Genomic DNA, 72,089 nt, shown 5'->3' with positions numbered 1-72,089 from the left:
CTGCTCTTTTTATCAACCCTTCCTCGTAGCAATCTTCAATGTACTGTGTCAGATTCAGCAGTTAACTAGTACAAGACTTTCCAGGCCTAAATTCTGCTTGTTCTGGAATGAGGAGCTCATCCACCAAGGGAGCAATGTGGTGGAGTAGGAGCCTTTCAAAGATCTTGTATGACAAAGCAGAGATATTGGCCTGTAGCTCTTTGGACTGGCTCGTGTTTTGCCTGGCTTGAGTAAGGCAACTACCCTTGATTTCCTCCATAAGTTTGGCATTGTGCTTTCACTCAAGACAGTAGTTTAGCATGTCAAGCCGCCGATGGAGTGCAACAGGTCCAAGATGTTTCATCTGTTCACAGATCGAGGACATTGTCCAATCCAGCTGCCTTGCTGATCTTCATTGCTTTTATAGCATTGCGCAAGTCGTTCATGCTGAAAGTTCTTGTGAATCCAGATGACTATTGGCAGGCTACTCCCAACCTTTGAGGTTGGAACTTCGCGGGTTACCTTGGCTGTTCACTAGGAGCTGGCTGGCCACTTGGCCGGCGGTAACTTGGGACCTACATGTAGATTGGGACTTTGTACAGTCATTCCCAAGGATCCGAATCTGGTGTTTCTGCTGGCCCTGAGTATAGCTTGTATGGCATCCTTGTGGAATATTCTTCCTTGATGATTTCTTCAGCAGCTCTAAAAATGTGTCGTAATGAGTAGGGAGTGCAGGGAGGTTCTGAAGATATGTATCCAGATCTATGGAAAACTGCTCACAGTTTACTTTCTTCAGGTTGAAAAGTCTGCAGGAGGGAACTTTGCGAGTGATGTTTACCATGACATCAGGCAATTTGCAACATTGATATTTATCATATAAAATTAAATTGATTAACCACTATCAAAGCAACAGCAACAAGCATATCAATGTCTAGCAACCTACATGTATACTTTGGCGGAAATAATCGGACATACGTATTTTTATTAAAATTTGTTATTTTCTGGTGTAAATGGAGCCGTTACCATGACAATAGGCAATTTGCATCATTGATATTGATTTATAAAATCAAGCGTTGCTAAGGAAATATCAATTTTATCATTCTAATTAAGTAGAATACTTACCGTAATTTTGCTTTAAAAATCAAATTAATGGGTCAAGCCTTTCGCATGTAGATTAGTTCGTTTTTATTGTACATCCCACCATTACCTTTTTCAACAGGTTATTTTTTTACCAAATAAGTTGGTATTTGGTTGCCATGGCAATGGTCTGAGATGGTGCTTACACAATTACCAACAACCATATTAATTTTTAGAAACCTAAACTTAGTGGAAATGAAAGGATAAAAACGTGACTCTACATGATTTTATCAAAATTTGTACTTTTCTGAGAAAAATAAGATGTTACCATGGCAACGGGCCATTTGCAACATTGATATATATTTTTAAATTCAAGCATTGTCAAGGCAACATCAATTCCTATCATTCCAATAATCTCATGCAAAATACTTATGTAGTTTTTGTTCTAAATGAGTGGGAAAAACCCAATGCATGTAGATTAAGTAGCTTTTATTGTCTTTCCTGCCATTATCTTTTTTTCTATGTTATTATCTTTTTTTTTACCAAATTAGGTATTATTTGGTTGCCATGGAAACGGAATGAGAGTGCATTTATACATTTAGCAAAATCACTCCCTATGTTTAACACCCTAATCGCAGGGAAAATGAAACAAAAAACTGATTATACAACATTAAATAATTTTTTTACTTTTTTGGAGGAAAAATGAGCTGTTACCATGGCAACGGGCTAATTGGAACTATTTTGATGATCTTAAATATATCTACATTTAATTTGTATTTAATCAGAACCTTGAATTCAGTCTCTTGGCTAATTTATATCATGTTTATCTACCATTTACAGGGGTATACATGCTATTTTTGAGAAATTAATCCGTTGCCATGGCAACGGTCAAAGACGGCATTTATAAATTTGGCAACAAGCAGATTCGTATTCAGCACCCTAAAAATAGGAGAAATAGCACAAAAAATCAGATTCTACAGAAATTTTTTGGAATTCTTACTACTTGCCGCCTACTATAATAATTGGGTAATAAATTTGCTCAATCGAATAATAATTGCCCAGAATATATACATGTATATATATATATATATATATATAAATTATATACATGCATTTTTTTTACCAACATACATTACCCAACACAGTGGACAGTATGTTGCCCAACAATTTAAGTGTGCATGGAAGCGATAAATCATGATTATAAATCTTACTGGCGAAACTCGTAATTAATTTTCCTCCTGATGTTTGATAAAAATAAAGTCGAGTCACTTTCTCAAGTTTGCCAACAAGTTGCAACGCTTTTATATTTTGCTCAAAGTCATATAATTTGCTTTAAGATAATTCTATCTTCAAAAACTTATCGATTCAGGTTTATAATAAGAACCGCGGTGTATCATATAAGTCTGACGATAGACGTGGTTGGTGTTGTGGGGAGTTTATTGGAGACCGTATTAGGGGTTGTTTTTTTTTCTTGCATTTCGTCTTCCTAAGGCAAGCTATATAGAGAATAATTTAATTAGGCTCGACATCACTCGGGATTATTTTTGTTTTGCAGACGAATGGAGCGACCAACAAACAGGGCATCGCCTGTAGTAATCAGAAGTAAAGGTTGATTCACCTATGCCTACCTTTCCACCGTGAACAGACGGTATAAGGTAAAAAGGGATTGAACGAAGTATTTACCTGAATCCAATGATAATTATTGTAAAAATAATCATCAGTTTACTTTTAACGAATCTTTATTCAAAATGCCACCAAATGAGGCTCTATCATGTTGCCCACGTAAGCTATGAGGTTTCTAATTCAAGTTTCAGAGTTATGCTATGACATGAAAGTAATCCACCAAATATCGCTTCAAAATGTCCATGGCGTAATTTCCTTCAGCAAGAAATTTATCCACATTGTGCTGCACTCGACCCAGGTGAGGTGAATGGGTACCCGGTAGGATTTTTCCTTGAACGCTTTAGCGCCTATTAATATGGCAGCTCAGCTACAGCCGGGGTAATAATATGATACCAAGTATCAAAGCGCAGTTGAGTATATGCACATAGTAACTGCGCTATATAAATGGACATATTATTATTATTATTATTATCAAAATCATGTGTATATCATTACAATCCAATACTTTTCCTTCAAATAATTTTTGGTCATGGTGCGATCTGAGTCTTATAACAAAAAGCTTCGCGAATGATCGTTCTGATTTCTGGGCTGATTTCTCCAATTATTAGTTGCATTATGATCAATCATAAAAATTATCCACACGATCGATCGGTCAAGCTTTATGTTACCGGGATCAGTTTGTGCGATGTCTTTATCTTTATGTGATTAATATAAAACCAAAATGAACCTAGGTGTAATTTGAAATGGAATTGCATAATCCTTACACAATTTGAGGCAATAAATATACACTTTAAATCAAAACCAGTCAAAAGTGACTTGTTATTCAAGTCGGCTTGGTGTAACTAATATTCTAGTCATATTTGACTATTTTTATGAATTTTACTAGAACAGAGTTATTTTTTACTAGAATATACGTCAGAAATGTGACTAGATATATCGATTGCACCCAACTAACTACTGATCTAGTCAGTTTGACTGATTTGTTTTGAGAGTGTCTGCTTGCAAAGTGAAATTATACTAAGCATCATTAAAAATCCAAAACATTCTTCAAACTAAACAATACACTGTAAAAACTATTGTTTAAACATTTTAAACAAGTTTTTTAAAATTACGAAAAAAAAATAATCAATTTGTTGTTAGAGTGAAAGGCCATAACGATGTGTTATGTTTTTTACTGTGTATTACTAGGTTTGGATCTTGCTGACTTGACAGTAGATTTGCCGTGGATTTATCTAGGACTCGCATTATAATCATTCTTATTTAACATCCTAGTTTAATAAAATATTCTGCTTGTTTATTTTTCCTTTTTTTTAAATTAAAATCACCTTGGTGGATGAAATTGGCATCTAAGCAAAGACAGATTATAAATACCTAAAGAGTTAACTTTATGGTAAGGTGTTTTTAATATCCTCATATGTTGCGAGCCTTCGTCTTCTAATGATGTACAACATACATATAAAATGTATAATTTTTTATCACTTTTAGTTAATATGATAAGTTATTGGTTGATATACATACCTATAGTTTTAAATAATAACATAAAAAAGAGGTCTTGTCGTGCAATTGTGTCATGTCTTCCTATTCCTAGTAGCTGATTTCGTCATATCACAGACTGAATTTTCAATTGTTGGTATATTTCCAGTGCTATGTGTGGAGGGGTAGGGCTGGTGTAGGGTGTGTGTGTGTGAGGGTGTGTGTTGTGTGTAGACATGTGAGGGTGTGTGAGATTGGCATTAGGTTGTGGTTTGAAGGTGAACTGATACGGGGTGTGGATGAGAGTGCGCGTGCGCGAGTGTGTGCATTCCGGTAAGTAAGTGTTCGTTTCTGCTCTGGGTTCTCTTCGTGTTTCAATTTGAGAATTGCAGATGGCAATGACTCCTCGGAGCGAGTCCAACAGGCACTTTTTAATTTGACACGGGTCTATTGATCAGTACTATGCCATCCTATCGGTTCAAATATGTAGTCATATCCTCTCGACATTACGTTTGGTAGAATCGCTTACAGTCTTTCCGTTTCATCACAAAACCTGTGTGTTTCATGATTTCATGATTTTGTCTGATCTAAGGTGATAGATTTCTAGTAACCAGCATGGCCCTGGAAGCGGGGGGGGGGGGGGGGAGTTGGTGCCGCGTGGATTATTTATCATAGGTAGCGCCCCTAGTAATCGGGTTGTTATTACAAATTTAACCAAATGACCTTCATTTTTGTAGCGGAACCCTCCTTTCGTTGCTTGTCATTTTTTCCTTGACCAAAATAACCTACAATTTGTAGTAACCCCCCCCCCCTTTTTTTGGCTTGTTGAATATCTTTCTCAAGGTTCTGGTAGAACTTTTAATGAAACTTACGCGACATAAAAATTACAAACTTATGACCTTCACCACCTAAAAAATACTTAGATTAAGATTCGGGTATATATATTATGTTTCAGGTACATGCAAGAGAGCAATAGTCGCCGGAGCAAATGTCACGTTAAACCTATATTTACACGCCTTTTGAAATGAAAATTCTTTGAGGCTGCAACAGAGTCTAGATATTGCGTAGAGAATGACATGAAATCGTTATCGCATCAGATAATTGCATCGACTTGCCAGATAATTCCCAGCCACATATCTGTCCGTATCGCTCTCGTTTTTCCCAATCTCGTTTCTGCCGACAATAAGATCCATATAGGGTGTGGGGTATGGGAGAAATGGGCAGTAGTAAAATTAGAAGAGGGGCAAGAATAGGTATAGGTTAACCCATTCTTTACTGGAACCAAAACGCAAAGAGGATCATTTGGCTTCAATGTCAATAAGGCAACGTCAGTGATCGTAGGTCTACACGAGGCACTTTAGAAAGTACTTCTTCGAAAAGCACATTAGAAATTTTATATTTCTTTTAGGCTAATTAACTTAATAACTTATAAATAATTGTGTATGGTATTTCACACTTAAAGTGAACCAATTGATATTAATTCTACATGGATTCTATAGATGGAAATAATGGTTGGTTTTAATATTCTAGTACATATTACTAAATTCTTGGGAATAATTTTAGATAACCATCTATTCTTGAATTGTCACATGAACGACATGTACTGTAAAACATCAAGAACAATCTGTGAATCGGTATAGAATAAGTGCAATCGTACCAAATAATATTCTTTTGAATTTGTTGAACCTCCAGACAGATGAGCATTCGTATTTATGAAACCTATTTTACACAAGCTTTCGCGTCATCAGATGGGCGGTCTTGATGTGTATGGATGATACTTATTTTTTGTTCAAGTACCTCCTTTAAATCCAATGATCACCTTGTAATTAATGACCATAGTGCGACTACATTAGAGACCCGGTCACATTCTGAGACCAACAACACCTACGGCCTCTTACAAAAATTTTGTCAGATCGTGTACATGACAGCCAATTGGATACGTTTGGCAATTGTCAGAGTTGCCTATTTATTACTAGATACTACACTCTAAAAAATGAAGTGCTAATTTAGCTCTTAAAGAGCGTGTATAGTGACTGCACTTCCGAGTGCTGATTTGTCTAGTTCAAATTTGAACTAGACAAATCAGCACTCCGAAGTGCATTTGAACTAGACAAATCAGCACTCCGAAGTGCAGTCACTATACACGCTCTTTAAGAGCTAAATTAGCACTTCATTTTTAGAGTGTATATATATATATATATATACTAGATATTACTAGATACTATACGTATAAGCCGGCTGAAGAACGCATGAAACTGTCAAAATTACAATTCAGCACTTTCATTTCATGGATGGTATCGTTATAAGGCAATGTGTGACAGCCTCATAGAAGTTTAACGGTTGATTATTCAGATATCACCAGAACACGAAGAAGCGAATACAAGATCGCTTGCAATAGCTCATTAATGTCGACATGCAGCTTCTATCAGTAGGGATTATAGGTTGAAAGTGGATCATTTCTATGTAATTGGTATTAATTATTTCTTTCCCTGCCTTACGAAATGTAATATTTGTAGAGTGCTACACAATGTCATATTGCTCATTTCAAAATAATAGGTGATTTGATATAACCCAAAACCATCTCTTTCTGGATACTGTTGTTTGATTTACTCTTGTTCAATATGTCTTCATATTCTAAATCAATACTCCTTTTCCTTCATTTGTAACATCGGGGAAACATTTTTTTTTTACAATAAACATTATTACCTAATCAAATATGAAACATTTTGGTCTTGAATTCACAAGTATACCAAAGTATATTGTATTCACAAGTACTTGAATTCACAAAAATACCAAAATACACAGAAACAGATGTACAATTATTTATTGTGTCCCGAATTTTCATAATATAAAAATAAATTCCAAATTACATTGCATTGGTCAAAGTCTCTCTTACGTTTTGGCATATCCAACCATAGGCTACGTTTCTAACTCTTTCAGGGTTTTTTTTTTACTACAGTCACAGTACATACACGCACGTGTACGTCCTAAAATGGTTATGGTTATTGTAATGAATAAATATATTTGTGTGGAGCGTTGTGGCCCAGTGGATTAGTCTCCGGACTTTGAAACAGGGGGTAGTGGGTTCGAATCCCAGCCATGGCGTAATTTCCTTCAGCAAGAAATTTATCCACATTGTGCTGTACTCAACCCAGGTGAGGTGAATGGGTACCTGGCAGGAATTTATTTCTTGAAATGCGTGTGCGCTGTAATCATAGTAATTACAGCAGCCAAGCTACAGCTGGGGTAATAATATCCAAGTCCTTTGGAAGCGCATAGAGACATTATTCATAATTGTGATATGCGCTATACAAGAACTGTTTATTATTATCATTAGCATTATTTGGTCGATTCCGACCCCATATAAAACAAAAAACGTAGATATAGATAAATAAATATATAAATAAAAAGATAACATAAAAATGTATTAAATGGATGATTAAATGAAACAGATTAAAAGTAGATAAATAAAGGAATAAATAACACAAGAGAATAAAGAAACGGAATTCCACATTTCCCCCTTTATACACAAAAACACTTATTTAAGAAGGGAATGTGCTTACACATTTTTGGACCACTGCTATTAACCGCGAAAGCTAAAATTCCAATTATTCATTATTTTCTAATCGACATTGCAAAAAAATGTCGACAGCGAGAGGGCGCTAAGCACTTTCAACATTTAGGGTTATATGGCACTTGAAATTTTCGAGTATAGCATCCCTAGTTTTCATTTTACATTTATAATATGGCAATTTTTGCTCTGGTGGACGCGACGCTAATTATAAAAGAACGACTATAGGCGAAACGTTAAAGATCTGAGCACATTATTATAATTAGATGGGGACAAGGTTCCTCACTGAAAACAAAATTACATACAATTATCTGTATTACTTACTACGCTATCACACGCAAATCGCAGTCGCATGCTTGCCCATGCTGATTTCTAATATGCTTAACTATGCTTTTGTTATTATTCACTCTGCTGTACTAATTCGATTATACACGTATATGACTTACATGTAAACCGCCTACTATTATGACTATTGTAAAAACAAATAATAATGACGGTCTTTCGTCTATATACACATTACATAGACGTGAGTGATCACCGATAATACTCCATTTCATTTGAATTTAACATTTCGGCTTTTAAACAACACGATCCCTACGAAATCGATGACTATGCTATCAGCAACTTGTTCACAGATGGGGCTTGAGCTCTCGAAAAGTTGCACAATAAAAAAAGAGAAAATGACAAGGAAAATGGGTAGGATATGAAATCAATTTATAAATATATTTCATTACAAGGGTCACAATTTTACTCGCTCGTTTCGCGCGCTCGCGACTTCTAAAAGCTAGTCTCATAGATGATGATTGGCCTCAGCAAAATTTTGGCTCATTACGGTAGTGTTATCACGGCATTTTGCCCGCAGGTAAATTCGATCTCAGAACTGTACCTTAAAGCGCTACATAAAATTATTGAACAAAATTACTTTCTTTCCAATTCGCAAAACTTCACTCTAGATATTACCAGGGCTATAAGATGCTCGTTAAATGCCTCTATGATCCTTTGAAATAGAAGGCCTACCATCACAGGTTGTACCCGTGTGGATGCCAGGCGAAGATACGTTGAATTTTCAGGCTCGTAATACAAATGTATGTTTTATTATTTCATACAGAAGCTTATCTGAAGTATTAATGTTTGTAAGATTAAAGTATACCTGATGAAACTGTGACATCACAACGTCAGCGTATAACCAGCTCAGCCGTCCTTTCCTTCCACAGCATCGTATATATAGGCTTTCAGTACGAGTCGGCATTTATTTTGACAGTTGATATAGTAGTCTGCTCTTGACTTTACACTTGATAAGCCAGAACAATAAAAATTGCACTGGCTCGATAACTCTATTGTACGTGCTTATCGAATACCTGCGCGCAAGCAAAGAATGCTGAATCGTCCTTAAAGGGATGGTCCGTGCTGAAAGTATGAATAGCTTGATGAATAGAGTAGAATTCACTGAGCAAAATGCCGAAAATGTTATCAAAATCGGATAACAAATAACAAAGTTATTTTTTTTTAAGTTTAGCCATATTTTTTTAAAAAACAGTCGTCATGAATATTCATTAGGTGGGCTGATGATGTCACATCTCCACGTATATGAAATTATAAGAAATTAGGTATATTCAAATTTTTTCCTCCAAGAACTAGAAAAATTGGATTGACAACTGATTAAGTGCATTAGATATTCATTGCTGTAACTTATTTCATTATAAGGGAGACATATTATTCACAAAAATATGAAATAATGAAAAAATATGATTTTATGAAATAACTTAAGAAAACGGAAAGTGGAGATATGACATGATTAACCCACCTATTGAATGTTCATAACGACTGTTTTCACAAAATATTGCTAAACTTTAAACTTCAATAACTTTATTATTTGTTATAAGATTTTGATGAAATTTTCGGCATTTTGCTAAGTGAATTCTCCTCTATGTATTAAGATATACTTTTTTCAGCCCGGACCATCCCTTTAACATCATTCAAACCCCAACCTTCGTATTGACAGCACCGTTTGCGTCGCTCTCAGACGCACAAATTTATCGTATATCCATACGAGGTATGGATGTACTAAAATGTGAATATTTATTTAGACGAAACGGCCCATAATGCGATAACTGATCGAGGGGGGGGGGCATTCTCTTACTCATTCATTCAGATGCAAAAACTGTGGTATATCACACTCTCGTCTAAAAATAAGATGGACGTTTTATTGCATAATGTATTTTAGGCAGAGAAAGCTTAGAAAAAGCTTGTTAAATATACACGTAGCTTCTGGATTCCAAGTATTACTTTTATTCATTACGAACAGTGAAAAAGAGAAAGCCCTTACTTTGGTCCTAAAAGAAAACGGTTACACTTCGTAATTCCGAAACACGTCAATTGCCTGTATACCTCGATGGTCGTTAATCCGAAAACGAAAAAGGGTTCGTTAATCCGACCATTTGTGGCGTTATTCCGAAGGTTCGATAATCAGAAAACGAAATAAGATTCGTTGTTCCGAAGGTTCGACAATCCGATAACGAAATAAGGTTCGTTGTTTCGAAGGTTCGTTAATCCGAAAACGAAATAAGGTTCGTTCTTCCGAAGGTTCGTCAATCCGAAAAATGAAAAACGGGAAAGCTGAGGCAGAGGCAAGGGAGGGGGGGGACACCGTCGCTGTTCAATTGTTATGAGGATGGGAAGGCAAGGGCGGCCGAACGAATTTTCGTTTGGGGGGGAAGCCAAAAATGAAACTCATACGTCAAAATGGACACTTTCGTGATACTTTCATCATGAGATTATCATCTGCGTGAAGTCATTGTGTGTTTTATAGTACTTAAGTAGAGAAAAGCCTTTTTGAAGTGACTTCTGATTATGGAAAGATGTATATTTATGCTTTAATTTTCGCGAGAGAGTATAATGAGCGGGGGTATTGGAAAAAAATTCAAAGCTGAAGTTGTAAAACTCGTTTGGGGGGTTAATTATTCTTAAAATGGTATTATTGCGAGATGTTGCGAGCATGAGTCACAAGCTAAAACTTTAGGGCATTTTTATAATAAAAAATGAAAATAAAAAAAATCCGAGCAGGTTTTTGCAGTCATTAAAAAGATGTGCATCTAACTAAAGAAATAACACGAGCGCAAAACGCGAGCTCAAATATACTGACCAGAAAAGCAACCTGTTAAAGAATGCATTCAGTGATCTCTTTAGGATACATAATTATTTCACCAATCAAATAATTGAGAGTGCGAAGCGCGAGCTGAAAATTTGTAATATTCCAGCCTGAAAACTAATCTAAAATGTATACTTTAAAAAGAGTATTTTATTTCGAAAAACGGCACATTTTTTTTTGAAAAAAAGTGAATTTCCTATTTTGAAAAAATAGCATTTCCCTGTTTTTTTCTTTTGGAGGTACAAGTGCCCCTGCCCCCCCCCCGCCCCACCGGCGGATCCAGCTTTCGCCAATAGAGGGGGGTGGGGGCGAAATGTTTTTCTCCCATATTTTCCCATCGGCAGCTCAAAGTTGATTTTTGTTTGTTTCTTTGAAAGGGTAGTCCTGACAGTCAATAATTAGCTTTATTCTTATATAATTATGTAATATCGTCGGCCTTATGCCAAAAGGGCCTTAACCCGATTTTAGGGGTTCTGAATATTTTATAATAAATTTAACACATTTCATGTAAAACTTAATAACTTAACACGTTTATCGAAATTGGCTTCAAAAGCAAAAAAACGACCACAAACTTTTGATTATTAGAGAGGCCAAAACCTTTATAAACGCCATTATCTCGGAATGGCCAAAAGCAGTTAAGGCCCTTTTGGCATAAGGCCGACGATATGTAATACATCGCGCGAAGCGCGAGTTATATTTCTTTTTTTTAATATGATGGCCAATATGTTTGTGATCTTCAAAACGAGATGCCCATGTAACTAGATAATAACTGCGAGCAAGAAGCGCGAACAGAAATTTGAAATATAAGTTTTGACCTTATCCGGACGCCTATTTTTAATGTAATACATGCTTTGGCCACAACACACACATGTATCATCGCTCGTTATTACTATTATTGCATAATATCGTGTTATCTTGTAATGACAACACCGTTCTTGTTACCAAAATAAATTGCTTTAATTTTCGGAAATACGAACCTTATTTAATTTTCGGATTAACGAACCTTATTTCGTTCTCGGACTAACGAACCTTCGGAATTATGAACCTCATTTCGTTTTCGGATTAACGAACCTTCGGAATTACGAACCTCATTTCGATTTCGGATTGACGTACCTTCGGAATTACGAACCTCATTTCATTTTCGGATTGACGAACCTTCGGAATTACGAGCCTCATTTCGTTTTCGGACTGACGAACATTCGGAATTATGAACCTTATTTTGTTTTCGGATTAACGAACCTTCGGAATTACGAACCTTCAGAATAACAGAACCTTCGGAATAACGAAGCTTCGGAATTACGAATGTATGCGAAAGAAAACATCCATGAATTGAACATTGGGGGTAAACTTGCCTATTGAAGTACTAACAAAAGAAAATTCCTGTGTTGACGAAGCGATGCACCTGACCCATTGCGTAATCCATCGTTCGTTGTCCTTAGCCCGATCGAGCCCGATACCCCCACCAACACGCCTTCGATCACCAAATGGAGATCTACAATAATCCATATAGATGTATCCAACTTAACAGCACTGTGACCAAAGGCGGCTATAAACCTGGACGCTTTCAAAGTATGAGAACATTAAGAAATGGTTATGCAATATTCATAAAACTGGATGTGTCGCTATGCCTATGCATAGTATATTCAATTAGACATATATGTCTAATTGAATATACTATGCAAGTATATATACTTGAAACCTCCATTTAAAGATAAAATTACAAAACACCATTTGTCCATAGTTTTTCTTAAGGATCTTCAAAAGTTCTAGCTAAACAAGTTTGCATCTGTAAATGTAAATCTTCTTGATGAATTACATCGTATTGTAACTTTATGTTATTTTATGAAAAATCAATTGAAAATATGGGGAAAGATTTTTTTTAGACAACTCCGTATCGACATGTAAGATTTCAACAGAGTAGTGTTTCTTCATTGTCAAACTCACTGATGAGATTTGAATGTTATAAGGAAAGTAACTCTACATATTTGCGGTTAACAGTAATTGTAATTTCTGATGTCTAGCTAAAAGTGTTATGCCAAATATGGAAACAAAAAACTTTTATCATTATTACTTTTTGACCTGTGAATTAATCAAATCTCGGACCAGTGAATTATTTTGTTAATTTTACCAGAGACAGCAAAGTGATTGCAGACGTCCCAGACTAAATAATCCAAACGAAGTGATCCATGAAAGTTGTGAAAAGCGCCTCCTAGTGTCCTTGACATATAAAACCCATCGATTCCTAAATCAGGCCGCTCGATGTTAGCATTTCTTTACGAAAAATATATCGATAAGATTAAAAAGACATGTAGCTATTCAACGTGAATTTGATGGAATATAACGATCGTTTGTTATCAAACAAGCTGTTATTGTTCGGTTTCTTTGTATTTCTCTCTTATTTCTCAAAAAAACCTTGATTGTATATTTTCTTGAAAAAGAATTGGCAAAAGAAAGGCTAAATTACGAGAACTCGAAGGAGAAATAGGCCTATAAAACAAATATGACGTCATTTCCCGCCAACGCAGATTATTGATTTTGACAAGGTGTAACTAGAGCATCAAACCCGTGCCTCATTCTCTCTCTTTTAATATATTTGTTTTGTTAAGCGTGTTCGATATGTATGTTTTTTTTCAAATAAGTGTATATAGAGAGTCTGCTTGGCATAAGGAATGAAATAATCACAATTACTTTAGTAAATGCCGTTAAAAAATTGTAGATTTTAAAAGGAGCGTAGCTCAAAAATGAAAGGTAAAGACCCACTCTTCATCAGTGTCCTTTTATGTGATATCGTGACTTTAATACCTTTCATTTTTTAGAGCTACGCTCCTTTTAAAATCTACAATTTTTCAACGGCATTTACTAAAGTAATTGTGATTATTTCATTTTTTTCTACACTCTAAATAATATTGGGTAAAAGTGCTCCATGAGGTTAATTGTTATGTCCAACCAACATTGGGCATTTCTTTGGGCATTTTTATTTTTCCAGTGTGGTGAAATTTTTCTTATTCCAAACTACTTGCTGCTTATTTTTAACCTCACTGGACAATATGCTTCCCGCATTTGGTAAAATACCTTCCCAAATCGGTTGGACCATAATTACCCCCACGGGAGTAAAAAATTTACCAAATATTTTTTACAATGTACGACATTTACTAATCCTATTGTAATAATTTGATACACGTATATATATGAATGAATATATATATATATATATATATATATATTATATATATATATATTTATATATATATAAACATATATAAATATATATATATACATGTATATATATATATAAACATAGACATACATATGCTTCCCTTTTTATGTGCTTGAAAAAATCAATTCATTTCTTGTAGGTCTATATTGATTATACTTCAAAGGAATACTGGAATACATTTAAGAAGAAATTTGATAATATTGTGGTGTCTCAAAAGTGGGAATATTTCCCTGATTAAAAAACATTGTTAGGCACCAATTTATTTTTAGATGATGTATTATTAATATGTATATTGGAATCGGGTTGTCATGGTTTGAATAGTAAAGCTATTCTGCTTATAATTTCCCGGCAACTTCAAACCGCACGATGAGTTCTGACGGTTTGAATGTAAAATATAGTGATTTGTTAAAACTTTAAGTTACCCATAGATCGCTTAAAGGACAAGTCCACCCCAACATAAAGTTGATTTGAATAAGAAGAGAAAAATCCAAAGAGCATAACACTGAAAATTTCATCAAAATCGGATGTTAAATAAGAAAGTAATAAGTAAAGTAAAGATTCGCCTAATTTCACAAAACAGTTATACGCACATCCTGGGCGGTATGCAAATGAGGAGACTGATGACGTCATCCACTCACTATTTCTTTTGTATTTTATTACATGAAATATGAAATATTCTAATTTTCTCCTCATTGTCAAGTGAAACAACGCTTAATTCCTCCCTGAACATGTGGAATTAGGCATTGTTACTATATGGTTCAGTCAACTTTGTCCGTATTGTCAAATCTGCAAAAAATGAAATATTGTATAATTCAAACAACAAAAAACGAAAGAAATTGTGAGTGATGGACATCATATACCGAATCATTTGCATGACACTTATTTGTGCATATTTGATATATCATTGTTTCGTGAAAAATAAGCGAAACCTTAAAATGCCATAACTTTCTTATTTTACATCCGATTTTGATGAAATTTCAGCGTTATGCTAGTTTGATTTTTCTCTATTTATTCAAATCAACATTTTTCTGGGGTGGACTTGACCTTTAAGTACAAAATTTTTTATGCTGATCAGCTCGGTATCTATACCTAATCACACCAGAGATATGTGGAATTCGGAACAACATCAGTCAGGTTTGGACTAACACCTCATGTGTAATTGAAATGTTTCATCACTGACGTGACAATTCTAATGAAACCATTGTTTATTGTTGACTTGAGACATTCATCACTGATTTTTGATATTGTAACTATCAGCAGTTGTATTATTCGTGTTGACAAAGATTTATAAAAGGATACCAAAGCTCTTTAAAGAAAGCCTTGCGATTAAAGCCAATGATAGATCAAACGCAACTTGAAGTTTAACCAATCAGAATAGTGCATTTTGGATTTGCTTTTGATATTTCAGATGAGCAATATTTTCATGTCGTTTCATCAAAATTTTAGAATTAATCTTGAAGTCAGTCACACACAATATTCCCTCTACGGATCTTTGAGCTCGATTAAGTCCGATCCATGTAGTTTCCTCCAGTTCTAGTTTGGCAAGGCGATTGCCTATATAGACGTAGCTAGACTACCTTGGCCGGTGATAAATGGCTTGATCGAGTTAAACATCTTGACAACGGGAACCTCATATTAATCTCTGCTTATAGTTACGTATTTATCTAAAGTCTTATTCTGATACCTTTCTTCAACTTGAGTAAATCAACCGTGTAATATGCGCAAAATATCGAAAGGGAGGGGGTGTGAAGATTCAGGAAGAAAGACAGTCGGCTGAGAGTTTCTAGGATATCTGCTTTTTGAAAAAGACGAAAACAGGTAGAAAGCGAATAAAAGTAGAAAAGGGGTGGAAAATAAGTATAAAATGTATTTAACCTTATCAAAATATTACGTTAAAATGAAATCAAGATGTATTTTTTTAGTTTCACCAACAGAGGTAAGGAATGTTTTCCAATGCTGAGGTATTATGGACATAGACTTAATGCGTTAGACAAAGGGTGCACAGAGAGCGCCAACTGGCGGACTGTTTTTGGCAGTGAATTCTCTCATTTCATCTTTCAATCCGCCAATACTCTTTCCCTCCCTATCTCTCTCTCTTTCTCTCTGTGTATCTCTCTCATCTTTATCTCCACTCTTTTCACCCACTCCCCGTATTCTATCTTGCTCTATCGGTTCCATGACATTTGCTCCGATGGAAAATCTGCACGTTTGGCAAAACATAAAACCTAACCTACAAAACTAATGGAACCCTTACCCTTATCTTTACATTATTCCGAACCAAAAACTATATCATAATCTTAACTCAAACCATATGCCCTCTGATATATTAAAACCGGATCAAATGTAGTGTTACAGCTCTATCATCATTCTTCTCATCTTAATTTATTGTCTCCTTCGCTCGATTTCTTTTTTTTTTTATCTCTATTCTTTCATGTTTATGCATGTCTTACATGATTGCAGGGTGGAGAAGTGGGGAATATAGTCAATAATCGTCCTCGCAAAACACATATATATTTTTTTTACCCCGGCAACGTGATTTCTAGGACAAACTACGATCATGTTTCATATATTTTGGTATGATGTATCCGTACTACCGGTAGGCTTATCAAAATGGCGGGAATTATTAAGATTTTATTCACAATTCAATAGAAATTGAGTCTTAAACTACATTACACTAATATACTGACTATATCAAAAGCGATGTAATCATATTGATATCATTCCCCTGATGTAATAAAGAATCAGCATATACGACTTTCATGACGTTTACATTCTTTATTTTCTTCATTTAGATACAATCATACGAATTAACAAAATATACAAATTTTCAATCCTCCCTATAACATCTAATCCATCTCTTTCTTTTTGCATTACGTATCTATAAATATATTTATATTTTGCATTTCTATCATAATTTGACTTTCATTATGAATATAAATATTTACATGAATAATGATTATATTTTCTCTTTTATAATCCGCAAAATATCTGAAAAACCCAGGCCCGTTATTTAAATAAGATTATCTTTACAAAATAAAGTGTAGTGCATAGTTTGACTTCACCAAATTATTACCGTTGTCCCTATTCCGTTACAATTTGAAAAGCAATAAATCATTAACAGTTAGAAATGCAGCAACACGAAGTGACATAACGTCAAAAGGGGAAGGGTATTTATCATGAAAATCAATTTGTGATGGTGAAAAATAAAAGACACAAGAATGAATCAATGTGTATAAAGAAAATCTCGAAGGAACTTGCAATACAGTAATAAAAACAAGGATGAAATGATTAAGTGTTACTGAAATAAAATTATTTGACGTATCGAAAGTGAAGCAAATAAATGCTCAAACGATCGTTTTACATTGGTAATGAAAAAAATGAAATAGAATTATCGACTGACAGCATAATCATAAGCAGATGAGTATTTCATCAACATTTAACCTCCTACAAGTTGTCAGATTTGACAATTTTTCCTTGTTTTTTCATTGTCTGAGAAGCACTGTTACTATGGTTATTGTCGGATATAACATGCTTTGTCGGATCAAACATCTGAAAATCCTTCAATGAAAAGCTCCCCCGAACTAGTGGACAACTCCAATTTAAGTCTTAATTGACGCAATGAGAGCAAAAATAAATAACATAAATTTACATGTACATCATGATGATAACAACCTAATATCAGTTACTGTACAATTTACCACAATTTTTTTCGGTGAAGCGGTTACAAATCAGGACTATAAATTCGTAAAAAGAGAAGCCATTGGTTAGGCTTTGATAATCAAACAAAAAATATATATAACATCGAGTTTAAACTGTTTGAAAACAGCATTTAATCGAAAAGGATCTTTTTTTAAATCTTCATTTGATGTTTAAGCTGTAGAGCTCTATCTCAGACCAAAGTGAATGCTTCGGGAATAATTCTAAATTTGGTGACAATTATGTTGAAAAGGCAAGATATCGTGATGATTGATTTGCGTCAATACGGATATTTTTGAAATTTCCATCCCCCTCAATATTACCAAATCGCTTCATGTAATGCGGTAAATTATAACCTCCGATGCGATCTTGATCAAAGATATGCCTATCTATCATATTCATACAGCCAAGAAAATTAGAGAATAGTATTTCTCTACACCATAACCAAAAGGCCTTTGTTTGGAATATCCCACGACCAGAAAAGAAATATGACACTTCACTTAGGTATAATTATACACAAAATTCTATTCTGTGCTGAAATAAAATTCACTGACCTTAAAATGTTAACTAAATGATGTGTCTCAAGTACCCTTGCTTTACACATCCCAAAGAGGGGTTTGCGAGAAAAAAATATGCATCTTGGTCTATATGAATGCGGAGTATAACACAATGAGAAACTTCAGAAAAACCATTTGGAATATATTCTTGCATGACATACAGTTTGCATGTCATTACAACAAAACAATCTTCTTTTATTCCAAACTCTTTTATCTTTATCATTGGAGATATGACGATTTTGTTAATAACTATTGGAAATAACACCTTAAAAAAGATCATAAAAAGTTGTCACTGATCTGGTTTGTTAAGCAATTTTGCATTTTCTCCTCATCTAATTCCGAAAAAAAGAGATGCTTCCATGTTCCACCGCACATCTTGAATGGATATGTATGTTCATCATGACAACTTCTCATCTACCCCAGATCCATTGATTTCCGCTTACAGGTGCATCTTTACTCTGTATCCCCAAATACTACAGCTGCTCTGCCAAGGATGCCTTACACACAAGAAATCACGTCCCGCTGGATACTTGTTTTTGTATTTCCAAAGATTTGCCACATATATCAGCTCCATAACATGGCAAGAATCATGCCCCAGACGAAGGTAAGCGATACCCCCAGCAGACATCCCGCGATTCGGCACAACCAATCAAATTATGTTTACTCACAAATTCTCACTGCACATTCATTTTATCTTTCAATCACTCGCATCCATGATGCGCTTATTTTACTGCAACTATTCAGATTTGATTTCCCCGTGGTATAGCAATTTGGGAAGAGAAATAGTTGAAAGATCCAACCTCAGGCACATCCCGTTGATGTCACAACTCGCTGCGGGGATGACAAGCGATTATTGTCGGAAATAAAAAACTTGGTCTGTGCCAAAGGATGATTGTCTATCAATTCCCTACGATTGCGTCAAATTTATAGCTTCAAGCTCATTACGTGCTCATGTGGTTCAATAGATTTGGATCGAGTTTGCTTTTTGCCGACATTCAAATCTTAATAAAAAAGTTTTATCTACAATCACATTTCGATGAGAGAAAGTGAGATTCGATCATTGTTCCTGGCTGCATTCACCAAATAGTCCAAAACCAGATGTGCGTTTTAGAAGTTTTCATATGCAGTCCCTTTCACAAATAAGATTTGATTGAGTACATTATTCATTGTTTTCTCAGCGGCTAGCATCAAAACCTACAATCGCTATGGACAAACCACAACCATCGGTAGATGCACAAATCAATGATTACTTCATCCGTCAATGCTTATTCCATTCCAAGGTTCTTCACAAAACGACCACGCAAGAATTAGATTCTATCACACCTTAGGTGATTGGTCATTGATGGATAAGTGTGATGATAACATGAAGTAATAATGATTGATTGCGTGTGAAGGTGGCGTCCACTCGCAAGATGGTCCCAAGGACGCGGGCTCGCTCATATAGTTGACCGCAAACCAGCAAAGCAGGCGGTGCTTAGTGGTGACACAATGATCTGACCTACGATGGGCAAAGCACCAAGTCGACTCGATGTTGTTTTTGGTGATAAACATCCATGCTAGAATAACAAGTTTTCGCTCCAGAACACGAAAAGACAATATACTGCAGTTTGTTGGCATACCGCTTGGTTCATGCCCAAGGCAACGTGAGACAAGCCAGCCAGACAATTGCTGTTGTAACATCATTGTCAAACCAAACTGAAGGAATCACGTGATATGCATTACCATACCATGCACTGTAAAGTGTGAAGCATCACGTGATGAAAATAGTTATGTTTCCTTATGATACGTTGCTGGTCATCAACGTAGGCCTTTGAGATGTTAAACAGTCTATTATCTGATGCGCAGAATTGAGTCAGATTTCGGTTTTCCGTGTGAGGGTCAGCTCAATTTCATAATTTATGTTTGATGGACCGAAATATTCATCGAAACGGACTTTCCAAATAAACGAAGAACTGAAGAAGAAGAACATGGTATTGATCCTTATGATGCAACGATTAAGTCATTTTCAACTTCATATCGGTACTATTATCGAATTTCTCCTTCCGATGTAAAGGTGTAGAACACTGTGTCACCGTCTGGCTTTCAGTTGGGCATGTGTTCTATGCCGCGATGCACTGTGGGTAGGTGTGTAAGATTATATGTTACAGATAGGCCTGACTGGTTTCTCCGTCTGTATCTTGACTATCATAATGTGTTGCATGGGGTGTTAGTTTGATACCATGTTGTCGAGGCTTTTGGACGGAAACTGTACAGTGGAAAGAAAATGAAAATGCAAACACTGAAAAGCGAAAATGTATTTTTTGGAAAGTGAAAGGTCATTTAAGATTCAAAACCAAATTAATTTTAGCACAATCCATGCAGAGATAATTAGGTAATAAGATATATAGGATTGTAGGCTATGTAATTAATGTCGGGGATTAAGGGCTTTTTAAATGAACATTTCTGATTAGTTCCTATCAGCCTACTGAGCAAAATGCACGAACGATAATCTTGATGGGCCATTTCATTTAGCGATTAATCGCTAACCTTGGGCCCTGATTAGCACTATTGTATCTATAGGGTATATGATTAGCATATTTTAAAATACATTAAATAAGAATAAACGTTTGCATATATGGAAGGCTATAAAAGTACTGTTTTCAGTTAAATTTCAATTAAGAAAAAAAATAGTAATGACCCTTTTTCCAATTTCAAAGGAAAATGATCACGGAGCAACTAATATTCAGATAAATTTAGACTAATCCAAATTAGATAAGACTTGATATTTCTGAGACAAATTTCATCGATCACGTTGAAATGATTTCAGGAGTATCTTTTTGTTTGAAACGACGCCATGGTTGACTAGGAATCAATGTTAATGGAAATACCACGTAATGAACAGAAGAGATGGTACATGCGACAAGTTTTAATTCACTTTGTTTTTTACATGAATCTCATTACAATTTCGTAAAGATTGAATGCAAATAATGACTGGATTAAAGCACAAATAAATACTGTCTTTAATAATGATAAAAATAAGAATGTTTTTAGATCAACTTCTTTACCACTGTTATTCTACCAATTGTTGTATAACCCTCTAACGTTCAATGAAAATATTTACATAAATATTAAGTTAAGCAAGCACAAGTTCATTTTGTATTACAAACATGTGCAACAAAACACAAAATAATGATGTTCCTACTGGTTATACTTTTTTTCACACCACCCGTAAGAATAAACGTTAACCCGTACACTACGTGCTATGTATAATTACACGTTGTCGTAAAGGTGGCGGTGCATTTCTTTTTTTGGTCAAGTTTCAGGTTTCTTACTATCGTATTTTTGTTCTGAGTTTCGACTCATCTTTTTTTCCGAGTATCGAGTTATACTTCAAGAGTTTCGAATAAGATTTTTCGAGTTTAATCTTTGCGATATTAGAATGGCACATTGCTACTCGAAAACTCCATGTATAACTGAAGACTCGAAGCAGAAAAAAGATACCTCGAACCACGAAAAATTCTTCTTGTAAAAAAGTATATACAGCAAACTCAAACTGGAATTATGTATCAAAAATAAAGAGTCAGTAGGAACAACACTCTCTTTTGAAAGAAAGAAAAAAAATTTGAAGAATGAGATGGATGCTATTATATGAGTACATGCATGCAAAGCTTGCCAGTGCAAAGATAAAAAAAATAGCAAAAATAGTATGCATACATAAGGTGCAATTTGATATTGGAATGGAGAGTTGGAGACAAAGTATTTGAAAGTAGAACAAACGGACTTATCAATGTATTCAAGGACAAAATTTTCTCACCGTCAACGGGGTATTGATTTTATTTTTAGAGAGATAAGGATGTATTTATTTAGGAAAAACTTCTTTATATAGAGGATATATTTATCGGATGAATGAGAGAAAATTATACAGTGCAATGTTTAGGGTGGATTTTGTATGAATCTCAAGGTGATGTATTTACTTTGAGAGGTAAACAAACCGTGAAGAAATATGCCTGAAAATTTAATATTTTGCAATGTTTTGGGGGAAAGCGTTTTAAAACAAAATACCCTCCAAATGCATCCACCTGCTGCTAGGTTTGGGACTAACCGCTGTTGTACAGAGTGTGATTGTTCACCTCATCCCGGAATCGTGCTCCGTCGTATTGTGACCGTCGAGACGAATGGGAACTGAGTCTACGAACGTTCTTGTGAGGCTGGAAGACGATGATGTAAACTTTGGGCGCAAAGAGACAGGCGAGCGCCACCGATGCACAAATGCTCACGGAAACACACAGTGTTGTCGTCTGAAGCTGCATGTTTTAGGTAAATGAAAGAAAAGAAAGAACAAAATACTTAATGAGAAAATATAGACCTTGCAAAGTAAATACATTTGTTAAAACCTAATGATAACATTCTAGTGCGCATTATCATTGGAAAAAAAATAACATAACGAAGTTGCGAAACTGATAAAGTTTGATTAAAATCAATTATCAACCGGGCATTTACATATAACTGAAAATGTATTAATGTCAAATTGGGATCTCAGCAATTATGCCCCTTCACATTTATTTTTCCCTCAACAATCTAACAACACAACAATGTTTGTTTACAGGAGGTAGTTTAGCTTGATGCCAAGCTAGATTTAAAAGGACATAATTTGAGACAAAATTAATAACGAAAATTTTTGATAATCTATTAGAAAAAATGACTTACATAACTTGGAGTTTTCACTTTGTTACGTCACATCAAACACATTGAAACATGCACCGAAATATTTTTGGTGGTGGTATGTGATACATCGAATGCATATTTATAATACCTTTTCTGAGAAAATGTAAAATTTATTTGATTTATATTATATGGCATAACATAGGGGATGCTGCTCACATGTAACATCAAAAAACCTAATCTTTACACATTCTTAAATTTATTATTCTTTAATGGAGATTAACTCTCATTAACCATGTTAACAAGTTTCCCACTTTTCTGCTTTTGATAAAAGGAACTGTAAGTCACGATGGACTTTCTCTATAATCAAAAAGTCTCTTACAATGATTTAAAGTTCACTTTTTTTACGAATGCTTTACAAGAAGATTATAACTTACAAGAATAATCAGGGAAATGCTAAATGTCTTCAAACCTAAAAAAATAGGTGATTAAAGTAAAAGCAGGCACTTCACTTATTATCTAAGTGTCAGAATACTTTTTTAGCTTTCCTTTTAGAATGTTGAGTGGACGATTTTAAGAAGAATGCTTTTAAAAGAAATTACCAGTTAAAGCTTTCCCTGCATATTTCTAAATAAATAGTCATTGTATGCATAATTGTTTTTTTCTCTCTTACTCATTTTCTTGTGTAGGATTGACAAACTCAAGGGATAGCTATTAACATTACCATATTTTTTTAGGAACCAAAAGTATTGCTCGGTCATTTTTAACCTTAACAGCATATATATATATATATATATATATATATATATATATATATATATATATTGTGACAGAAATGGATGAAGAGAACAAAGGTAGGCGTAGCTTAAATTAAGGTTCCGCAGAGCTATCTACACTTTTTGGAAAAATTGGTGATGCCGAAAAAATGTCTTTGCCGGGAATCGAACCCAACCGTGCCCAAAGCTTTGAACGCCGGTGCCTTAACCACTAGACCACAGAGACGGGTTAGTGGCTAGGGCGACCCAGATCCGATTAACCGTCAGATAGACAGATTTTCGACACCATACCAATTATAATTTTATTTGTCGGGGGAAGTTGGGTTTTGAACAATGACAAGCCGCCATGCCTCAGCTGGATCAAAGCTATTGCTTTGATACAGTATACGTATGGGAGAAAGTATGCAAATGTGTTAAGTTATACACGTATACAGCTTTGGCAACTTATATATATATATATATATATATATATATATATATATATATATATATATATATACAGTGCGTCCAAGAAAAAACGAAACCGAGATTTAGCGATCATTTATCATTACTTAATCATAAATAAAATAGACAAATGACCTACCAATTTAAAGCTTAGAATCTCCTCTTTCATCTGATATTACATACATTATTTCTCATTCACGCATGAGTGAGCAAATACAATTTGAAGAAAGGATATCAAAAACTCATTTGGCGGGGGGTATCTGGGTTTCAAAAAGAAAACCACATCTTTGAAAAGTTCAATATCTCCTCTTTAATTTGATACCTAAATTACAGAAAATGGTAAAGAAATAAGAAAGTTCTGGTCATTTGAAATAAGGCTTGAATTTCAATAATTTCATAAAATGAAGAGGTTCTCCAGGCTGGCTTTCAAACTCACTCGACACTCCGTTTTGTTGACGATCAGCCATGCATTGAATCTTTTGTTCACCATGTGAAAGCTTCTGTGGGAAACCGGTGAAAACACGTTTATCTCATGAAATTATGGAAATGCAAGCCTTATTTCAAATGACCAGAACTTTTTTATTTCTTGACCATTTTCTGTAATTGAGGTACCAAATTAAAGAGCAGATATTTAACTTTTCAGAAATGTGGTTTTCTTTTTGAAACCCAGATACCCCTCGCCAAATGAGATTTTGGTATCCTTTCTTCACATTGTTTTTGCTCACTCATGCGTGAATAAGAAATAAGCTAAGTAATATCAGATGAAAGAGGAGATTCTAAGCTTTAAATTGGTAGGTCATTTGTCTATTTTATTTATGATTAAGTAATGATAAATGATCGCTAAATCTCGGTTTCGTTTATTCTGGGACGCACTGTATATATATATATATATATATATACATATACATATTAGGGATTCGAAATCAATCGAAACCAATTATCAGCCTTTTCACACAGTAAAAAAATCGTATTTTGAATGATGATTCCAGTGAAAAATAAGACTAATGATGAATATTTAGCACGTGTAAAACCAAACTAGAACATGAGAATCATGAACGCTAATCACAGTCACAATTACAATAGCAATCATCATTACTATGATCATCATTACAATGATGATTCAAGATTCACGTGTGAAAAGTCCCTAAGTTTCTTTCGTTCAATATGATTTATATGATCTGCTATGTTTATTTCATGCTATCATGGCACGGGAGGGGGCTGTATTGCATGTGTCGGGAGTAAGAAAAACAAAACAGGGCTTTCAATCAAGACTCAAGAGTCCTAAATCATGTATACCTATTACTTATAAATCAACCAGACTAGAAGAATGTCTACACCATCTTCATATAACGAAGTTCGTCCCCAAAAGTTGGCAAAACAGTTTTTCTAATTATCATATCGGTGTGAGGTTGATTGTCTAAATGAAAATGCTCCATTGTGTATCACAATATACAATCTAGCAATATAAAACAGTTGACTGATTGTCGAAATGCGAACTGGCACCTGTCCCATGGTTGGTTGGAAATAGAGAACTCCTTCGCCAAGTTCAATGTCAGGGTGTATTGTGTAAATCAAATTTACGCTCATTCGATAAATCACACGCAGAGGCATAATTTACTGTGGCCTTGCTTTTCTTGATTAATCTCCTTGGTACAGCGGATCATGCTGTGCTGTGATTTGACAAACGACACGAATAGGAATAACGAAGAAACGCTTGAGGCAAATTTACTTTTATTTAAACGTATTTCAAATAAACGATTTAAGTGTACTATGGTAATGTAAGCAGGGGCCATTATGTTTTGTGAGCTTCTTCGTTATTCAATGGGCAGAGTATATGTACCGTAATGAAATACTTTGATGTTGAGATGTATATCAATATAAAATTGTCTTGATTACTGTCGTTTGATAAAGGAACCTTTAATAGTAACCTGATTGATTTTATACAGCTGTTGAGAGAACATTCTTTAAGATAAGTATTATTTTTTCAAGTAGCACTAGAAGCTGCAACACGGACAATGCAAAATGAGGCTGGAATTTACTTTAATCGAACTTTTCCTCACAAGTGAAGTAATGAAGACAATGTATTACCCAAAATATATCGCCTTTTAAATTAATTTTATTGATGGAAGAGCAATGAATTGAAATGGTACATGTAGAATTCAGTGAAATACTTGTTATCCACCCCCCCCCCCTCTACCATTGCCAGCAATTCAGTTTATTTCTTTCTCTCTCTCTCTCTCTAGCCTCCACTCTGTCTCTCTCCCTCACTTCCTTTCCTCAAGTGCATATAAAACTGTGTCAAAGTGGATCTGAATTGAAAATCGGATCAGGCTGTGACCCAGCATTCGCAATACCACAGTCACATTGGGAAAATCGACAACAGATAGACCAAGTTTGTTATTTCATTTCCAAGGATATAGACCTATCGGTTTGGAGTCCAATGTCTTGGTGTGACTGTTGCATCAGTGTGCTATTCGTGCCCTTATACCGGTTTCACTTCAAAGGAATCCACGGTTTATATGATAACAAAGCGCCAACAGCTGCATATTGATTTCAGCAAACATGTCTGTCACATTTAAAATATATTTGAGAGGTAGATATCGTTTTATTAATATGTTTACATTCCGCTATCTTCGGGGCATAATTATCATGCTGTAATGATTGAGAATTTTCACATATTTATATCTGCTCAGTGGAACGCCCTAGGTAGATGAAATAAGACCACAGCAGAACAATGATCAGGTAGACGAACCTTCCACGCTCCTCTCCTGACTCTTCCACATCCTCACATCCCTTCAAACATGTTCGACCATAGCACATTTTAAAAGTAGATGCCTCTACTTAAAGTTTACTTATTTCATGCATGAATGATAAAACAATCTGACTCGCACATCCTCACTCACCCCATCTCTGTCTCAAAATTATCCTCAGTCTTTCACTGGCTTTTATTTTTTTCCTGCTGATTGTTTAATTTTTTTCCCATACAACCCCTCTCTTCCTCCTTCACAGTTCAACACAGACACCTCCCAACTATCATCCCAAACGTCACATAATACTCTCCTATCAAGTGATTGATGCGGCGGGCATCCAACATACCCGTTCTGCGGGTGGTTTAAGCGGCACATTCTGGAACGTCCCGGGAAACTCTCGCTGGGATGCACGCATACTACCCTAACAAATTTGGTATAAGAGTCGGGACAATTCTTGCAGTGCATTTGAATAAAACACACACGAAAAGTTGGGATGAGATTTTCTCTTTCTTTTCTTCTGTAACATACTGTCTCGCATTCATTCGTTCTCTCTATCATTCTTCATCGAGTGTTCGATTCGTAGTCCATTGCACCTGCGGCCGATTGAATTAGGAAAAATCTCAAGGCATCACACATCGCCTGCTTGCACATCGTAGCGACAGCCCAGAGTACTATGTCTCAATCCTCTCAACGATCCTCCTACTCAAGACTCCCCCTCCCTCCACACCCACTCATAATACACGCATGCACCCACTCTCTCTCTCGTGCCCACACCCACTTGCCAATGCGAAATTTAAATAGGGATATATGTCTTATTTTCTCTCTCTCTTCGTCTCTTCTCAGTGTCTCTGGTTGTATCTTAATTTGTGTGTGTGTGTGCGTGGTGTTCGTGTCTCATTCTCCTCTTTCCCTCGCGTATCATGTGTATATTAATTTCATAAGTATTTATCTCTCTATTCTCTGTATCTATTTACTTGAATTTGAAATTCCTAAGCTGTCTCTACATCTCTCCAACATGCCGATAAATTATAAAATCTAACTCTGTGACGTATCTCTCCATACCTCCTTCATTTAACTGTCCAACAATGTCTGGCATTGGAACATCCTCGAAGTCGAGTTGACGTGAATAGATTATGATCCTTTATTTACCCTTTATCAAACTTGCAGCAAAACGACACAATGTCAATTTAGTATTCGATAGTACCCAATACCAATTGTGACGTAATAAAAAACCTTGGTGATGAATACCAAGGCCGTAATGCGCATTCGTCAATAGAAATGTAGTTATTTGTTTTATGTTGCTCCAGTCATACTATGATCTTGATTACTAAACTTACAATCGCATGAAGATAACATTTTTTTTGTTCAATGTCATCCGTTCAATTCATTTCATGATTACTTTTCGTCCGGAAAATGTAAACTATTGATGAGAATCGATCTCTCTTCCTCATCGAAAGGGAGAATCATATTAACCACGCGAAAAAGTCTCCTCGAATGCCTTCTTCAAAGAAGCACAAGTAAATTTATATCTTTCCAACCTCTTCAGCTAATGTACCTACTATCACTTGCACCAGTGACAGGGGAAGCTAAATATGAAGCTTTACATCCTAGCTGATAGGCAATGTCTCAGGGTTTGGGAATACCATGCACTGCACCGTGAAATCGGAAAGGCTTCTCTCAATAAAAAAAGAGATTTTTATTCCCAGGCACGGTATTTTGCAACAGATTTAAAAAATAATTATTACGTAACATCAACATAAATCCCATTGGCGATATGATACTCGTTATTTATCCGCCATTTATAGGCAGATACGTAATTTTGAGAAAACTAACGTTAGGTCAAAAAAGTATTCAAATGTATTATGGACCGAAATCGCCATGGATTCAAGAGAGAGTGAAAAATATAACGGTTTATCCCAAATCGATCCAAAAGAGGTCATTACCCCCCTACGTCCCACTTATTGTACACAACATTTACAATCTTGTAGTCCTGTGACTAAATACAAAACTTGAAATAGTGCTAGATCAAAAAGACTAAAAAGTTCATGTTTTGCCATCGACCGTAGGTGAGATCTGTTATTTCATGGCATACACAAGGGTGGCGTTGCCGGGAGGGAAGAGTTTCGTTACAGTTCCTATAAGGATTGAAAATATTGAAGAGAAAGTCAAAGCTAGGTATCGGGTGACTGGAATCAAAGGGATATCCAAATCTTTCATCATGTTTATAGTTTACGGTTCCTTTAGGGCTATAGGTGTTATAATAAAACTTTATCAGGAGACTTTCTTCCTAGAAACTAGGTTTCGTAATTTAAAAAAAAATAGGTACAGTTTTTCTGTTCAAGCTTTCTTGGTATTCCCACAGAATACAATTTATCCTTTCCAAATTGAATAAAAGTTCTTCATAATATTGCCATCTTCTTTAGTTGTCAAGAAATGAAATACGGTAACGCGATATGAAAATAATGTTAGTGTTATTGCTTTCACCGATAATTTTCTCCTGACGGATTGCTTTGATTTATTCATTAACCCAACCGTTGGGAATAATCAATATTATATTTAATTTGATCAGGATACACAGAAGAAAGAATCCTGCGAAGGAGACTACACGTTCCGTTCTATATCTTTGTAAATTACCATAGATTACACGAACTCTTTGTAATTGCAAAGAACATAAGTAAAATGTACAAAACCTGAAAAGTTTTCTCTGTAATTTCATGGAATCGATGGATCCAAACCGTGCGAAAGGCTATTATGTTGAAGATAATCCATATTGATATACACATTACCCATGTATATTGTGCTTGTGATAATGTTGGGTCCAGTGGAAAAAGAAGAACGGTACATTTAAAACCGATCATTAAGTGGCCTATGTTATGTTCTTTATTTTTATGTTTACTTTATTGCAGAATGCAAGGAAAGTATCTCACTGGGCTGCAGTGCACTCTAAAAGATATTGGTTAAAAATGTTCCATGAGGGTAAATATGTGTCCAACCAACATTGGGATTTTCTTCGGGCATTTTTATTTAACAAGTGTGAAGAAAATTTTGAAGAAAAGTAATTGCTGCTTATTGTTTAACCTTACTGGACACTATGCTTCCCGCATTAGGTAAAAATTGATTGGACACATAACTACCCTCGTGATGGTTAAAATTTTACCCAATATGTTTTACAGTGAGGAAGATTTATGTTCATTTTCCCTATTGAAAAGCATTTGAACATTTCTTTTTTCATTTTAATTTTTCCATCAGCAATCACGTGAAGATGGCCAAAACTTAAATCAGGGCTCGTCTGCAGAGATTGACTAATCCCTTCTACATCGTTCTGCTTATTTTGATGTGCTTTACTGCAATCCAAACAAGCCTATAAGATAAACCAACCCTTAATGCGAGTGACTATGGATGTGCGCTAGGGTGACGTCACCTCCAAAAGCCTCTGGATGATGGAATTGATCGGTCATTCATCGTAAGGTATAAACACAGGAATTCTTCTGCAAAAGTCATGCAGAAATCAGTCGTCACAGGAGTTCACCTTGACATCTTTTTGAAGAATGAAACGAATTGCAATCCCTGATCACCTGTCACGTGATAAAGGCTGTATTAAAATGACGACATCCATCCTTTATCGTCGTTGGCAAGTGTGGAGATACCTCACATTATGACACGTGCGCCTCTGCAGTTTAGACCATAATCAAGTCCACAAAGATTCATAGATTATTCCTAAGTGCATGATCCGTTTGTCATATGAGAAGGTGTTCACCTCCATTTTCCCAAACCCAAGCACTTAATGCACTCATTCGTAAACATAATCAGCATCCCACGTGTAAATGCTGGCTTTGATATTTTAGGTATTTCCCCTGGAGGAAAGCAAACGAAATGGAAAGTACACGTGCTCTGACAGCAGAATGATCAGTATCCCAGAGTAACCAGACTCCTTATCTAATGGTATAGCAGTAAACATCAAATTGCCATACTATATCCCAACCTGATAGAATCTATGATAACATTCAATGATGGAAATAAATTTCACAACTTGTTTAAAAGTAATTTAACAAATTTGAATCTATATACAAGTTTACAATAGTATGTAGTATATTTTTTCAGCATTACAAACTCTTCTAATAATTCAATTCATAATGAATTGTTTTGGATTATTTTCAGAGATTATAATGCTCAAACCTTTTTTCCCTAAAAATCAAAGATATGCAGTAAAGAGATCACAACTGCCCAGTTTGATGGTGAGAGATACAAATATAATTTCTGATCATTTCCTATTGATATATTTAATAATGAATACTTTTATTGGACCTATGCCCTACAATCAAACAAATCCTTTTTAAGACTCATCTTCAAGTTAACTTTAAATGTTCCCATTTTCTGAAATACTCAATTATTATATATTTCACGATGACGGACTTCATATTCCCTTGTCAAGAGACTCATTCAGTACCTTATTACGTTCCGATCACGTAGCAAGTCTCCTCTCCCAAGAGTTTACCCTTGGCTCCTTGTTGTCACAATGTTGACTCGACTTCTCGACAAAGACTGATATTTTATAGCAATCTTGAAACCCAGTCACATTTACAAGGTAACGTCAGCAAGGAAGGCAGCGTTCGGCATGTCAACGTAAAGGGAACGCCAGTGCACATAGTAATATCCTCATTGAAATAGCGATGAAAATACCGGGGATGGATTCCAAGGTTATGGATACCTTTTTACTATATACAAATAATTGGATGGTGTGGATGGTAAGGTCGGGTGAATAGTTCTTCGTTATGAAGTGCCTTGTTCCACCTACTGTAGTTCTATATTTATATCATTTCTCCCATTGGTATAATTTTCTTCTCCCCCTCCTTCTTATTTTTCTTCTTGTTCTTAGTGCTGTTGTTGTTGTTCTCCTTATTTATCTTGCTAGTTTATTCCGATTTTTCAAAAGGGGAATTCCATAAGATGATCAAAAAAGATATTTTTTTTCTATAATGCGCTCAATAAATCAATCTTTATTATTATTATTATAATCATCATCATCATCACTATTATCATTCTTTTTCTTCAACCCCTCCTCTTCATCTTTTCTTCTTTTTTCTTGTCTTCTCTTATTCTCCTCCTCCTCTTCGTCTTTTCCTTCTTCCTCCTCCTCCTCCTCTTCTTCTTCTTCGCATTCTCTGTCTTTTTTCTTCTTCTCCTTTTTCTACTAATATTACTATTTCTTATTCGTCTACATGTACTTTCGCTTCTACTTTTACTTGGCGGTATTACTGACATAGAGGAACAATATATACATTATTTTATTTATCTGTCTATTTTATCTTTAAAGCTGAATCCAACGAGAGTTCTACATTTACTGATAAGCCGTATGGCATGAAAAAAAATGAATAAGAGAGGAGCGAGCAGTTGCGTACAAAGCAACCATTAAATTCGTATCTTCAGCTCATCGCCCTGTTTAAAGCACTTTATTAAATATTGATAATACTTGCAGAGGGCGTGCAGTCTTGACAGTGTCTATGACAGGCTATACACATACGCACACATCCCACACACAATTGTACATTGCGTCATAGCTACAGAAATTACGGTCCCGTTTCATATATCTGTTTATTTATTTGATTACTTTTATTTCATTTATTCAGTTATTTTTTAATTCAATCTTATTTATTTTATTTTATTCTATTTATTTACTTATTTATCATTATTATTCTTTTTTTGGGGGGGTGTTATCTATCTTCGGACAGATATTCATTAGGACTATTAAACTTGAAAGGAGCATGAAAATAAAAAAAAAACTGCCTGAAGTTTTCTTTGCGCACCCTGTACCCATATCACTATTGACCATTGATTCCCCAACGGCTTTGGGAAACATGCCTCATTTCATTGATTGACATAGATTTGAATATCTGAATGCTCTTATTCAATCTTATTCCTGAGATCGTTCTTGTAACTTTCCAGACTTTAGAAATAGCAGCTTTTGTTTCTTTAACGGAGTCACCACAGTGTTTCGCCTCGGACAGTCGGCATCTCACGGATTTAAATCAAGTAGACTCACTCAAGAGCGGTATCGACTTTTCGTAGTCAAATTGACAAGATTCAACCTTTGTCAATAGTCAAATCTCTAAGTGGCGCTACTTCTCATTTTGTTTCTATTTGGAAACAGCCATCACCACTCTTGACGAGCTAGTGTTTGGTTGGAATATCAAATGATTGTATCTCAAATAGTAGAGTATGGAACATGACTCTGAATTCGAACCGTCTTTGAGTGAATTAACAGGGAAACTCATCAGCCGATCGTCTGTTTAAAGTTTGTTCTGATGCTTGGGAGAGAGAAAAAAATGAAGACAAAAGTACAAAGACGAAACAAACCAATTTTTTTAATAAAAAAAAATTCAGAGATCATGAATCCTATCTTGAAATTTTATTGATAAAGCAGACAGAATAAGTTATAAAAAATTGTACGTTTCACTCTGCTGTAATGAAATACTGAACTTATTCTTAAAGATGGTCAAACAAAGCAGTAAAATGGGAACTTAAATTCTATTTTCACCGTCATGATTATATAGGCTTAATTGGTTTAATCTGGGCCAAAGTCTTTAAAATGTAAATAATACTACAGTCAAGCTTGTTCGTTCCTTACTCTCTCACGCTTTGTTGTACTAGATCTCTAGTTATTTAGTTTTTTTCTTTCTCTGTTTCTGTTATATTCTTTCCTGTTTTATTTACCTCACACTGGCTGGTATGCCATCACTGGCAATTCACGCATTAAAGGTTCGTTCTGACGGTTTTGAATAGGGAGAGAGAAATGGAAAATCTATAAAGTAAAATATTAAATAACCCGTTTATTAAAGATGAAACGAATGATAGTAAGAGCTTTTGTTTATCGTATGTTGGATAGTGTTTAGCATATATTTGGATATTTATGTGCATACCTTGATCAAATGTATTATAGTTGATAAATGAATAATGAGAGTCTACTCAATGGTAAAACAATGTTTAATGTTTATCATAGTGTTATGAACAAAATAGTGATGATAATAATTTTATATTGTTCATGCAAAGGACAAATGGTCATCACTGTTAAAGCCTAAGTGGCGCAATTAAAGTTGCGTTGTTTTCACTTTCATCAGACATTTTCTTATTTTCTTCATACAAAAATTCTATATACCGGCATTACAGAGAAAAATATTCCGAACAAATTATTTGTGTCAGGAAGTGTTTTGAATTCGACCTATTGCCAAATTCCACTTATTCTAGACTTATCCTGTCATTTACATTGATTTTGAACTCACTAAAACAAATTCTGGTAGTCTGTTAATATTCAGGTATGAAATATGACCATGGAGGTGGCTTGTTTTAGTTTAGTGGTTGTCGAAAATAAAAGTGCCACTTTCCAAATACTAATAAGTGATTTCACATGATGTATTAGATGTAATGTAGGTTCTCTAAAGGACCATTAAATTAAATTCTTATACCAGTGACATCGTGTGCTTTTTAATTTCATAAATACATTTTAACTAATGTATAGCATGTTGCAATTTGATTTCCTCAGGGGTTTGCTGGTCTTGTTGATTTAGGAGCGATTGCAGCCCACTGGGCTAACATTCAAAGGAAATTGAGTACATGCAATCTTTTTTCTGAAAGGCAACTTCTTCACAAGCCGCACACAAATTCAATGCATGTGCCCTGATTTGACAAGCGATGCATGGAAAGTAAAAACGTGTTAACTGGAACGTGAAATTCTGAAGTATGTGAAATAGATTGCCACCATGACGATATGTATTTCCACCTAAGTTTGTAACCTGACCTGATATGTTTCCATTTTTCACCCATATGTTTTTATATAGATACAGTACTGCTATTAATATTTTATCATTTTATTATTTATTTATTTAATGTTTTATCAGACGTGTAATCGAAAGAGGGAATTTAACCATTCCATTAAAAATTATTATGATGGCACAGAATATTTGCTGAATTATGTTCAGATATCGACTGTCGGCAAAAAAACTATAAAAAACAACAAAAGAAATGCTGAGTTTCTAAATTGATTTACTGGTATTTATTTATATACTTACTTATTTATTTATTCATTTATGTTTTCCCCATTTATACACAAGTCTCTCTTCATGTGTATTGTTGAAAGTAGACAATAATACTAACATTTTCAGCGAGCCCGGAGAAACAAACTATATTTGATGCAATATTTTATCGCCTAACTTCACAATGAAAGTTGTAAAATATGGGAGAACTTGTAATTATGTTCATTTTTTGGTGGGGTCCTTTATGTGAGTACCACTGTATACATTTGTGTAGTCATATGGGGGTATTCGGGGGGGGGGGGGCTGATAATCACGCATATCCTTCTCCTACTAGGACAAGAGTAACGCTTTCCCTATGGCATAATTATCGTAAACACGATTGCTTGGATGATCAGCGTGAAGATTTTCAGGTATTATTTGAAGGGGGAGTTTACATTTACGCTCTACATAATTATATCCAGAAAACTTTGCTTTGTGATGTTTCACAATAAAAAAGTATGAAGACAATTGAACTTTCATGGATGGAAAAGGCCATGCACCCATTAACCTCTCCGTTAAATTCATTTTCATGGGATGAAATGTGACAATTTACCACAAGTTTATTAGATGGTATAACCTTTAACGGTTAGAGTTACATAAAACATTGAAGAGGCGAAGAAAATCCATGAGGTAGGAAGGCAAACTGGGATTTGGTTACAAATTCGCCATGAATGGCTCATTATACATCGATGCGTGTATTACGTGATGAAACCAAATTTGTGATTAGGACGATGGGCCTGCAATACTATGTGCTATTACGTCAGTGTTACCCAGGTTGGTACCTTGAGCACTGGTCCTAGGGGACATATCATCATAACGTGATACTCGTGACGGTTTGCTGAAATTACTTACTTACTCTCTCTATCTCTGGAGTTGGCCAGGACCCCGTAGCACAAGGTTGAGCAATTGATCCTTGGGATGATTTATACGATTGATTGCATTGATTGTTGTGCATGATCAGTTTTTTTTAATCTGCCCCGTAATCAATGAGTAATATTTAGGTTACGGGTTCATAACTGGAAATATACTGGCTGATATTTAACTTCAATGTTCATGATCATCTCATATCTAAATAAATATAATATTGTATTTCAAAGTAATACAATGGTTTAAAATAATGTTTTTTTATTTCCTATGTTTTGTTATACTGTACATCAACCAACATCTATGAGATTCCCAGCGAGGTAAGAATATAATTACTGACTACCATGCTGCAGAAGAACATAAATGGATCAGTGGTTGTGACTGGATGTCTGCACCCATTCCCTAACCTACCGTAACGGCACACGGACAAATATTATTGCATTATGAAATCCATACTGCATACGTAGAACATAAACAATACTTCATAGGTGTGTGTATATGTTGCGGGTCGAGTGCGAGGTTGATGATGATGATGGTGTGTGTGTCTGTGGGAGGGTGTATGCGGGTGTGTAAGGGGTTGTTCATTTTTTTGGTGTTGGTGGACTTTTGTGGGGTTTGTGTATATGCTTAAACTATGTCTATATTTCTTATCGATAATAAAAAACTTCATTCGTCGCAACGCTTACACCTCCCCAAAAACATGTATTTACCATATATGAATTCAAGCAAGTTGATAAAACTTGTATTATCATTATCATTATTTTTTGTGTGAATTGGTAAACCTTGATATAAAAAGATAATGTATGGATTTGAAGGCACTGCAAATACGGCTTGTGTCATATTAGAGTCTTAATCATAAGTAAATATAATTTTTTGAAATTGTTTGATCTCATTCTCTAGAGACTGCTCGCATGAAACCATATGATAACCTAACTACATGGCGCTTATCAAAACACAAAATCTAACAATGACAATTGTTTTAGCAATATGGAAATATGGCTCATTTGGCGAGAAACGCAAACAAATTTGAGATAACCTTATTTTGTTCATCATCAGATTTATTGGAGATAATAATCTACTTTCTGCTGAAAAGAATTGGTGAGGCAAAATTTCATTGCATTCTCTCATAAATAATTACTTTTATTGTCTTCACTATGGTAACAAGAAATTCATATGAGGACTCACTCCCCATGCTCACGTATTTCTCTTCAGTCAAAACGGTACAAATGCTTACTTTAAAAAAAAAACAGAGTACAAGTACAGTATGCGAAACTGGACTGCTAGAGGTATCAGTACACGCGAAGATGCTTGGAGTGAAAATTTGGATAATCAAGTAAAATGTCAATAGAATTATTCTTTTAGTTTGGTCATTTTGACGGTTAACCAATTTGGACAAAATGTTAGAAATTTAAATTCTCTCTCTTGGAAAAATATATGTATGAAACATACGAATTGCTTCAATAACCTTAGTATAGTAACAAACGTTCACTTAAAAGGTGGATGAAAGAATTTTAAAAAGAAAAAAAAACACTATGTGCATCGAATCAAAATACTTTTTTGTTAATTTTGCTGAATCAAGTATTTCTTAGACTAATTCCAAATCTCATGAAAACTGACAACGAATCGATTCTATATAACATCATTAAATATGTTTATGTGTTAGCTGTTGCATGGTGTCGTGAAGGGAATTGGTTTACTTTATATTATTATAAGAAAAAAATGTATGTTTAGAATGTTATTCCTCCCTCTAATCGCATTTGAAATCATAAGATATATTATTTCTTCAATTTGGGGACAGTTTGATTCGAACCTATAGTAAATTAAAATTCGGCTGCACACAAGCTTTATATCTATCGAGACCTCAAACTCCTCCATCCAATGACTAAAACCAATTGTCGAGAAGCAATTTCATTTTCGCTGATTTCCATTCCCTATTCTGCGAAAAGACCTCTCATTTCCTGCTTCACCTCTTGAGAGTATGTGGAGCAGGGAAAATGCTTTTGATTTGAAAATGAACAACCACTCAATCCCTCGTTTCGAATAGCACACTAAAGATAAAGTCTCGAACGTGCTCTGCGAGAAAGATGCTTTCTACCCAAGATGTAGATTTTATTCAGTTTGGGAAGTGGCGCCGGCGGAGGTGATAGTCACGTTGTTACCACCCACCGCCTTCTATGCCTCCAAGAGTAGACGAGAAAGATGACACCCTTTCAAAGCAACCCACTGGTAATGGCAATATCGTGTTACATTTTCGATATAGTTGTCTAATTACGTTTACTCTTTACTTCCTCCTGCAGTAGGGTATTAAGAAGCATGTTATCTCTTAATCATCACCAACGCCCCAATTCTATGCTGATGACAAAGGCAACAACTTCAAGTCGTTCTAAGTTCTGAGTTTCTTTTTTTTTCTATTTTACTTCACTCAATACTGTTTATCGAGACTGTTCTGTGATGGAAATATTGATAGGCTGTTGCTTTAAACGAATTTCTGAAAGGAGTTTTAAATGTAAATTTTATAATCTACGCATTGAACAAGTAGAATTGTCATGAATTCAGAATTGAAAATAAAATTCACATGTACATGAAATGGAAATAAGTACATATGAAGAAGGAAGAATCCCCGTTTCAAAATGTTTAATGCAATATGCTGTACTATGGAGATTGTTGATGTATAGAACTAATTTCCAAATTATCGGAAACTTTTTGAGTACGGATGCAAAGATGTAACTTTCCCATCTAATGAAAATTCAACAGGTAAATGTAAATAGAAAAAATCACTCGACTAATATTGTACAAATATTCTATTTAAACTAAATAAATAGAAAATAAAATGGATGTATACTCACTCTGAAGTCATCTTTGGTAACGAAATAAACCGGAACAAAGGCAAACCACACGATGCAGGTAGTGTACATTGTGAAACTAATAAACTTTGCTTCGTTGAAGTTTTCAGGAATCTTCCTTGTCTTGAAAGCATAAACTGTACACATTGCTATTAAAAACATATCATAGACAAGCGATAAAACTAAGCTTATCTCAGTTATTCCACATTTAAGAATGGCTTCTGATTTATCATCTGAGAAACGGGTGACCGTTGAGGGCGGGTCAACTGCCAACCAAACTAATTCCCCGAAGATCTGAACACTGATGAGACCTAGGCATATGACGAGTTGGGAACACGGACTGATATACTTTGGCCGTTGGGCAGATCTTGAGGCGCTGTCGAAAATTCTTGCAATGCGGCTAGTCTTTGTTAGCATGGCGGCATAGCAGATGCAAAATGATAACCCTAGACCTAGTCTCTGGATAGAACAAACGATGACCGACGGTTTGGTGACTATAGGAATAGTCATACTGTAGCACATAAGAATTCCACCAAGAAGTAGAAAGCTAAGCTCACGGCTAGATGCCTTGACCAAAGGTGTGTCCTGATACTGAAAGAAAATGACAATTACTCCACATGTAACGATGATCCCTATCAGTGAAAAACATATCGGAACGATGGTGTACACTGAAACCCATTGCATGTGCTGCTTTGCTAATTTGTAGCAATGTGTGAGGTCTTCGGTCGGCCAGTAGCCAATATCGCAAGGTTTACAAGTATATTCGTTCTCCAGAAATTCCCAAGGCTGACACTTGATGCACATCCAACAACATATCTTATCATCTTGGATGAGTTTAACTTCACCTTTTCCACATGGTTTGCTGCATTGCGAGTATGGTACGTTTTGAGGGTTATAATCTTCTAGTCCAGGGTGAAAATGGAGTGCCGATGGGTCCATGGAGAGGGTGTTAGCCCACTCACCAACCTGGACATAACGGTAGTCATCGGTACCTTCTATAGGTCTATAGTTCATGATGTCGTAACGTCCTAATCCATCACCTTGAGCATCGAAGCGAACTTCAGTGTTTGCAAGATCTGTAACATTAAATGGAAATACGTATGAGGTGAAAATATGAACTGACTATTATCTTAATAAAAGCCGAAGAATTGCCCTTCCTCGCAAATATCAGATTGCAAACTCCTGTATTTCCTAACGGTTCCAAAGTAAAAATACTCCATTTAAAAAACAATTTCATACAAAGAAAAATATTAAATTTTGAGGTATTAGCATTTCAATGGCTGTCATTGTTCATCGATGATATAACTTTTTGGTTTGTTCTATCTTCAATCGAAAAAACATATTGCTTGACTTCATAGCAAAACTTACCTAAAAATGTTGTATTAAGAATATATTCCTTGAAAAGCCTCCTTCCATCTATTGGCAGCATATTATCACAAAGCTCTTCCGTATTTGGGCACAGATCTGTTTGCATTGAATGTAGAGCATGTGCCATGGCAAACACAGCATCCACAACAAACTGTGTTTTCTTTTCTTGGGCATGATTTGCTTCGTCAAGTACATTTTCCGCACATGGCGTCGACACATTTACACTTTCTTTAGGCTCGAGTAGGCACTTAAATTTTTGCTCCCAGAAATCTTTGAACCATGGATTTCGTGTGTTAGTCCTTGGATTTATATCTCGAAAATATTGGTCAAAACCTTTGATCTTCTTTGTTTGGAGTTCTATCGTAATTGCTCCTTCGGCAACAATCTCTCTACCATTTACAGGCATATCTTGAACACCCCACCCATCGCTAGCTACCCATATGAATTTCTCTGAAGCGTTGACGCGAAGTGCAGCTTCCAGCAAGTCCCGTGCATCCACATCGCGGGTGAACAGAACTACAACCTTTGCCGCATTTTTCTTGAGTAACCGACCGATGATATCGTCATAAGTCATGGCATCGGGGGCGTAAGGGATTTTCTCAGAAGCAGCGATGCAAATGTTCCTGTGCAACCGTTCCTTTTCAAATTGATCCATTCCTGATTCCCCATACTCCCCAGAAGACCAGACTGTTGAAACGTAAGTCCAGTTGAAATGTGCTAGGATATCCGCAATTGCTTTGGCTTGAAGTGTATCCGGTGGAACTGTCCTAGCAAAAAACTCAAATCGAGATTTGTCTGACAGACGAGCGCTCGTGGATGCGTAGCTAATTTGGGGTATCTCAAACAATCTTAATAAATTTGCAACTTGCATAGATACGGTAGAATATGATCCACCTATGACACCAGCTACACTTTCGGCAGATGTTGGTGCGATAACGGCGCTCTCATTTAGGCAATCTAAAGAGTTTGGAGATGTCAATGAACTCCGAACAAATTCGAGAGACTGTTCTAAAGCAAAAGTGTCTATTGAACAAGTGTCTCTCAGACTTGCACCTAATGTGATACCAGGCAGGATCTTAGAATCATTGTTTATCTTGTCTATGGCAAACAGCATAGCTTCAACGCGCTGGATCCCCCTGTCTTCGTTGATAAGTCCACACCTCTCATCGTCCAATGATCCAGCGTTCTGTGAACCCTTCTCATGAATTGGAAACAATCCTCCAATCATAAGGTCTCCAATGACCTCTGCAGTAATTGTTGACTTTACACTTGATCCTAGCTTTGCACATGTAGCAAGGCATAGTAATAAAGTCAATAGCAAGAGCATTGTGTGGGCGCTTGAAACCATTTTCCTACTAGAATAGTCTGGTGAACGGTTGAAGGTGAGAGGTCCCATAGAAAATCCGAACGAGGTTCTTTGCTGAATAATTATGAATTAAATAGGTCTTGTTCTTTAAGTTCCTCGAGTCACACGAAATGATAACTGTGGAAATGGAAAAGAAAGAAAAGGGCACATCTATTTAATAATGGTAGTAAGCACCTCTCTATTTAACCTTCAAGCCACTCAAAGTATTAATTATTGACGTAGAGACAGAACAATTTGAGTAAGTTATTTGTAACATTCTACCTCAATCGATTTTTTTTCTCTCTCTCTACATATCTACTGAAAGGTTACACACCATTTCTACAAACTCGATACTTTCGACAACTGAAGTGTGAGGTCAGCACACCCACTCGGATTTGTGACATATCTGAAATATTAATGATCTATCTTGATAGTGTTCACTCGCATCAGACTCCGATCACAGTGTCTTCATTAGTATTATGACGCCAAAAGTACCATGTCTGTAGGTCAGAGTTCGGTTTGGGACGATTTGACGCATCGACGGAAAGCATCATCAAACGTGATCAAAGGTAAATTTCATTCAAAAGTAAAGAGAAATTAATTTACATAAATAAATTTTAGTTTTGCAATTAGTGCTAATATATAAAGAACTAAAATCAATGCGTGTAAAAAAAAGATCTACAGTATATCAACGGTGGATATTTAGGCAAATAATAACTGTATCATTGCGGCAGTGGCGGATCCATGGGGGGGGGGGGCACAGCCGATCTGTGCCATCCTTTTGAGAGGCACAACTGAGTTTTTTTCGTGGACTAAATCCTCTTCATTTTTGGTTAAAAACTTTTTGTTTAATCGCCGTAAAAATCCTGGATCCGCTCCTGCATTGCGGTATCACTATAACAGTCCTTGAAAGGACTTCGTGCCCTTAACTTTACAAACTCAACACAAAATATCATTGGCTCCCAGTCCAGTCTTAAGTATCTTGTCACAAGTCCAAGACAGGTTCCAGATCATTTGGTCATTTTGCAAGTCAGGTCGCAAGTATAAGCAAAATAGCGACTCCAAGTCACACGACTTACTTTCTGGTTAAATGCCGAATAACAACAGGGGGAAGTGAATAGTCATTTGTTTTAACTTTAAAAAAAGTTTGATAGAGTTAAGTTTGTAATATTTATGACCCTAATTTAAATTGATCAGATTAATTCAAACAGGGTTATTGCTAAGTGAGTCTAAGATACAGATAACCATGGTAACTATGAAATATTCATAAATCGTCAGTTGTTCTAGGCTTTATCAGGATTTGAGTGATATGAGGTGTTGGTTCAAGAATGATTAATCTAGCAACTATCGTGACTGTTGTATAATCGAAAAAAAGAATATAGTGAGAGCTTCATTTAAACCTTGAGATAAAATAAAGATGAAAAATACAGGATCCATGCGATTTGATTCGATTTTGTAGAAATCGACATTAGTGGATGTATATCCCTTTTCATTTGCGTCCGTACTAACTATCGATACTGAGACTATAATAATGTCATGATGGTATTAACATGACAAATAGTTTGAAAGATATTCCCACTTATACGAGAGGGTTGGTGTTAAGTAACCTTTATTATGAATTCAACAAGAAGCACGAATGGAATAAGTGACCAGCAATTTTTTTTTCAAAAGCAAAAAGTCAACTACCCGCTTTGGCATTGTTTGAAATTTAAGTCAGGCAACATTCATATTCGTCTCAGAATTCAAATAAATCATATTGATATTGGCGAAATGACAAAAGATGGATCAAATGAAAGGAATATTATCCTTATTTCCTTTTCTTTTGGCATTTTAGATACAACTAAGAGCATTGAAAATAGCTTTTATGAGTAAATGTTGCTTTTATAAGGATACTGCCCTTTTAGTTATTGATACAGAATGGCAATTATTATCTTCAAAAGATTTAAGACCACAATAATGTTTATATCTACCAGAGAGTAAACAGTTTCATGACAAGAAGAAAAAGAAAGATAAATTTAGTATTGGTCTAATGGTCAAACAATTCAACAATAAATTGGTCAATTCATACAAATGTTCCGACTGATTACATTTGGACTGTCTTGTTTACTGCTTTGATAATGTCTTTCCATTCATTTGATATACCTATTCCTTTACCCCTTACCTGTATGTCTGATATCTCTGAAATGCTGTTTAAGAAATATTACTACAATGTTGACAAACTTGAAAACATCTCCCGCACATTTATTACTGATTGGGTCTCGTGTTAAAAATTGAGTAATTATATCCAAGTCTTTGCCACTGGTTATAATAAACTCGGTTTTAGATAGAGATAATGACACACTGATAGAAATAATTACACACTGAGCTTGGACTAGTCGGAGCAAAAGACATCACTTATGAATCAAATCATGTCTGAGACCTGTCTGAATATCACAGAGGCCAAAAAGGGGCTGAGAAAATAAGCATGTTGGATGCGGAAGGATATTCTCATTTTAAATCAATTCAGCTTGTATGATTTTAAAATTCGTTTCATTTGCCCCTAACCAAGATAAATAATCAAATTTATTGAAACATCAAAAACGAAATATTGGGTAATGTTCATAGGTCAATACCTTTCGCTTGTCAGATCCACCTGAATAAAATTTTCGGGTAACGATGTCTAGACAATCTAGTTGATAAAAAAAGATACAAAAATTTGATAATGAGAGTAAAAAAAAATTATGTCCACTCATGTGTTAAGTCGTTTTACTGAACGATGAAAAAAATAATTTTTAAAAACGTATAAATCATAGTGATTTGGCTTTTTACATGCTTTAGTATCACATGCTCAATATTGATTTAAATGTCAAATAATGGAATATATACTGTAGTCTGTATGAGCATCACTGTAACTTCAAAACGTATAGAAAATATGTTAAAACAAAGATCTGGGTTATAGGAGTAGAGCATAAAGAAACTAAAGTAGAAAATCGCCCCTACTATCTTCGCTCTCATTTTTTTTAGATTGTTTAATTTGTTTAAGGTTCTTAAGTTTCGCCTCTCAGTGTTTAGCGCACGGCTGCGTAATGGCGCCGAAACCAAACACCGAAAATATTTTACTGTATGTCAACAGTCGCGATGTAAGCTAGTATTTGAATGAAGAAGAGCAAGTGTTTACCTCCGAGAAGAAAAATATAAAATAGTTTCTCATAATTTTCTTTATGGAATAAGTGTAGTTGGATCACCATTCTTATTTCAACTCGTAAGATCTTTCACGTTCGCTTGATAGAGTCTTAATTTCCAAGTACCCTTTTCAGAGTTTACGTGTATACTTATATCGCTAAAGAGTCACTAGCAAAGATCTTTTACCATTTGCCTAACATACGGAAGGGTATACCTCTTAGCAAATGACAATGATCGATGCACGGAAAGGCAAATTTCAATACTCAACCTATTCAATCCATTAGCACCTAGGTAATAGGTGTTTGCGTCTTCTGAATAGAAGAAAATCAACGTTGATATCAATAACGAATTGAACCTGTACCTTTTTTTTTACTGAAGCGCTTGAATTTATCAAATTTGATTAGTAAAAAGTCTATTATTTCATTATCCTACATAGGTTGGACCAATATAGGTTTGGTAATGAAATATTTCTAACATCATAACTTTGTGTCTTTCCCATACAATCCTGCCCAAATCACAAACTATGTGTGAATTAAAGGTCTGTTGTCTTATATGCACGATCATCTGCTTTGGGCGTTGTTTAATCACAGCAGACGATATGAATGGTTGATGAAAAAACACCGACGCCAGATTTGACGCTCTACATGTGTCGAATTATACTCATTCTAAGATTGAGATTAGAGTGCATGGGTAATGCTGAGGGAGCTAATGCTAAATCAAGCATTTCTTCTCAATTGAATATTTCTTGTGAGTTCTCCGAGATATTGTCGTATATGAATAGACCTAGATTTGTCTTGTCTTGTATCGACCCACTGTTATGTACGGCGAATCGTCCGCAGCCTCACTGGACACACCAGCACCACGCTCAATTACAAAATTGATATAAATTCTAGTCTACCTGTTTATTTATTTATTTATTCGCTTATTCATTTATTTATTTATTCGGCAATTCAAACATATTCAAGATTACAAAAGCAATATTAATCATAACATATTAAGATGACATAAAAAAATATACATATACGGGCATTATTTGATAGCAGATTTATGAAATATAATACCAATATGAACCGAATCTAATTGATGTAGTACATTATCAAAATGCAGAAGATTGTTGGAAACTAGTCCAAAATTTCACCATGATTTATTCACGAGAGAACAAAAATACGATTATTGGCAGAAATGTTGCTTCCTTAATTATTATATTGACTTAAATCAAATAATACGTCAAGCTCCGAGGGAAGTAACATGTTACAAAATCCCCATGGGATGAGAAAATCACCATAGATGGGTAATTTCCACTCTTTGTAACAGATTCTGCTGGATGTAAAAACTATTTCTGGATTCTCAATCAATAGGCACAACCTTTACAACGATCCCTGGAGACTGAGAGGCTAAACAAATTTTGTTATGGTTTTAAGTGCCCCAACGGTCGCAACGTCCAAAGATATCCCATGACCACTTCTGAACGATTGATGAAGAACACAGACAGTAAACACGTCGTGCATATTCAATATGACGACATAAACCTATTTCATAAATGACTTGTATGTAAATTCTGGAAATTTTAATACCATTCTTGTTGCATCGTCTGATCAAGACCCACACCGAATTATTCAAACTCTTTCTCAGTTTTTTCTCTTATGTTTATGTTGGGCTTTTCTGTTCATAAAATAATAGGTTTGGGATCTTGAAATTATCACTTTTTATGGCGTCCATCATTATAATATAAGATAAATTTTCATTTTTTTTCCTTTTTTCAGTTTCCCTAAGGTGACGATGAACACTTAGCTTAATGTCACTGCTTATTCTGCAAGTTTCAGCGGCTTTTTGTGGGTGGTAAAGCGTGATTGCGTGTGTGGGATTACAAAAGCTTAGCCACCAAGATCAGTCAATAGAACTATTTACACAGTGCCACTTCAACTCCAAGCTTTTATTGATGAATAAATCACCAGTAATAAGTGCCTTTTAATGTAGCAGTTCTCAATGACTGTTATGTTTTCATTCTCTATCAATTTGTCTATGCTGCCCACATTTTTTTTCTTTATATCGCGTAATTATTATTGGAATTTTAAGTTTCCTTCGAGAACATTGCTTTGTGTATGTGCGTGCGTTTTGCGACAGTTGGTACGGAGCATAATATCGTAACTGATATAAATGACCGGGCTGGTACATTTATTTAAAATATTCACAGAATTCTTTCGTACGGAGCCTTTAAAGTGCCATCGACTTGACGGCTTGGCGAGATATTTTATCTTGCCATGTCGACATAATTGGGTTATTATGTCGACATGGCGAGATACATTATCTCACCAAGTCGACTTGTAAAAAGTTATATGTCGACATGGCGGCGAGATACGTTATCTCGCCAAGTCGACTTATAAGAAGTTATATGTGAACTTGGCGAGATATTTTAACTCGCCAAGTCGACTTATAAGAAGTTATATGTGAACTTGGCGAGATATATTTAGACTCTCTTATATACATATATATAATATGAGTGGATATGTGTATATTTGTGTGACAGAGAGAGTGGATGGTGCATGTATGGGGTTGAATGTGTATGTATCCTGTTCTTTTAGAAGGTAATATCGAGGCCAATCAAGTCTGAATACTAACAAATACGAATATCGAGCATTCTAGTAATGTGATTTTTTGGGGGTCTATCAGTGTAGCTTCAATCTTAAAAAAAGGTTACGAATTTAAAAAAATACCTATGGCGCATTTTAATTGGGGTGTTAGCTGCTACCATGATTGTAGCTACTTTTTATGTACATATTCAATCATGATCTACGGAAGATGTAAAAGTGTCACAATAACAAAGAGTTTCCTATAAGACACAATTCAAACAACCAAATAACACTAGAGTGCCAAGCTGACATGTAAAAATCGATTGAAACAACGTCAAACGTTGAACATTATGACCAGCAAGGGGTGAGGAGGAATACGAAAAACCTAGGGCAAAAATGAGTCATTGTAAAGGATCTTTACCCATGTTTTCCATTAAACCCCCCGGGAATGATATGGGTGTTTTTTGTAGCCCACAGTTCTCTCATTGTTTGATGACGGAAGCATTAATTCGAAGATTAGTGGGTTGAAAAAGGTTTAAACAGATTAAGATATCAATTTATCATTAGAGCAAATCAAGGTTTATAACAATCAATAAAACATGACAACCATCCAGTAGAACCAAATTATATGTAATGTCAAAGATCACATCTACATTTAACAAGTGGAGCGCCTCTGTAGGTCTCCCCTGCACTACGTGATTCGATTTAGCAGCAATGCTGGCCTTATAAACAACTATCAAATAATAATAAAAAAAACATTCATATAAAAAAATACTACGTGCATTGAACCTAAATAACAGTTGTCATTGATCATGTGACCTATGAATTTTGCAAGATGATCAGTGATACCTGATCACCCCTATGCCCACAAATCAACAATTACCCCCCCCCAAAAAAAAAAAAGTTAAATGCCCTTAAATGACATTTGAACTTCTTCGTATGATCTGAAACTCGCGCGGGATTTTCAGTGATACTTGATTACTCTTATGTCCAAGTTTTATGAACTGGATGCATAAAGTATTCAAAGTTCACATACTTCCTACATTATAATGACATTTCAAAAACTTAACCATAGGTTAAAGGCATGGTCACACCGCCCGAGCGTTGTTGGAGCGGTCGTGGAGCGGAGAGAAAAAAATCATCACCGCTCACTACCGTTCACCATTTTCGATTTCGATTTTTTTTTTTTCGATTTATGTTTTAGATTTTTTTCCCCAATTTTGTGAGCGAAATTCGGCCCTCTTTCCCTACCGCTCGAGCGGTGTGACCATGCCTTAAGATTCCAACGTTGATTCCCCAACATGGTCTAAGTTCATTGACCTTAAATGGCATTTGACCTTGGTCATGTGACCTCAATATCAGGCAGGATCTTCAGTAACACTTGATTACCCTTATGTCTATTTTCATGAATTAGATCTGTATAAGTTATGATGCAATAAAAAAACAACCCTATGTTAAGATTTCGATGTTGATGCCGCCGTTGGATAAACGGCGCTTATAATCTCGCTCTGCTATGCAGGCGAGACAGACACAATAGAATGCAAAATCTGCCATGTTGAGTATTTTCTATGAAGTTATGAAGTAAAGAAAGATTCTCTAATTCAAAGTTCTCAACAACTGACAAGCATTAATTCTTAGTAAGTGGTGGTCGTCTACTTCTTTTTATCACACTTGTGCAAATTACTTTTTTCTTGTGAGAATGGGTGTGGAAGAAATAAATGCATTTTTACTTTTGATTAGAAAGGCGTGTGATAGAAAATTTAATCAGCCCCGAGAAGGGAACCATGCACCACATGCAAAGAAGGAGGTATGGACTTCCGGAAATAACCATTGAAGAAGAGATAGCAGACTCTATAATCTGCTTAACGAGACTGCGAAGTTTGAAATTACCCTGCAATGACATCGCGTCGAGGTTCCATAATCAGTGCTGTAACTGATTGAACGCGATGCTTAGATAATGTGCTCAAGTAGGGCGGAACAAAATAAAATAGGGTCAGACTAGAAGGTTCTGAAGCTAATCACCCTCGACATCATTTTACAAACACATTCCTGGAAGAAAAAAATGGCTTAGTAAGCGTTTACAAGATACACACAGTAATTTAAAGGCCATGAAGGATGTCTCGTGAATCGTCTCCTGCTGGGGCGAGTTCCAGAGAGAGAGAGAGAGAGAGATGCGTTCAAACGCATAAAAAAGGCGAAATTCCCTTATACGTAAATTTCATTGGTTGAAAATAAAATTGTGCTTGAATTGTGGAGTGGCGAGGAAAGGGGCTTTATACAGTGCGTATAAAAAAGTTTACACTTTGAAAAAACCCTGGGAATTAAAAAATATAGAACGTGTGGGTATTTTTTTTTTCACATATATTGGGTTATGGTCTCATCTATCCAATGAAAGTAGAAGTTTTGACAGAATGTTACACTTAAGTGAGCACTGTCCAGTTTTGTAAAGGTCGCAGAAATCTGTTTGCGCAGAAATGCTCGTTTGTACGCTGTGTCAAGGGGAAAGGGCGAAAACAAACTTACCCTGCGAAACATTTCTCATACTTGCACCCTTGCACTATTAGTCAGTTGAAATAAAATGGATACATTCAAGCATTTTCTAACAATTTTGCCACCCACATTGAAATTACAACACTAAGTAAACACAACCTTTACCCTTTTTGTGGCAGCTGGATCTGAGGACATAAGTTTATACCAGACATCTCTAGCATTTTTTCACTGAGTTTTTATCACTTAAAGTGGGTTTACATTTCATTTTTTTCATTTAATACTTGTTTCTTCACACTTTTCCCAAGCTTTACAATGATTAACAAAATGAAAATGAAAAGCCTAAGCCATTTTATGTAAATCACAGCTCAGTGTAAAGCAAATATCGTCACAATGGCCTCGGTGTATGGGGGAGTGGGGTGGAGCACAATGCACTCCTCGAAGTGGTATTGGCAAGGAAACAAGTTAAAAAGGGTATAAAGATATCTTCAAATCAATTTTACCAGCTAAATTCCACGTGTTATTCATGATTAAGGTCTAATTTTATTCGCATAACTATTTCAAAGTTATGCGCAAATCATTTTTCACTAACTTTTCCGAAAGTAATAGGAGCTCACTCAAGCGGAAATATTTTCTGACAGTTATCGTCATTTGCTTATTATGGATCTATACCAATGGTACAATGTGGAAAAATGTTCAGGATATTACAAATGTATAATTTTACAGGATTTTTTCTAAGTGTAAACTTTTTTCGATACGCACTGTAGATTCATAAAGTGAGTTTGATTTTTAGTGGAACTCACAAGCGTGCAGACACCCATACCCTACTACACTTGCTTGAAACTGAAAGATATGATACTGATGAGAGAATATATTTCCATAACATATAACACAGTAATTTAATGTGTTTCTTAAAGTAATCTTTCTTTCGGAATCTTAAATTTTTTTCAACCACCTGTTGGTAAAAGTCAATTAATATTATAATTAATTCAATTTTTGAACGAACTATTAATATTTTCATTACATATGCAAAATGATATAGGAATATCATTTTTCAAACAAATTAAGAGCCAATTTAAGGAAAACAATTACTTGTAAAAGTTGCTTAAAACAATAGGTTTTAATCATGTCGAAATATTTTATAAAATGTCATTGCTAATAAAATCATAAAGTTTCCACGTTTCATGTTCAAAATTTTTTTGGTACATAATATCTTTTAAAAAATAATTGTATCGATGTTACAAAAAGGAAAAACATACATGTATCTATCATAGCTAAACAATGAGGGCATGGTGTGTCACGAAAAAGAATCCCTCACAATTGTCATTGAATGTATTTGTTTTATTTTTTAATTATACAATATGTTAAAAATGGTCCATCTGCACCCGCTAAAGATTAACCAAGTTGAACCTTGCAATGGTGATTACCCCTGATTGAAACTTATTGATTGCTTCTAAATCTGCGAATCTACTTAAATGGATCTGATACAGTTTTGACGATAATGATAAGTGCAGTAAGATCTGAGAGGGGATAAATGGGAATGTTATAACATTCTTTCCATCAATATCTGAAATATTAAGATCGAATATTTTATTGATAGCAATGTTAAGGAAGCATCTGCGCTCTGCTGAAATATCAACACTGGTGGGACTCATTACACTGACATTACCGTCATTGATATGGGAACATCTGCGAACATAGTTGACATTTATACCATCCAGCACCCCCAATCGCCATTTTATCTCATATTTTATCATTTAATGGAAAGATGCCTCCCCTCTCACCCCTAACAGGGAACTAGTTTCAAATGGACAAGAAAACGGAAAGATGACTAACAATGAGACATGAGGGAGGAATTAAACAGAGGGTTCATTAATATAGTTGCGGTTGTAGAAAATTACTGGGTATAAAGTTATGAAGGGTAAAGCGAAACGAAATAAATGATGGACGTCCAGGATAAGACGGGGACAGATATATATATATCAATAACAGAAATCGAGTGGTGCAAAGAAAGAGTTTACTTTGATTTATTTAAAAATCATTTAAAAATCATTAAAAGTTCATTTAATGTTTGTCTATTCGCCAAGATTCATCATAATCTCTTCAGAGATTCTTTTAAGGACAAGTCCACTCCAACAAAAAGCTTATTTGAATAGAAAGAGAAAATTCAAACAAGCATAACACTGAAAATTTTACCAAAATTGGATGTAAAATAAGAAAGTAATGATATATTAAAGTTTCGCTTAATTTCACATAACAGTTACATGCACATCCTGTTCGGTATGCAAATGGGGGGACCGATGACATCACCCCACTCACTATTTCTTTTGTATTTTATTATATGAAATGTTTTTATTTTCTCGTCATTGTCATGTAAAACGGAGTTTCATTCCTCCCTGAAGACGTGGAATTCCATCATTTTGTAGTTCAGGCAAGGAGGTCCTAGTTGTCAAATTCTTAAAAATTGAAATATTGTATAATTCAAATAATAAAAATCAAAGAAATAGTGAGTGAGTGACATCATCGACTCTTTCATTTGCATATCACTGAGTTGAGCATAGAACTGTTTTGTGAAAAATAAGCGAAACTTTAAAATATCATAATTTTCTTATTTTACATCCGATTTTGATAACGTTTTCAGCGTTATTCATGTTTGATTTTTTCTATATTTATTAAATCAACTGTTTGCTGGGGTGGACTTGACCTTTAACTCGTTCGATAGATGACTCTGGTGGAAGCAAATCACGTTATGCTATTCTGGGCGATAATAGGAACCTACTTCTGGAAATGAATAAGAATTAAGAGGAACTGGCGGCTCTAGGGAATCTAGAAAAGCCATCACGTATCCCCTTAATTTTTCTTACCTCCTCCATGCTCAGTGATCATAATGTGATATTGCACATGGTATAAAAGACTAAAATATCAACAGAATAAAGCATTTTATACTATACATTCATTTTCATCATTGGTTCGTCCGATTCCCTTATATACTGTAAATAATTGTATAGTAATCATTGTGTGTAATCTGACGTTTTTACACAGTCGTCTGTGCACGATCGATTATTTTCCGATATTCCTGCGGGTAATCCGAAGCATAGCGAGCAATTTATCAGAGTGGATTATTCTAAGGATATCCGTTGATGCACATGATTCGAATCCTTTCGCAAATGTTTATTTTCTACTTTTACGTAATTGTTTATTTTTCTCCGACTTAAATCCCCAAAACAAGACGCATTCGGAGCATGATTTCATTTTTAAATGTAAATATTGCATTATACAGGTGTCATTTTTGTCGCAGTGTCCAATGTTAAACAGGAATTGTTAAACGTTACATTTATATTATATCTAAAAAAAGAAAAACAAAAGATGTTGTTCCTATTAGAAGTGAAAACTGACGGTGACGTCATGAAGAGTGCCTTGTCAAAAATTACCTGCCGGTGTAAATATTCTACTGATATCGCATGTTTCATTATGACGATATTTTACATTATGTAATCGGAATGATGGATGATTGCTTGCACTATGTCATTTTTTGGAAAGATATTATCTTAAGGCCGTTAGGATACTTGAATTCGCCAAGAGAGAGAAAACACAATGATTACGTTTAAGGATTTCTTCCCGTCTGTATTGGAGATCGAAGAAATGATAATCGTCGTGCAATTATGCGGAATCATAAGGGACGAAAATATTGACAGTTCAAGCATGAGAACCAAACAACGATTGTTAATATTGAAACATACGCAACATACGTTGATTGAGGGACTGTATCAAGACACTCTGAAGAATCCACTCTAGCGAAAATTACCAAGGGCGTCGTCCATAGAATTAATCTCAATGATTACTCTTTTCTACCGGAAAGGACGAAATGATCACAAAATCCATAGAACAAATTAATTCCTGATTATTTCCACATCAAGGGTTTTTTTGTCTCCTTATCAAGCAATCCATCCAAACTGCAGGCATATTAGGAACACGATGATATTCGCGGACCCTAAAATAGATTGCCATCGATATAACTCTTTACAGTAAATAAAACAACTTCTTGTCTGCACTGACGAAAACACACGATGAAAATGTTTTTTACGACATCAAATTCAAGATTGATTTTAAAGCATTTTAGATAGGACCTACATATTTTCAAGGGGTAGCTATATAGTAATCAAGGAATGGTGTATTTGTTTTATTAGTACTAGCTCATATAATAAAACTATATAAATGGTGTAGCGTAAATCTGAATGCTTTTTCTGCTGGTGTCCCGCTTGCAAAATTATTTTTTCCAAGAGTAGTTCCAGGCCCCAAGATAAATATTCATGACTTTCGTCTTTGGAATAAGAGTACGCATGCGATCGTTCGCGTTGCATGTCATGAATTACCAGTACCCCTCTAGCGGGTCTTCTAGGCCTTAGGCAGATACGTCGCAATAAGAGCAAGAATGGGAAAAGGGAGAATGAGGAAAGAGAAAAGAAAAACAAAAGGAAAAAAGAAAGAATGGAATGAAGAAAGAAAGAAAAAAATGACAAAAAGGAAGAGGAAAAGAATACAAAAGAGAAAAATTTAAAAAACGAAGAAATGGGGTAAACAAGTTCTTGATTATATAAGCTTGCGAGCCGGTGTAATTAAAGATACGGAGTCTGAGATGTTGGAAATATTATAAATTGTCTGTTACGCAAGCGCAGGGCTGTTTGACCGACACTTGTCGGGTCACGCAGGGCTGTTCCAACTGCTCCATGTACATTGTTCTTATTTCGTCTTTGAGTTCCATTATTTTTGTTGGTCAAATACTGTCAATTTGCATACTATTATCGTTAAATTACGAGTTTTTGCAGTGAAGGCCAAGCGCTCGAGCTAGGTGTGGAAGCAACAGCCAATCAGCGCGCCTATCCCTAAAAAGCACCTGTGGTCAAAATTAGCTGGAGTACTGCAGATCTACAATCGTATTAAAGGCATGGTCACACCGCCCGAGCGTTGTTGGAGCGGTCGTGGAGAGGTAGGGAAGGGGTCGAATTTCGTTCTCAAAATTGGGGGGAAAAATCGAAAACAAGGGTCGAAAACAAAATAAAAACAATCGAAATCGAAAATGGTGAACGGGAGCGAGCGGTGATGATTTTTTTCTTTCCGCTCCACGACCGTTCCAACAACGATCGGGCTGTGTGACCATGCCTTTAAATCATCACCGCTCGCTATAGTTCACCATTCTCGATTTAGATTGTTTTGGGTTTTTTTTCGATATTTTCCCATTTTTGTGAGCGTAATTCGACCCTCTCTCCCTACCATTGGCGGCGGAAGCCAGAAAATTTAGGGGGTGTCCACCTGAAATTTTGGGATGGACACAGATAAAAAATTTGACAAGCGCCCCCATAAAGGATTTGAACCTAAATTTTATGAGTTGATAACCAAAAATTTTTGACAAGCAAAAAAAAAAAAGGGTCATCGTCATAAATTTTATGAGTTGCTAACCCAAAATTTTTTGACAAGCAAAAAAAAAAGGTCATCATCATCAATTTTATGAGTTGCTAACCCAAAATTTTTTGACAAGCAAAAAAAATAAATAAATATAAATAAATCAAAAAAAAGGTTATCAAAACTAAATTTAGGGGGGGACCGTCCCCCCCAACTAAAATTTAGGGGGGACACGTCCCCCCCCCGCTTCCGCCGCCTATGCTCCCTACCGCTACACCACCGCTCCAACAACGCTCGGGCGGTGTGACCAGGCCTTAAACCTCATGATTCCGTACGTTTCGTAAGGGACATTTCGACGACAATCTCTAGTCTCTTAGCAGAATGTTTGAGCATTAAAATTTATTTTTGTCAATGATAAAGTTATTATACGGGGTAGTCATGTGAAAAACCGACAACCAACAACAAATGTCTGATTATGGGTGAATTCAATGTAAAAATGTTGTGTGTCGGACGACTGACAAATTTCCGTACGACAAGTGACATTTTTACCTATAACTCACTCATGGACAACATATTTTTGTTGGTTGTCAATTTGTTACATGACTACCAACAAATACTTTATTATTATCACAAAAACAAAGTGAAGTTCCTCATTTGTTTTGACAGCACGTTGAAAAGTACTATGAAAATAGTTGATTTTTCTAACATGGAATCACCCTAATACACTTAAGCCGGCCTCAAAATCGCCTATTCACGTGACACGTGTCGCCTGACTTTTTACGTCAATATTTTTTAAATATTGTTCCCTAGTTTCGTGGTCCAGCAGGCCCGAGTCCACCTGGGTGTGATGCAGGCGTGAAAGCGTCTTGAACCACACCCAAAGAAGGACTCAGTCCGAGGCAGCAATAAAAAAATAGGGGGGCTGATACGCCTCCGACGCCGGCTTCCGTGTATGCGTATCACTACCCTATAAGTTACCGTTCAAGGTCAAGTCCACCTCAGAAAAATGTTGAATTGAATCAATAGAGAAAAATCAAACAGGCACAATGCTGAAAATTTCATCAAAATCGGATGTAAAATAAGAAAGTTATGACATTTCAAAGTTTCGCCTATTTTCAACAAAATAGTTATATGAACGAGCCAGTTACATCCAAATGAGAGAGTCGATGTCACTCACTCACTATTTCTTTTGTTTTTTATTGTTTGAATTATACAATATTTCAATTTTTATGATTTTGATGATTAAGACCTCCTTTCCTGAAGCACAAAATGTTAAAATAATGGAATTCCATGTGTTCAGTGAGGAATGAAACTTCATTTCACATGACAATGACGAGAAAATGAAAATATTTCATATTTCATGTAATAAATTACAAAAGAAATAGTGAGTGAGTGATGTCATCAACTCTCTCATTTGGATGTAACTCGCTCGTTGATATAACTATTTTGTTGAAAATAAGCAAAACTTTAAAATGCCATAACTTTCTTATTTTACATCCGATGTTGATAAAATTTTCAGTGTTATGCTTTTTGAATTTTTCTCTTTTTACTCAAATCAAGTTTCTGTTGGGGTGGACTTGTCCTTTAAGTATTCGCAATTTCCAAATCAAAGCTTGGCCTGGGATAATGTTCCATTACACGCTCCAGCAATCATTATTGTCAAAACACCTGTGTAAGCTTTAAGATCAATGTTTAAAAGGTGATGACTATTATTACGTCAAAGGCTTCCAAAGCAAGACGGTATACCTAAAATAGGGCTATATTTCTATCGCAATAGGGACTTATGTATGACTCATCAGGAATTAGTAATAATCTGATTTGAAATAAAAAAAAACATTAAGAGCAACGTAATACGTCTTGATTTTGTTGAAAATAATAATTTTAAAGAAAGTAAACTTAAATGGGTTACAGACGCATTCTCATATCTATGAATAAAGATACCCGTTTCTGATGAAATGGATATACATCATTTAAATTTTGATGATAAAATACAAGAGGCTTGGAATTTACTTAAAGTATGGAATATGAGAACGATATCATTAGTTGGAAAGATAGCTGTCATTAAATTTTTGAAACTTCCAAAATTTGTATATCTAATCAGTATCATTTCAAATCCGCAAAAACATTTTTTCATTCTCTTTAAAGTGAACTTTTTCAATTTATTTGGAATAATAAGAATGATCGTATAAACAAGAAAAGTCTTGAATAATAATATCTGTGACGGTTGTTTAATAATAATTGATGCAGAAACTTTTTGTCAGTCAGTCACTAAAAATAGCATTAGTTAAAGGAATTTTAGACAAAAGAAATGAAGGTAACTAGAAGACACTATGTTTTATGAACGTGAATAAATTAGGCGGTGGTTATGTTAAACAATGTAACTGTACAAGTAAATATCCGGATAAATACATGAATGATTTTTTGGGAAAAAAATAATCTCTTAATCTCATTACAGATACCTCAAGCCAGTTAAATATCAGGGTATATTAAATCAATCACTATGGAATTACACGTATATCAAAATAGATGGTTAAACGATATTTTTTGAGCAATGGTTTAAAGCATATATTTCATATGTAAACAAATATAATAAAGATCGGTAGTATGTTTAAAACAGATAGATATCTGACTATTTATTTGGTAACTTTAGATTTAAAAAAGTTTATTCATCTTCGTATTTCAACAAATGCAAATTTATTCAAGAGAGGATTCTCCATTGTTTAATTTTTGCAAGACTGAACCCCAAACTTTGATTCATTTATTTTGTTTATGCCCTATATTGCATCTAGATTTTAGACAGATGTAAATGATCAGTTAAATTTTGACAGTATAAGTTTCCACAAATTATTGATTTATTGATTTTTTTCAAGCAAGCAACAGTATCTTTCAAATACAATAATTCTATTTGCAAAATATTTCACTTTCAGAACAAAATGTAAAGAAGGAAAACTTTCGTTAACTTATTTTTCAATAAGTTGAAGTTTGTTGAAAGAATTGACAATTTTATCGCACTTACACTGTAAAAAATATTGGGTAAACTTTTTACCACCACGAGGGTAATTATGTGTCCAACCAATTTCGGGCAGTACTTTACTATACCCATTGCGGGAAGCATATTGTCCGTAAGGTAAAATAAAAGTAAACAGCAATTACTTTAGAATGGGCAAAACTTTCGTCACACAGGATATGCCCAAAAGAAATTCCTAATGTTGGTTGGACACATAATTACCCCCATGAAACAATTTCATTATAGTGTAAAAAAGAAATGGAGACTTAATTTTACCTATTTATAATTTTTAAACTAAATTGAGACTTGCTTTTAGTTATTTATGTATTTTACGAATTATCCATCTTCATTTTGCTGATCACTTTGTATGTACCTTGATGGATCTTGATATACACGATTGATATTCTTATATAGTTTTTTTAAGCAATAAAGATTAAAAAAAAAACAAAAAATAATCTGATTTGAGCAAGAAAGAAATATCTAATGATTGTGCATCAAAAGGCCTTGCTTACCAACAAATGCCTCTTTTTCCTCGTAATGGGGAATTAGGACTATATTGTTCTTTAACACAAGATTACACAGTCTTCAGTATTTTTTGTAACAGTTTTTCTTGAGCCTACTTATTTTAATTTCAAAATATGATTGGGTAATGGAGTAAGAATTAGCGATACGTTAAATGACAATATTCTCATCTTAAGATGAGTTGAATCTAAACAAAAAAATGAAAATCGAAAAAATTGATGCGGCTGTTAACTTCTGCATTGAAAAAAATGAATGTTTCAGACTCTGGCAATGAAATACCAGCAAACTTCTCTAGTGGGTTGTTGTAGAAAGAAGAGCAGCATCATCAGTAGCAGCAACAGCAGTAGTTGTAGCAGTAGAAAAATATAAATTGTAGCAGTTATGCGCAAGCGCATAAGTGTACGAGAAGAATGGATACAGTACTTAGTTAGTATAAGTTGTTTGTAGTAGTAGAGTAGTACCAGAGTAGTAGTGGTGGTGTTATGTGTGGCAGTGGTGATGGTAGTAGTAGTAGTAGTAGTGGTAGTAGTAGTAGTAAAAGTAGTAGAAGTAGTTTTTGCAGTAGTTGTATTATTAATCGACAATTTATGTAGAATTAGAAGCATTGGGGCGTAAGTAGGTAGCGAAAATGGTGAAGGCAATCTCAATGAGCACTTTAGTTAGCTCAAGGCTAACTTGCCCCAACTAAGTAAAAGCTAGGCACACAAACAATAGCAGATTTATTCCTAGACGAATTACAACTAAGACTATCTTACCAGGGGAAAGTCCATTAAGCTTGAATATTCCCATGAGAATGTCGTACTACATGCAAATGTGCTTAATACGGGGTCGATGGTGGCTGAATGCTGGAATGAATTCGAAAGTATGCCAATGAATAATGAATGGAATTAGACAGAGGCAATTTACCAACACGGCAAGTATGATTAGTGCTATTTGTAGACTCTTGTTGGTGTTGATGTAGAAATCATAGTCGCGAGTGTGGCCAAGGTGTCGTGAAGGATTTCAGTCAGCAGGCTTTTATTCTATAGCCCGTGGTTAATGAATCGTTGGGTAAGCACGCTCTTTATTCAATTGCTGCCAAACTTAATGATATGCATCCATCATTCAGTCTTCGCCCTCATTCCCTTTAATGTTTTGAAACTATGAAAACCATGGGAACATCGTTAATTATGACTCCCCCCTCCCTTCTTTCCTTCTGTGTCAGCCCTCTTTTTTTTATTTCACTGCCTTTCTCTTGGTTCAATCTTTATTCCCCTAACAGCATCCATGGTGCATGTTGTTGCTATGGTAATTTGTGCAGCAAAATTAATGAAAGGAGTGAGACGATTCGGAAGGGTTCTCAGAATGGAAACTATGAACAAACAAAAGATATTCATGACTACAATGTACATGTATTCGTTTCATAAGGAATTACAATATCAATGATCAATAAAGAAAATACGAGAGGAATCTGTTTTGCTCGATGTGTCGACTTGCGCAGTAGAATAAGTAAGCTTTTAGAATTATCACTACACATTGACCACATAGGTCTCATCCATAACTTAAGCCTTTACTGAATCATTGATTTGAAATCAGCGATTTGATTTGGGTAAGCAAAATGTAAAACCGTTTTTATCAATGAAAGTTTGATTTGTCAACAGTTTTTGTATCAAAACAAAATTGACAAAGACAACCTTCAAAGAATAAGAACAATTTTATTCACTTAAGCACGACACTAGGAATTGACATCATGGATACATCGTAATTTAAAACAACGTTTGTTTTTTACCTACGGATTTTTTAAATGGCCAGTGTGTTTTTCTGCTCAGTAGCTTTATAAGTTTATTATTTAATAATCAAAACCTAACTTAACTACTGCAGGGTGGATTTTATCAAATTTAGACAAACGGAACAATTCATTTTACCAAGATAATGTCGTATCATTTGGATCACAGAAATATCGATAGCCTAGTAATATGGCATGTAGATAGACCCAACCATTTCTGGATGTAGTATAGCAGATAATGATCGGCGTCGGCACTCTGAAGATAGAAGATAATCCTGACTGATGCCTTTCTTCCTTTTCAATAAAAACAAATGTCATCTTCCATTACTACCAAGAGCAAGAAAAAAAATCATATTCAAATAAACCTTTCATGGGTATGAAAGGAAATTAAAGTGCAGAAGACATGCAATTACACTTGTATATTACCATTATCATCAGAAAAATTGCATCAAATAAAATATATGAATGTTTTCTGACTGATAAAAATAAAAGAGAGTTGGTAAGGGGTTTATCATGAAATGGCAATTTCAAGTCATGATTTATTTTCGCTTACGACATCATACTATAGGAGCAACGGTTAAAAAAAAGTTGCAGTGGGTGATGCTTTGCCAGGGACTGAAATCATGACAAAGTATACTCTCCTTCATTCTTACGATTCAAAAATATTTTCAGAGAAATGATATTCTGAAATATTCCTAGCTTCATTAGACGGAAACCTTCAGCGCTACGTACCGTATTTTAACGCTCGTTTCTTTTGTATGATTTATATTCATAGGCGCGTGTTCTGAAGTCAGGTTTAAGTTAGACCATGGTCTAACTCTGTGCTCAAATTATGGAAAGCAAAAATATCGTAATAGTTTACTTTCATTGTATATTTCTTATGACTATTGTGCTCTTTCTTGTCATGGTGAAGAAAGCTATCTTATTTATCCTTCCGAAACAGTTAAGAATGATTTGAGAGAAAAAATGAGCTGATACATTGAAGTCATACTGTTAAAGATTTTTGACACTATTGGCTATCCATTCTTAAACCACGATTTTAGACATGGGTTTAAATTAAATCCGACTTCAGAATACGGACCATAATGTTTTGGAAATAAATGGTTTGATCTAATGTGATTTATAAGGCCATGACTGATATATCAGACAACGTTGTTGCATATGACCTAAATGCAGGAAGAATTTAAAAAAAAAACCTTGCTAATTAAGCAGCAGTAGAAAGTTAGTATAAAAAGGTTTTGGATCTGTGGACTTCATTAATTTAAGCAAGGAATTTTTTAAAGTCACTTTTCTGTGCAGATTGTTTTTACAAAAAATTATCCTTTGTGATTGGAAGTCCTAGAAAATAATGAATCTTAATTTTATTCCCATATAATTACTTCATATAACCCAGGCCATCGATAATATTTGCGTCAAAGTTCTAAAAGGTAACTTATTCATTAAATTTTCGTTCTGAATGAATAGTACAACAAAAAGAAAATGTACAATATTATTCATGTATTCATGTTCAACCTTTTACGTGTTTGGATACGAAGTTTTATTTAGTTGCAATTTCATTTTCATATAACGAATTACCAGATGGTCAATAAATAGTTATTTCCCAATCCTATCAACAATTCAATCAAATTAAAAATAAAAAAGCGATGATACTGCATGTTGCGAAGAATTGCAACAAAATTGGTAGTGCCTTGAAAACATTCTTGTTTCATGCATATTTTTTGCCATAAACTATGGGAAATCGTAGGATTTGATGATAAGCAAGGGTATGCTAATCTACTCGAAATAACTTACTAGTTAGTAGCGCTGCTTGTCACTTCGTTTTGACTGCTCTTAATGATGATTTTTTATTGAAATAAGGGAAAAGCAAACAGAACGCACCGTGGAAGTTTATTCATCTTGTACTGCATAAGCATGATCACGGTCATAATTCGGGAAAATTGATCTACGATCAATGACCAGTTTATATTGTTTCTTTGCTGAATGTGTCACTCCTTTTCTCATTGAATGACTACAGTGATGAATCATACGTTTATATTTCTAGAATTATCGTTTGCCTGGACACAATGGCCCATATTTAACCTCATCGTTCATTCTTTAAATCTAGAGAAAAACATGATTATATTATAAGTACGGTACGATGGACATTGGAAAATGAACACACACAAGATAAATCACTGCACGGATGTTTTGTGCATTTTTTTTCGAATAAATGTTATTATGAAAAGATCTTGTCACTTAATCCGCATAAGCAAATCATCCGGAATTTTAAAAAAAGTATAGAAAAGAAGTCTAGTTAACCTTTGTTTGCATTCAAAAGCTATATTTGTAAATCCCTGATCAGTTTATCGGAGCTTATCAGAGTAGTCTCATAATTCATTTTGCTTTCTCTATCAAATTATTGAAAGCGTTATTGTCCAAACTGTACAATGTTGTATTTATGGACATGGTGGTTATCCTGTATATTGTATAATATACTGCAGTTATTCCACGGTCAGTTTTGTTCTACGGGATGCTACATATGTAATTGCCAATTTTATATCATGAATGAAATTGCTCCAAAAAACAAGTGTTTAAAATTTAAAAGGGGAGTAATGCAGCTTTAACTTACCAAACACTACTCGAAACTTAACGAGTGTTTCAAGCAGCCATTCCAAGTAAAAACATTCATAGCTATGCAACCTTCTCCGTGCGTTTTACTCCTGAAATCGCTTTGGAAAATGATCAATTGTATGGCGAAAGATGAATCGATAGACACTCCTAATCTTTATCTTCCGAAGAGCGAAAATCACCATCCACAACATCCAAGGTCGAATCGTTTGGTCACGAGGTAGATATATTCATGGCGAATAAATGATAAAATAGGCACTCGGGTACTTAAGAGAAAGTAGAGCTAATAATCTCAAAGACCTGTGCCTCGATGTACCTATGACAAAGATCTGGTAAGCATGCTTTCCGAACTGTTAAGAGTCATGATGTTGACAGGATCTGGCAGTAAAAGTGACGGGTAAGGAGAGGGAGAGAGAGAGTGTGTGTGTGTGTGTGGAGTAACTCGTGAAATCACCTTCTTCATACGGCCATCACCTCGCGTGTATCTGGATATAATCACGGAAAGATGAAAGCGAGCAGCGAGACTGCATTTTCTCGAGTACCGCCCAACCTGCGTCCAGCCCGGAGTTGTTTCAACGCGCTGCTTTCTTCCTTTACTCGACAAGCACACATGACTGGCGTCACTTGAAAATTAATGCGCATGCTCACGGTACACTGGCAATTTGTTTCCACTGAAATGACTCTCTATCTCTCCCCCTTTCCCTTTCTGCATCCTATCATGACCCCTTTCTTCTCTTCTTATTTTTATCTCTTTTTCATCCAATTCCATGATTCTGATTTTTGTATTAACGTATGACTTACTAGTATATGTCATTTTATGTCCTTTTAAAATCTTTTCTCCAAATATTGTTCTATATGCTTATTTGGTTGTTTGTAATACTCTCGTCATCATATAGTATAATTAAATTCATGGTAACTTAAAATAAATGCCCTATAGATGGGGGGGGGGCTTTGGAACACCCCCCCCAAAAAAAAAAAAGCGGCAAGTTTCACGCAAAATAAAAAAGAGAATTAAAAAGAAATGAAATGTAAATAGGTTAAATACGAAATTATTTTCTGGAAATTAATGCTGAGATCTATCATAGAATTATATGTTTACTTTCGTTTTATTTTATGTCATTTCATGATTTCCCCAGTACGCCATGTTCTAACCCCTCAATGTTGTTCACTCTTTACGGCCCTTGTTAATTAATGGATTCTGCTAACCTGTAAAAAATAAATAATAAGTTAACATTATCAGGCTTTAAATCATATTTTGAAACGCCTTCACATTGTTTTACCGTTTTATTCTTCATACAGCGATTGATATTTCTTGCCTAATTAATTAGCTTTACTTTCGAATAAAAATGGTTCGTTTGTTCATTTTCAAGCTAATGATTTAATGACAAAGTTAATGATATTTCTCTTTTTTTCTTTCGACCAAGTTTATCTCTCACTTTTTTTTTCAGCCATCATTGGCATGAGCGATTTGGCTACGCTAAATCTATTACGGATGTTAGAATATTTGACTTTGTGTTGAGAACCTTGATAATGTCAATATCTTGAATCCAATCATCCCTAATCTTCACATCATAGCTTTGCCAGCTAAAATCCTTTAAAGCAATATGGAATGTATGTATAACCTTTGCAGGTAATAGGACTAAATTTTTCAGTGACGACGCCTAGAATCGATTTTTTTTTCTTTCGCATAGGAAATGACTAATAGGTAAGATGGTTCTATTATCAGAGCATTTGGTGTATAAATGATGGAAGCAAATTATGCAAAGAAAGTTACGTTTAGTTGCACAAAGTTGCATTTGTTTATGAAATAACTTGAAAAGTAGATTCCTTGAATATCAATAATTAGAATAATAATGATAATAATAATAAGGACGACAATAATAACAACAATACTAACATTTAGATTTATTATAGCGCTTTTTGTAATAGAATACAAAAGCACAATTATTATCACCCCGGCTTTGGCTCGTGGTACCGCTTTATTAACAGCGCTAAGTGCATTCAAGGAATCAGTTCTATCGGGTACCCAGTCATTTAACCCGAGTCAAGAACAGCACAATATGGATGGATTTCTTTCTAAAACACGCGATGGTTGGGATTCGAACACCCAACCCTCTGTTTGAAAGATGGGAGTCAGAACCCCTAGACCACTAACATGAGTGGGTGTACTATTTATATATGCCTTTAAGACCATGACTAACGTTAGAGGTCTTTGATCTAAAAAAAAATTATTGTTACGCTCTTTCTTACTGTATGAAAGATTGAATAACAGTTCCAAAACAATAAATGTATTCAATGTAATACGGGACAAAAAGATAAATAAACATATATATATAAATACTCCAAACCCTATTTATGAATTAAATAGCAATATTCAGCACTTTGGCAAAGACTATAGAAATTGAAATTGTTGTACAAATTTTTCAAACTTTCATTTAATATTTTAAATGATTTTAGCTGATTAGTTATTGAGTTCATAAAATCATGATACATAAAGCTCCATTACTACTTATGACAATTTCGTGATTTTGATTTCTAAGTATTACGATAATGATTCGGGGAGGGGTTCACTGCAATTATTACATATCGTCATTATTGAAATAACAGACATGAGCAGGAGCACTAAATTGGAAAATTGTAAAATTCAATTTGACATCTATATGATCGCTGGTATTAGAGGTTCGGAGCATCAGAAAAATAGCATCCACTAATATTTCAACGAATGCCTCCCCCAAAAATGACATGAAACAAAATTAATCTAAGAAAAAAAAACTCCTGCAATGAATTTAACATACACTAGTGAGAAGAATAATGTTGGGAGAAATGATCGTCGTTATCCAAGCACCGAAAATGATTCAATGCAAACATGTTTATGCATATCACGTGTGGATGTCTGATGTAATTAAGTTCTCTTGTCGCTAGCCCCAGTCATGTGAACATGATACACATCAGCAATAAACATCAAGAACATTCAAATTGTCATGAACGAGATATTATACACAACAAAAAAGTAAGCCCCCCCCTTAAACAAGCATCAATAATCCCCGAACCACTGGGAGTTTTTAATATATTTTTACATGAGCGTGTAGGTAATTTTATAAGCTACCCTCTGAGTGAATGTTACGGTGGTATTTTATGTCATGCTTCTGTGAGCACCGCCAGAAGGCAAAGTTGCCACTTTTTTTAAAGTCACAAGCCAAATATCATGACTTTGATTTCATTTTATTGGAACTAATTCGACATTCTCATCATGAAAAATCATCAGAAGGCTTGTAAAAGGTAATATCTTAAAGACGATACAGCATATTTGCTAAATTTCACAGTTGAATAAACAATAGTCCAAATTACTAAACTTGGATTTTGTTACACATTTCTATCGATAAAAATGTTCGAATATGATGACATTTATTTTTAGGAAGATTATGTTAAAAAATGTTCATTTCATGGTTCCATGAACATTTAACGAAAACAAAAAATAATATCAAATATCATAGGTATATCTTGTTTCATTTTGGGAGCTGAAAGTATCATATCAGCTTTTTTTTCGTTGTGTTCATGAACAATTGACATGTATATATAAATATATATATATATATATATATATATATATATATATATATATATATATATATGGGTGTGTATGTGTGTGTGTTCCATCGTTGTTGCGCATGTGTTATGACTTGGTTATTTGACTTGGGCAACATCTATTCTCTTGCAAGTTAGATTCAGCTTTATTTTCCTGAGATGTACAGGTGTTAAGATCTGGAAGGAGTTTTGTTAAATGTCCAAAGAGTGTAAATAAAAAGTTCTTTGTAGAAAATTTATGCTGTCATGAGAAGAAAGCGAAAAGTCACAAATGAGGCCTCGAGAAAATGGTCACGAAAAAAAAAATACACCGTAAAGGTACTCTGCATTTGACACCGAGAAAAAAGTGAAAGATTTTGAAAATTTCGGGAAAGTAGCAACCTAACACACATTAACACACATACATGGGTACACCAGAGTCCAACGAGGATCTGTTGTTTAACTATTCCATAACTTTACCACTGCTTTTAGCAAGTACATAATATCTTTCCAGGTAACGCTTGAAAAAGATGATGGAATATAATTACAGCAAATCGATGAAGTTATTCAGCTTTTTTTATTCAAACGACGTTGTTGGAAGGTGTTTTTTATTCTTAGCTTCCTCAATCTGTCGCCATTTCAGGTAATATGACAAAAATATTCTGCTCACATGTTAGATAGTTGTTGCAACAGGAGGAAAGATTGATCGTTTATTCTTTTTTCACGAAAGCACTGCGGAATCTAAAAATCAATATTCTCCAAGGTTTTTTCCTGCTATACTGTGTTCCCGAGATTTACACATTAGACAGCTCTCGCAATCCCCCGCGAATCTTGCGCCAATATTGACGGTGTAAAAACATCCTATCAACTCGGTCACACTTCCACAATTCGTTCTACGATATGATATACATGCAACATGGATCCTGCCAAACCTATCAATGATTTTAGGGGACTCATTTATAAAAAAAAAAAAAAAAAACATGAGACGGTGTACAGTTTTAAAAGAAGTCTATGAGAAAATACACCTTGTTAAAATTCAACTGTTACAAGGCTTATCTGATGGTTTATTATGCTAATTATTGAGTATTTTTTTCAAATAGTTTTTATATCCTACGACCTTTTTCTCATACGCAAAACTCTATTCATTTACTTTTTCATTTTTATGGGTCTTGCTTTTTATTGGCAAATAGTGTCTTTAAAGCTATCATACGTGTAGTATGCACATTCAATTATTTACATTGTATTCATTTATTCAAAATGTACAGGCCTACTTGAAAATACTGAATCAATGAGAGATAAAGTACGCACATGAATAACTTTCACACACCCTCACATTCACATGGAACAAGAATCAGCAATACCTGAAAAAAAATAACATTGCAGTTTTCTCATTTCCTACCTTGTTTGATCAATAGATATACCCAATGACGATCCACTGGATACTTATCAATTGCTCTATTCCCATTTTTTCCTGAATAAATATTGACTCTAGTATTAATTCTCCTTTTCTGTATTTCCTGTATTGCATGACTAAAGATGAAATATCAGATTTTCCTCGGAATCCTTAGCAGCCATGAATCTATTTCAAACATGTCAAATCAATTTGAAATTCTTGCCAACTGTTTTGAAGTGACGTCACAACATTCCAGGAATTTATTGTAAGGTGTCGAAAGATGTACTTAACGACGGAGAGTGGCGCCCATATAGAGCTCGAAAAACCAAGTGTAACCCTATTCTCCCCCAGGTAGTGTAACTGAATCAGAACAAGATGTATGAAAATAAAAATGATCTGAAGTACTATCTACAAACAATTGACTTTAAAAATGGTTGTTGCCATATCTGTTTCCTTTCATCTCTCCCTCTTGACCACTTGTGAGAGAGGCTAAAACTCTTCAGCTGGTTCTCATGGGTAAGCTTAGAGGCAGAAATTCTCCCATGTTGAGTTGACTATTTTCTTTGAATTATTCGGCTGTGAGTTGTCCTGAAAGGTCGAATTATACCGGAAACGAATCAGCTGCGAATTCATCCGAATTCTCGTATTCTGGGGACCGTTTCATCAACATTTTTGTCCGACAAGTTGTCAGATCTGACATCTTTCCTTGATTCTGATTGGCTGAGAGGCACTGTTACTATAGTAACTGTCGGATAAAATGGGACTTGTCGGATAAAACGTCCGACAGGTCCTTTCATGAAAAGCTCCCCAGGTGGTTTCGGGAGTATTCTGTTCTCCCACCGCGAATGCGAGAAAATTCGGCAGGGATTCGGAATCATTCGCAGTGAAATTCGGCTCGTTTTGAAATGTTTAAAACCAGCCGAATGCCAACCAAACTACTCCCGAATGTGACCACAGCAAATTTCATTCGGGTCATCATTCGACTGTAATCGGAGCAACTCGGCTCGATTCTAAGCACCTTTGGCTCGATTCCTGTCACTATTCGGGTAGCATTCGTCTTTATTCGGGATGGCCAAGATTGATTTGGGCCAATTCTTGGTTATTCTGAACCGGGACCATGGACCTATTCAGGACCCATTTGTCTTTATTCGTAGAGCTCTGCGAATCAGAGACGAATAGGTTCCGAAACCACCAAATCCATCCAAATCAGGCCATATTCGGGCAGAATCGGTACGAATTTATTCGGGAGAATTCGGTTTTGGTGTAACCCTAACTTTGTGAAGAGAGTTTGAATTATATCTGGATTAAGCATGAACAGAATTAAACTTCCAAAATAATGTTCAACCTGTTCCTTTTAAAAGTTACAGAAATAGATAAAAGTGTTCAAATATAATTGATGTGCACGTTTCATTAACGAAGAATTGACAGTGGCATTTTAAAACATTTTCCATCGAATGTTGAAGCGAGGTGCCAAACATTATACAAAAAATTACAAAATTGGAATGAACACATATAATCATTTTAATGATTTATTTAAATGATTCTTTTTGAAAATTATAATGGATGATTTCTTTTTAATGGTGAAACAAAAAGAAAGCTTGAATATTTCTGCCGTCAGTGTCGATGGTGTCAGAGTGATCGATTTTAATATAACGGCTATCGGGGACGAGAAGTGGATTGCGGCGATCTATTGATGTACCATTTCCTCCTCTCTTGAGGTGTCGCTCTACAAAAGTCTGAAGAAACTTGCTTTATATTCCATCAATCCTTTTTAAACAAAGATTTCAAGAAAGACATTGATCCATTAATCATCTTCCCCGCTCTTTATAAATCATTGTCAAAATGGGGATGTCATTTCTTCCCACGGCCACAAGACGTTCATAGAAAGAATTAAAATGCATTCTCCTCCAGAGATGTCCAGCAAGTTGCAACTTATCTCCATGCTGCTTCTGTTTGTGTCAAGAATAAACCTTATAGTAGCTACTACCGATTGATTGTTAGATTGATTAAACATGGTGATCGATACAATCGAACATAAAATTCAGCCCTGCAATCGATTTTTGAGACCTGTGTGGGAAAGAACAAACTTGTGACATTGAATAATTACATTACTATGTAAATTTTGCCCCCGAAAAATGATAATTTGCCACTTTTCTTGGATTCTGAGAAAAGAACAATTTCTGGCTTCGTTTCACTCGTGTCTATAGTACATTCAAGCTTGTATTCAGTCAGTGCCTAGAGGATAATTCAATCCAAATTCATATATGCATTATAAGTGATAATCCTCTCTTCAGTGCACTTAACACATGTATTGTGATCATGAAACGATTATGCACATGCTTACCAGCACAAAACGTATGACCTTCTTCCACACATTGGGAGCAATTTAAAAAAAAATCACGAATTCTAATTGCTTATTAGTTTTTGTATTTGATTATTAAAACCAAGGCAGAGAGTGTACTGTTGAATGCTATCTTGCAAAATGACGCAGAGTGATTCGAACTGACGATTCAATGATTACAAGTCAAGAGTCACTACCACTTCAGCCCACCGCTTCTACAACTTCATGATTATACATCCGCCGACAAATATTTTACCTAACTTTCGCACCGCCACGAAGAACGAAAACCCGGAACACAGACATTTTTTTTTAAAATGCCCATCAAATGACAATGAACAACTGGGAGGACTATATCGAATATTGGTGCTCCGGAACAACAGTATTGTCCTCCTAAGATTTGGAGCTGACCAAAAAATAAAAATATGTCGTTTTTCAGAGCCCCGGACGAATTTTTTTTTTATTCACCAATTTTCGACAAAGACGTATCGGTTGCTATGAAGGGCATATGACAATACATTTCCGATGTTCTTAAAAGTGTTCTGGGTCGCGGTTACGGAAAACTCCTGGGTTCACGTTTGGGGTAAATTTATCGTATGGAAAGCTCATTACGCTAATCAGATTTCCATTTTACCTCAGTGTGAAAGCGAGGTTAGGAAAGTGGAATAAGTGCAATTTATTTACGAACTCCTGGTTTTCAAAACAATCGATATCTTTGATTTTGTTCCTCCCTTGACACTGTGAACTAGCCATATATCGTTGTACGAATGAATCGATAGCATTTATAAATGTAACTCATGGTAACGTCACTTTTTGTAATATTTCTAAAAGCCAAAGTTTGAATACGACTCTGATGCCAAAATAAAGAGGCAGATGTTATGAGGTGAATCGACTGAAAAGTGCTTTGGCTGAAAAATGGTATAGAAAATTACCCGCTTTGATTCGTTATTGTCACGGCGATGTGCTATTTTAGGTCATTATAACATGTTTAAAAGTACATTGACGAACCTAATCCATGCAGAATATTCATCTTCATTGCTCTTTATATTATTATTGTTTATTCTTGTGTGTGATTACGAATGTTTATTATCAATGTTTACCCCGTTTAAGGGTAATAATATTTGCATGCAAAGCAGGGTCAGTGCATGCCTGCTGTAGATAGTTAATATCTGTAATCTTAAGATTCATCTCTAATCGATGTATATAATGACCATTGCATGTTTTAGTATTACATGTACAAGGTTGTATCATACTTGTTTTGTACTCACATCCTCCAGGAGAGTGGTTTGAGTTAATATACTGAACTAAACTAATTTTGCCCACTGAGAATTAATTAAAAAGTATTTAAGCGTACTGGACTGGTACTACGGTATACAATATAGTGAGTGGTAAACGGTTTTTTTTTCATATGAGATACACGAGGAAAAGACCCCCCCAAAAAAAAAAAAAAAAAAAACATAAGACTGATGGTGAAGAAACTTTCCCACCATCACAAACTGACAAACTCTTTTTCATGAAACAGGTCACTATTCTACCTGTCTCTATATTGTGATTGTACAGTGATTTCAAGACAGACCTGTTCTTAACAGCTAAATAAGACGGTAACGTTTCGTACAACATGCATAAATGCTTGGGGCGTGAGAATAACCAATTATCCGGAAGAAGATAAGAGACTCTAAGGAAGAAAGCAGCGAGATTTGCATTTTACTTGAAGGGGTAGGACGAGTTTTTAAAAGCATTTAAAAATACAATCTTGTAAACATCTTACACCTAGTGCGCTTCATCCAAGGAAGGCTTTCAACTTTATAAAATTGCACAAGTCATCTTGATTCGGAG

General features: G+C 35.1%; 1 protein-coding gene across 4 annotated transcripts; it reads right to left on the bottom strand.

Annotated features, from left to right (window-relative positions):
* Positions 1 to 16,698: 16,698 nt before the first annotated feature.
* Positions 16,699 to 63,521, bottom strand: LOC121410981 (metabotropic glutamate receptor 3-like). 4 transcript variants are annotated; one of them, XM_041603420.1, is made up of 5 exons: positions 62,960 to 63,521; positions 40,094 to 41,576; positions 38,729 to 39,801; positions 22,451 to 22,624; positions 16,699 to 20,586 (listed from the first exon to the last, which is right to left on the bottom strand). In XM_041603420.1, exons 2-5 carry the CDS (start codon positions 41,487 to 41,489, stop codon positions 20,548 to 20,550), a joined length of 2,682 nt encoding a protein of 893 aa, XP_041459354.1. In that variant the 5' UTR covers positions 41,490 to 41,576; positions 62,960 to 63,521; the 3' UTR covers positions 16,699 to 20,547. The 4 variants fall into 4 exon arrangements, with proteins under 4 accessions (XP_041459354.1, XP_041459352.1, XP_041459355.1 ...); XM_041603418.1 differs by having other exon boundaries at positions 16,700 to 20,586; positions 22,423 to 22,624; XM_041603421.1 differs by having other exon boundaries at positions 20,515 to 20,586; positions 22,383 to 22,624.
* Positions 63,522 to 72,089: the final 8,568 nt, after the last annotated feature.

The sequence above is a fragment of the Lytechinus variegatus genome, chromosome 3 (assembly GCF_018143015.1).
Source record: "Lytechinus variegatus isolate NC3 chromosome 3, Lvar_3.0, whole genome shotgun sequence".
Lineage (NCBI taxonomy): Eukaryota > Metazoa > Echinodermata > Echinoidea > Temnopleuroida > Toxopneustidae > Lytechinus > Lytechinus variegatus.
This window is presented reverse-complemented; position numbering and strand designations above follow the sequence as displayed.

What these genes read in the sequence shown, in the direction of transcription:
- LOC121410981 (XM_041603418.1), bottom strand. Translation starts at nt 41,489, where the DNA reads ATGGGACCTCTCACCTTCAACCGTTCACCAGACTATTCTAGTAGGAAA. An exon ending in TCTTAATACAACATTTTTAG is followed by an intron (nt 39,802 to 40,093) that starts GTAAGTTTTGCT and finishes TTAATGTTACAG; the next exon opens with ATCTTGCAAACACTGAAGTT. An exon ending in TCACACTCTGTACAACAGCG is followed by an intron (nt 20,587 to 22,422) that starts GTTAGTCCCAAA and finishes TCCACTGTACAG; the next exon opens with TTTCCGTCCAAAAGCCTCGA.